Here is a 69,627-nt window from a genome sequence, read left to right on the forward strand (position 1 = left end):
GTGAGCTATGACATCATAGCACTCTACCAAGGGTGACAGCTTGAGACTCGGTCTCAAAATAAATAAATAAAAAGAAAAGAAAACATAGACTTGTTCCTTTGGCCACGTTCTCGCAAATCTACAAGAAAGGTGATATTATAGACATCAAGGGAATGGATACTGTTCAAAAAAGGCACGTCCCCTACCATGGCAAAACTGGAAGAGTCTATGATGTTGCCCAGCATGCTGTTGGCATTGTTGTAAACAAACAAGGGCAAGATTCTTGCCAAGAGGATTAATGTACATATTGAGCATATTTAGCACTCTAAGAGCCGAAATAGCTTCCTAAAATGCGTGGAGGAAAATGATCAGAGAAGGAAGCCAAAGAGAAAAGTACTTGGGTTCCACTGAAGTGCCAGGCCAGCCTGCTCCACCCAGACAAGCACAGTTTGTGAGAACCAGTGCAAAGGAGACTGAGCTGCTGGAACCTATTGCCTGTGAATTCATGGCATAATGCGTCTAAAAAAGAAAAGGCTACTGTAAAAAAAAAAAAAAAGTTCCTCTTCATTGTGGTATCCCCTTCTGCAAAGAAATATTTAAAGCAAATTTTAATAGTGCCCTAAAAAGAAAAAAACAAATATCTCTGATATCACATCTAAAGTATACTCTACCCTCCCCAACACTCCAGTCTTCTAGGATATCAATTTATCTTATTTTTTCATAATGTGTGTCACTACTTGCATTGTCCTCTTTAAGATTTATATACATTGTAGAATTGTCCTTTTCCTATTTATTTTTCAATCCCCATGGCATGAATTCAATAGATGATAGTGGTTATATATTGGACTTTGTGGAAGTACTGTCTGTTCTTTAATTTTCATCAGAGTCTTTTATGAGAAAACATTTTTATGATGAGAAGCTGAGGCCCAGAGGGGTTAAATGACTTCTCTAAGATCAAAAAGATAAATGGAGAAGTCCAGATTTGAACCCAGGTCTACACTCTTTTAACTACTGAGTATTTAATAGGAGGCCATGTCTTTACCTTTATAACCTCCTGGTCTAAAAAAATATTGGTGGAATTGAACTGAAAAATCTCAGAAAGGAAGATATCCTGAAGTCCAGGCTGAAGGTCAAGGGGATTTGCCCAGAGAGAGGATAGTGACACTTGGTCTGCAGATTGGGTCATGTAACACATGCTCATTTATTCCACAAACATGTGAGCCTCTTGAATTCCTCCTACTTTCCAGGCTCTGTTCCAGGTGCTGAGGAGTCAACTCCTATGAGAATCCTTTGCCTCCATCCACCTCTACCCAGCAAAGGGCTCTTAGGGGAAATTGCTGTTGGAAGTCTGCGCTATTCGGTGCAGAGGCATCCAAATCTCTCAGGCAGTCAGAGACCAGCCAAAGCCGACATTCAGGGCTGTGCCTCAGAGGACCCACAGCAGACCCAGGTGTGTTTGTTTTGGAGGGGGCTGGATGAAATATCAGGATCTTCCAAAGACTGAAAAACAATCAATTCGTTTCCAAAACCTCAACTACCTGAGGCAGACAGAGGTGGGTGGGAAAGTTCCTGTTATTGTTTCAGTTTTAGCCACAGGGGAAATCTTAGATTCCAGCCCTTTTTAGAGCACAGAGCACTTTCCTGAGTTCATGGAAGCCTTGTGGTTGACCTGTAGAGGTTGAGGCAAAACTTGGTAAGCGAAGGCCTCTCCCCTGGAAAACATCACCTCCCCTAGAGACACAGCATCCCAGAGGCGTCCTGGCTCTGTGCCACGCCCCTGCGTGGCTTACTGAGAAGGAATACCAATACCCATCTAATTATTATGGAATTAATTCTCTTTGATTCTAACCAGATTCAGTTCTGAAATTTAAATTCCAGTTGGATATTGTGGATCACAGGGTGATTTGCAACTTTCCACAGAACCAACTGAAAAAATGCACACTGCAGACGTGGCAATTTGGCCACACTCCCTTCCATTATGGTAGCGTAAAGGGAGTACATTGACAAAATCTAGTCCCATACCCGATTCAGAGCAGCCACAAAAAAAGATCTAGCCTTGTAAGGGATTAATGGACCCCATGTGAAGTCTAATTAGATTCTGTTGAATCCTGGTGACAAAGGAAAATATCAAGATAGAAAGACTGAAATTCCAGAAACATCAAATTTGGGATTTTTCTCTACAGAATAAATATACACCAGCTTTTTCTCCATCTTACAGAGCAGAGGGTTTCTAAAATTAAGGACCCTCCAGTCTTATCTTCACACTGCCATTAGTGAACTCCTCATTAGGCAAATCTAACTCCACATACCCTTGTGTGACACCTGTCAGGGGCCTCCCACCTTGTGTCTCTTGCACTCACTCTGTAGTCCAGCCACACTGACCTGTCTCTGGTCACTTAGCTCAATACGCCCGGTCATCCCTAAACCATGGCATGTGCTGTTTCCTCTGCCTGATCCATCTCTTTGCCTAGCCACAGTTACATCCCCAGCTGTGCCCTCCTTCATTGACTTCCCCCTTCCTTGGAATTGTTCCACTGTCTTGCTCTTCCCACAGACACTGTGGGGGTAGGAACCATATCTGTCCAGTTTGCCTTGGGATCCCAAGAGTCTAGTACAGTTCCTGGCACAAAGTAGGAAGAGGAAATGGACTCATCAAGTTAGGCTTTGGCAGGCTGAGCAATTGTGTGTGTTGCCTTAAAAGCCTGAAATAGACTAAGAAATGAAGACAGAAGAATAACAGGGCAGGAATGTGAAAAAGCTGCCTGGGAGGAATGCATGCATGCTCCCCTACTTCCTTTCTCTACAGCTTACCCTGCTCCTGAACTGATGAGCAAAAACTATGGATTTTTTTTGCTGACCACAGTAACAGAAGAGACTATAAAATTCAGCTTTCCATCTGGTAATTCATGGTCCAAGAAACTACAGCAATTTCAGACTCCAGGGAGACAAGCATTCAAATCATGAAAGCTTAAACCTAGCCTGTCGTAGAATCCCCAAAGAGTAGCATGAATTTGACTCAGGAAGAAAAGTGAAGGAAGCATCATTTGCTCTCCAAGGACCGATTCTCTGGAGGCCCTTAAAGGGGATGAGTTCGATGTTTCCTCATAGCAATTTTCCCTTCTGGCCTTGAAAGCTGACCTGCTCAATTCCACAGCTGGGCCTTGTGTCTCTTTCTCTCTACTCATGCCAATAGGATCCTAGTCATGGAGCCCATCATCAGCACTCACAGGCTGGCCTGCAATGGGAGCTGGGCCTCCGAAGGGAGTGCTTTAACATCTGTCCACATCCCCTGTCCAAAACCTGGCTGCTACTTCAATGCAAAGATGATGCATTTGCTTTTTAATGTTTTGTGTTAGAACTAGGGTTAACTGAGAATAGCTGGTGAGGGATGAAAAAAGAGTAAACTCCTCCTTTATCTAAAAACATCATGTGAGACACTCAGGCACACTCAGGAGCCTGCCTGATTCATTCCTCTGCCTGCAGCATACTTCTGCTCCTGGCAGGAAAAAAATAGGGGCAAAGGTCCTAAAAAGCCATCAATAGGCTGGTCTCTTGGTATGTGGGGCCCAGCCAGAGAAGGGAATTTTCAGAAATGTGCTGGAAATGCCAGCTCAGGAGAGATTTGACAGCTAGTTTGAAGGCTTCAGGCAGTTTGGATAAGCATCTAGACTTTGGGTACATTTCTGAGCCTGCTCTGTGATCCTTTGAAGTTTTTCCAACTTGAATAAACCTTCCAGAAAGCTGGGGCCAGTAAAAAGGCTTTCTTTGGAAATCCCCCTGGAAGCGCCCTGTTGCTTTTCTCACAGGGCAGCCAGCCCATAAGGACAGACGATCTGAAAAGTAGAGAAGGAAGAAGCTTGAGACAGAACTTTCTATAATGTTCAGTTGGCTGCCTTTTTTTCATGTCTAGCCTTTTTACATAGAGAGGCAAGAGATCACCAAACTCCCAGTGGACTTTAAGGACCATGAACTAACTTAGATCTGATCATGGCTCGCCTGCCACCTCTTTGCACTGATATGACCTAGTTGTTTCTGAATTCTAAGATGTACAGCAAAAGCACCATACAGATTAGAATAAGAAAGAATCACCAAGGATGCCATCTGCAATCCAGAAAGTCATTACCAAAGCTGGTGACAGGGGCATGCATTGGTATAGGCAGGGGGTTCCGTCTCATTTCCCAGAGAAGCATTCCCTGGTTGCCCAGGCCAGGAGCTGGCACCCATCTTTTCCCCTGTTTGCACAGGTTTTGTAATCACAGAATTACTGGAGCATCAAGATAAGCCTGCACGCTTGGAGGGGCTTCTAGGCAGATGAACACACCTCAACATTTCCCAAGGTGCAACCTGGATTGGCTTCGGGTCATATGAAGTGAAGCAGGTGGGCACAGGGAGAGTGGAGAGAAAATAGGAAAAGACCTTTATAAGCTGTCTGGAAGTGGGGCCTTCAATTCTGCTTGTGGTTTGCTTGAGAAGAGAGACAGAGTGAGACCCCTTCTCTAACTTGAGGACCAGAGGACCAAAGGATGAATCAGAAGCATCTGGAGAGTTGAATGAGGGCTTCCTGCACAGCAGCACTTCACAGCTCCACTGGCTGGCCACAGGCCACAAGGAAAACGCCCTTTTTTGAGCCTGGGACCAAATGAGAAAAGGAGGACGACAGGGACCTGTGGCTGCAGCATTAGAGGAGTCCCACTGGAAGAGGAATGGCAGCATGTTTTCTTTCTTCTTTCTTTATTATTTAAAAAATATTAACAGCAATTAAAAGTAACAACAACAACATTCACATCCCATCACAGATTCCTGGAAGTGTTGACCATTTATTCCCAATGGAGTCCTTCATCCAGTGGCAGGTGGGGATTTTAGCCAAAAGGCCCCTTCATATTTTTCATGGGTGGGTACTGCTGCTCCATTGGCATGGCCCCAAAGCAGTCAGAGGGGCTACAGTGGCCAGCCTTGCCCGGTGGCCCCATGGGGCCCGGGGGTCCAGGAATGCCAGGGATGCCCTGCTGGCCCATGGGTCCTGTTGCTCCCATCTTGCCATATCCTGGAGGGCCTTGAGGACCTAGGAAGGAAAGAGCCCCAGAAGGGAAATCAAGACAGCCAGATCATAAGAAAAGAAGCAATTAAGGCCATGGTAAATACTACTGTACATGTTTTCATGAGGACCTGATCTGATCTTCACATTGATTTAACAATGATGATACCACTGGCTAATTTTACTGAGAGCTTCTTTGTGCCAGGCACAGGGCTGAGCTCCTCTGATGCACTGTTCATTAAATCTGCACAACAATTCCCTGAGAAAGGAACTATTATCTAATTTTATAGCTGAGGACACAGGCTCAGAGAGACTGCTCATGTGCTAAGTAGAGCATCTGGGACTCAGGGCCAGATTGTTAGGCTCTGGCCATGCTTTTTCAGGATACACAGCCACACATGCATCTTATAGAGGGACACTTAGGGCATAAATGACCTTCTTTTTTTTTTTTTTGAGCCAGTCTTACTCTGTCCTCTGGGGTTGAGTGCCCTGGCATCATCATAACTTACAGCAAAAACCTCAAACTCCTGGGTTCAAGTGATCCTCCTGTCTCAGCCTCCCAAGTAGCTGGGACTACACATGACCACTACAACGCCTGGCTAGTTTTTCTATTTTTAGTAGAGATTGGGTCTCACTCTTGCTCAGGCTGGTCTTAAACTCCTGAGCTTAAGCAATCCACCTGCTTTAGCCTCCCAGAGCATAAATGACCGCTTTAAAGTTACATAGCCACTAAGATGCCAGGCAGGACTTGAACTCTAGTTCCTGGCCCTGTCTACATGCAGCTCCTTCCCACAGTCTAGGACTTAGGAATAGGCACTGAGTCTTCCACTGGCCCACCCCATGGCCCTAGCAGAATGTCTCGCACACAATGGCATTACTAAAAATGGTGGTTGAGTGGCCTGTTGTTATTTGGAGCTCAACACAACTGTGTCATAGAAGGAACATAAAGAAGTGGGGGAGGGCCCTCCTGCTCTGGATTCATGGTCCACCTACCTGGAGGACCGGGGAGACCATTTTCTCCTGCAAGGCCAACACCAGTGTCTCCCTTTTCACCTTTGGTACCAGGCAATCCTGGGACAAAAGAATAAAATAAGAAGTCCTGTCCCTAAGCAGAAAAATGACCCAGCCAGGCAGATTACTTGAAGCACACAGATACCCCCAAGTCTCATATTCACAGTAGACCTTGGGGAATACTTCGACCTGCCCCAAAGAGCTATGCATCCCTTGGGACCCAGAAGGCAGAGATACCTCTCATTCCTGGCAAACCCTGGCGTCCTTCTCTGCCAATCTGACCAGGGAGCCCAGGAGCTCCCGGAGAGCCTGGCCGGCCTGGAGCACCGTCCTTCCCTGGAGGCCCTGGTCGTCCCGGAGCAGCCGCCATTTCTATGGGGAACTGCATCCTGGAGGTGTAGTAAGCCATTCTCTCTGTAAGAAAGGAAAAGGACAGGTCACAGGGTGCCTCAGGGACTCAGAATTTCTGACTGTAGATGCTGCAGACAGGTCAGCAGCTTAGTGTCCAAAGCAGCCTTTATTTAGAGGGACATTTGGGCAAAGAATATGGGGGTTGGGGGCGGTGCCTGTGGCTCAAGGAGTAGGGCACCAGCCCCGCATACCGGGGGTGGCAGGTTTGAGCCTGGCCCTGGCCAAAAGTGCAAAAAAAAAAAAAAAAAGAATATGGGGGTTGGTGTCCTAAGTGGGGTCCTTTGCACTGGCCTCCGTGAAGCCCCTTCTGAAGCACAGCTCTGACTACAGCATTTCTGTGCTCCAGACCCTTTGTGAGTTCACCACTGGCTTCAGAATAAAGTCCAGACTCCCTGCTCGGCATTCAAAATCTGCTTCTCAAGCAAGAAGTCCAGCCCCTTCGGGAAACTGGGTCCATGTTTTACCCAGTCCCTGGCATATCAATGTTGGATGAACAAATGAACAAGAAAAAAAATCTTCAAATAAACCCACACCACCTGTCTTACAGTCGCCGCTCGCCCCTCTATTTAGAGCTCACTTCATGCAGACTCGTTTGATATCAATTTTCTTGTCTGCCTCCATTGCTCAAGTGGGGGCTTGGGGAGGGCAGGAGGGAACCATTTCATCTCTGAACACCAGAGCAGATGACAAGGAAGGTCTGAGGGATAATTGAACATGTGCCTGTCAACCCCAGGCCTGCAAGTGTGCAGGGGTGAGAGAAGGGACTTTGAGCTTTGAGGAAAAGGAGGCCAAGGCAGTGTCGAGAAGTAACAAGGAAGGGCGAAGGGTACCCACAGCCACCCAGTCGGCTGCCAGTTACCATCAAACATTTTAATGATCTCTTGTCTGATGAACCTCTTGATTTCATCATAATTCACCATGTCTCCCTGAAGAAAGAGAAGAAAACCTGTCTCAGTTATACTTCCAAGCTTGGTGCTTCCCCCCTGCCCCCAGAGACTTTATGGAAATAAAGAATGGAGAGGAGGGTAAAGGTCCCAGGAGCCGCCCACAGATTTGTTTTTGAGACAGAATCTTATTCTGTTGGCCCAGGCTAGAGTGCCATGGTGTCAGCCTAGCTCATAGCAACCTCATACACTTGGGCTCAAATGAACCTCCTGCCTTAGCCTCCTAAGTAGCTGGGACTACAGGTGCCCACCACAATGCCTGGCTAATTTTTCTATTTTTAGCAGAGATGGGGTCTCGATCCTGCTCAGGCTGGTCATAAATTCCTGAGCTCAAGTGATCCTCCTGCCTCAGCTTCCCAGAATGCTAAGAGTATAGGAGTGAGCTACCACACTCAGCCCGCAGAGTCTTAACCTAAAGTCCTAAGCACCCTGAAATGATACAAGACATTTTATGCCTAAGTGAAATTTTCTGGGGAAAGGATACCTTAGCCCCGATCTTTCCCCACACAATTAAGAACCACCTATTTGGGAGTCATGCTCTGTCTTTGAGAATGTCAGCAGAAGCTTCTAAAATGATCCATGATCCATCCCACATACCTGTTCTATGAGGCCATGGCCACCAGCCTTCCCCCTTACCATGGAGCCAGGCAGACCGGGCAATCCAGGGCTCCCCACAGGCCCTGGAGATCCAGGGTGTCCTCTTTCTCCTGCAGGACCTGGTGGCCCAACAGGCCCCATAGAGCCACTCTTGCCAGGCCCACCAGGCATGCCCGATCTCCCCTTCTCTCCTGCCTGGCCCTTCTGTCCTGCAGGTCCTGGATCTCCCTACAAGGACAGAATACCAGATACTGTCAAATATACATCACGATGTCTCAACAGTCTGCCCCTTCCCCTCACCCTCCCACCCCCAGGCCCTAACATCACGCCCTGGACTGTGGTCATAGCATCCTGGAAGGCCACTCTGCCTCACTGCTGCCAGAGCGGTCCTTCAAGAAGAGAGTTCTCATGTGGTGTTACTCCCTGCTTAGCGATTCTGATGGCCGTCAACTAAACTCAGAATAAAGTCCTAATTGTCAGGCCAGATAGGTGTTCAGGACCCTTCACGATCAGTCCTGATCATCCCTTCCTTCGCCTCCTCTCCCTGACCCCTCTCCACCTCCTGCCAGTCCTCATTGGTTATAACCCCCTGGTTCCGCCATGCTCTCCTGGTCTTCCTTACCCAGTGCACACTGCTCCCTCAGCAAACTATTCCGGTTCTCTATGTAGCCTCCCTGACACCCTGAGCTGAGTTGGGAGCACCCTTCCTCTGGCCTCACAGTGCTGTGTCTAACCTTCTGTAAAACTTGCCACACACTAGTGTCAATGTGACTGGACTACTGAGAGCACCTATTGTTCAGAGACCTCTGTTTACCCAAGGCTAGGACAGAAGGCCTGGAACACGAGCAAGAGCAAGTGGATGTTCGTGGAATGAAAAAGTGAATACATGAATTAATCAGTCAATGAGCAAATGAACTGGAGATTTCCATTCCCTCAACCACAGCCAAACCCCATGAGAGAAGTTGACCACATTCTGCGCACTGGCCTTCGCAAGTCTCCCTTCTCTGCAGCTAATGTCATAACTTGGAGCTGGGCTCAAACAATTCATGAGCTTCTCCTTTCAGAACCGGCTAGTGCTCACTCACCTTGGGACCAGGAGGTCCATAGAGTCCCTGTTTCCCAGGAGGTCCCTAGAGGAAAGCAAAAGCTGGGGGTCAAGCTGGGCAGCATCTCTGCCATATCCTGGTGAGGAAGGGCCATGAAAGACCACCTCAGCCCCCAGCTGTGTCCGGCTGGGCTCTGTGTGACAAAGGATGACAGCCTCACTGCCCAGAAGGGCTGACAGCTAGCAGGGAGAATGACCTCGTCTGGAGCATGGCCTTGTTTGATCATGGCTGTACCCCAGCATAGATGAAGAAGGGTGAGAAGAAGTCAGAATGGAAGGGCCAGTCTGTGACATCCTGGAAGGCCTGGCAAGAGCTGGTGCCCAGGAAATGTTTGTTTGGAGTTTATTAATATTATTGTCTCTTTTTTCATCAGGTACAGAGAAAATGAAAAAAAAAAAAGTAAAACAAATCTCACTTCCATTCTAGTCCCCTAGCCTCCCATTTCTCTCCCAGAGCAACAAAGATAAACAGTTCCTTGTATATCTGCCCAGGGAGAGTCTGTACACATAGTGTTGCTGAGTGAATGAAGAGGAGTCAGGTCAAGGAGAGGCCACCCAAGGAAAAGGAGCAGAGCAGCACATGGTACCTCTTTGCCAGCTGAGCCATCTGCACCAGGTTCCCCCTGGGGAGTAGAGAACAATGGAGATGTGATGAGTGCCAGCCCAGTTTGGTGTCACATGCCTGACTTTGGCTACTAGGTTCCACCAAGAAGCTACGATCCTCCAGTTCTCACTCTCTGACACTTTGGGCACAGGCCGTGGAAATTCAGACCTTCGTCCCAGAGCCCCATCCTGATGTCTCCAGGCTGACACCCCCCCACCTTTCCACCCCACCCCCACCCCCCACCCCTGAGCTTTCCAAGCAAAGAACAGGCTGTGCCACTTTGCTCTGTAATTAGGGTCCCAGCACCTTGCACGTGCCCTGGCTCTGAGTATATGTTAAATGTTTGCAGAATGAACGCATGAACTCCAGTGAGGCTCCAGAGATTGGCTGGGGCCAGCCCCCATCTGAGGGGATGCCGAGGAACAGGAATCTGTGACTACAAAGCAAGTGATAGTAGATTTATCCAGGAGCCCTGGAGCCTCCTGAGATTGCAGTCAGGGGAGGAGGCAGGGTTCTTGGCAGGAATCAGAGCTAGCAGGCATGGTGAGACCAGGCCCTCCTGGCAGATGGGCCCACTGGAGTCAGCAACACCATGGCCTGGGTTGTCACTACTATTCCTGAAAGTCTTCATTGGTAGAGACCTGGGTCCCTGCCCGAGCTTTCCCAGGGGACTTTTCATTCCTGAGTGCCAGGCACTCAGGCAGAAAGTGCCTGGGGAAGGGGCGGGGGCAGACAGGGATGAGTCTCCCCTGCCTGACACCTAGACGAGGGGTCTGCATAAGGCTGATGCTGGAGCATCATCAGAGGCGGTGGCCATGTGTGCAGCTGGCACAGCCCTGGCTTACAGGGCGTCTTTCTAAATATAAGGTGATCCTTGGGTGCATGTGCTATGCCTCTTAGAGACCCCAGATGTGCACCCAATGTTTGGAAGTTTTGAAAGAGGTAGTTTTATTGAGTTTTGATTTCCAGGTTCTAGAATCAGGAAGGCTAGGGACCACATCCCAGCTCTTGCTAGCTATGGGACCCTGAGCAACCTAATTAACCTTGCTAGCTTTGGCTTCCTCATCTGTACAATGGGGACAATCACATCTACTAAGCGGGATTGCAGTTTCTGCAGACTAAGTGTACATCAGGCACTTAGTTCGCCATTCAGCACATGGTCAGTGATCAATACATCATCACTCTCAGTGTTAAACATTAGCTGAGACCAAGTCAGTGGCTTCTGGAAGAGCTCAAAAAGTTACAGTAACAGCAGGCACTGCTTCCTGACATTTACAGAGATTTTCTGTGGTTACTGACAAGCTCCCTGGGGAAGGGGCGGGGGCAGACAGGGATGAGTCTCCCCTGCCTGACACCTAGACGAGGGGTCTGCATAAGGCTGATGCTGGAGCATCATCGGAGGCGGTGGCCATGTGTGCAGCTGGCACAGCCCTGGCTTACAGGGCGTCTTTCTAAATACAAGGTGATCCTCGGGTGCATGTGCTATGCCTCTTAGAGACCCCAGATGTGCAATACTGCGCTCTACTGGCCTTCAGCCAAATGACCCATTTCCCCTTGACCTGTGCCACAAAAGGCGGGGTCTTACCGGAGGGCCAGGGTGTCCAGCAGGGCCAGGCTGGCCTGGGAGGCCTGCAAGGCCCCTTTCTCCGGTAGCTCCTCGGTCTCCTTTCAGGCCCTAGAGAACAGGAAGGGCAATGGTGAGGGATAGGAAGAAGATAAAGTAGAGGCTCATACAGCCAGAGGCAGACACCCCACTGTGTGCTAGGGACCATGTCCCCCACCTCCCAAGCCCCAGAGCGGGAAGTGGCACTGCCTGAACTTTCGGCAGGACCCTGGGATGGCCTCCGGCTTTCTCAGAAGCTCTTTACCACCTCTTGAAAGGGAGTATTTGGAGGTATTTGGAGACAGGAGAGACTGATGCCAAAGGGGGTGGGGGGTCGAGATAAACTGTAAGGAGCCATGGCAGAGGAGGGCAGAGCTCCCAGAGGGAGTAAGGAAGGAGCGTGTCACTCACCATAGCAGAGATCCCAGCTGGCCCTGGCTGGCCCGGAGGCCCCGGTGGCCCCTAGAGACAGATGAGTCAATGGAAAAGAACCTGGATCTAACAGTAAGTTCGCTGAGAGGCAGAGGGCCTGGCAGCAGGAATAAGCCCTAAAGTCCAGTAGCTCTTTTTTTGCCCTGAAACCCTTCCCATCCTTCTGGTCTTGTACTTGAACTTCTGCCGCATCATTTGTCCCCACCTGAGGCTGGGGGCTCCTGAGAACACAGGACCCACTCACTACCCCATGTGGAGTGGTGCATCTGGGGCTGTGCTGAGGGAGATAGAGCTGGGAGCCACCACCACAGGCCAAGTACAGAGGGCAAAGGCCTGGGGGAGTAAATTGCCCTAAAGGCAGCTCTTCTTGCTGTTCTATGGAGGAGGTGAGACCAGGAGCTGGGACTCTGCATAGCAATGGTGAGCCCAACACCCACAGGGACCAGCTCCAGGGTGACACCTGGGCCTATAGGCTTCCTGCTGCCCACTAGACTCTAGACAGCAATGAGATTTAACACCTGGCTGTCCCTTCCTGCTGTGTCTGAAACACCCTCCTGTACCTCTGGGTCCACATCCTTGCCTTAAGGCACATCTCAACTATCACCTCCCTGGTCAGAGTGACACCTTCTCTGAATCCCAGGGCACTCTGGTCTCTCTCAGAGCACTTCCTTCCACCCTGGCCGACAGGAAGCTGCAGAGGCCACAGCCTGTGTCCTACTCATCAAGTCTCCTGCGATAGAAATGCCCAGCACAGGGACCATCACACAGCCAGGGGGCTAGACTGGACAGACAGAGGTGAGTGGGGAGGCTTGCACCCTCTTCATCCCCAGGCCCCTCTGAGTCTCCCATGGGGCCACAGTTTAGAGCATGCAGCACTTTCTGTCAACTGTAATGTGAGGGGAACCGGGCTAGATCCAGCATTCCCAACCTAGGACCCCTGGACCCCTTGAGATGCATAAAAATAGTGATAGGGACCTGAGAGTTTCTTTCTTTGGTCATGAACTATTTTTAACATTTCCAAAGCCTCCTGGAAGTCATACAGCCAGCCTCAATAGGGCTGCAACAAAATGCTGGTATATTTGCTCTTCTTGGAGCCTATCAGCTCAGTGCTGTCACACTGATCAAAGGGGCTGCTGGCAGTTGTCTATGTTACTGATGAGTAAAGGAGATGGGAAACTCATTACTGCTTAATAAACATCCTCTCCAAGTCACCCCATCTCAGTAAACACACCACCTACTTACCCAGATGCCCAAGCCAAATGCGGGAGTCCTCTTTTTTTTGAGACAGAGTCTCATTATGTTGCCCTCAGTAGAGTGCTGTGGCATCACAGTTCATGGCAACCTCAAATTCTTGGGCTCAATTGATGCTCTTATCTCAGCCTCCCAAGTAGCTGGGGCCACAGGTGCCCACCATAACGCCTGGCCATTTTTTGGGGGCGGGTTGCAGTTGTCATTGTTGTTTAGCAGGCCTAGGCTGGGCTCGAACCCGCCACCTTAAGTGTATGTAGCCCAAGGTGCCCTACTCACTGAGCTGTGGGAGCTGAGTCCGGGAGTCCTCTTGATTCCTCTCTTTTTAACACTCCACCTGTTCCACTAACTCCAATCCCAAGCACCAGCAAGTCCTCCACCTCTGAACACATCCCAGATTTGCCCACGCTCTCTGTCTCCACTACATCCACTTACCAACTGCTTCCATGGGCACTGGCTCTCCATGCTCCTGGCCACCTCCCTGGGGGCCTCCTTGGTCAGCATCAGGTTATCTTTCCTTTCCCACTCACACCGCGTCAAACTACACTCCAGCCACACTGACTTTCTTGGGGTTCCTCAAACATATCAATCTCCTCCCTACACAGGCCCCTTGTACCAGCTACCTCCTCTGCCTGGGACCCTCTCTCCCCAGGTGGCTCACTACCTGGTTCATCCTTTTATTCAGGCATCAGGTCAAATGTCATTTCCCAAGTAAGGTTTCCTCTGAAGTCCCTTTCCCATCCTTCCCTATAACATCTTATTTGTTTGTTTGTTGTATCTGCCCCAAAGACAGACACAGGGGGATCTTGTCTGTCTTGCTCATTGCTGTTGCCCCAATGCTTGGAACGGTGCCTGGTAGGGAGCAGGTGCTCAGTAATTATTTGGTGACTAACTGAATGACCTTCATCTGATAGGTAAACTTGAATGTTCCCAGAAAATAAGAAAATGGTGAAAAGTCTGGGAATCATGGAACTGGGTGAGCCCAAGGCCACCTTCTCACTTTCACGGTTGGGGCAGCTCCTGTGGTCAGTTCTTTCAGGTCATCCCCAGCTTGCCACCCGCTCCCCTGTAACAGATTCCTAACTCTCCTAGGGATAGAGACAAAGAATTTTAACTTACAATATGGCCGGGGGTGCCGGGTCTTCCCTGGGGTCCCATGGCACCAGGCTCACCCTGCAGGAGCCAGAAAAGGGATGAGTTAACAAAGAAATGGACTTAGCAGCACACGCAGGGCTGTGAGGTGGGAGAGGGTTCAGCAGGGCAAGGTGGGAAAGCCGATGGCCAGAGGAGCCAGGCTGAGCTCCAGCCTCCAGACCCGAGCCTTCTGGGGCCTGAGGGACCAGCCCGGCCCCATGAGAACTGCTGGGTAGAGAAGGTGGAGCCCCCTGTCTGAGCGGGCCAGGCCCTGCCTTTGTAGGTTGGTGATCCAATTGCCTCTAGGGAGAGAACCAGTTATGACCCTGAAGAGGAGGGAGAAAGTTCAAGATGTGCAGGAGTGGGTGAACCTCCCCCAGAGAGCCAAAGAGAGCGAGCAACCACATTGCCAGAGAGTGGGAGGAAATGGCCACATTCCAGACTCCACAGAATCCTAAGGCCAGCTCCAAGCAGTGTGAGGTCCCTAGACCTTACCTCCGCTCCAGGCCGACCATTGCTGCCAGGGGGACCTGGACTGCCACAGTCACCCTAGGAGAGAGAAGGGTAGCTGGAGCTTACCAGACCTTCACATCGAACCCTCACTCCAAGTCAACCCCACATCTGGAGCCCTCTGATGCCCTTTGGCTAATGGACCCAGTGTGCCAGACATTGTTGGCCTCAGGAGGTTCAGATGCTGGGATGGCTTCTCAGTCAAGGGTCAGGTGGCACCTCCACCCAGCCTAAGCTGCCATGTCTGTTTAGGATAAGGCCTTGAGGACAGCAGAGAAAACCTGTGTGGCAGAGGTCACCAGTCCTTTACCTTAGGTCCTGGGAGGCCAGGATGTCCTGTTTTTCCCTTAAAGCCCTGGAAGAAAAAGGAGGGAATCCTCATGTCCCTTGCCAGGGGCCTCTCCCCACTCCTCCTTGCTCAGGTTAAACAAATCAGACCACTCCAAAGTGAAAACATGGTCCACAGGGGACCTGGATTTGAGATGCCACACCCCACCAGGCATGGGCTGCAACTGCTCAGCTCCCAGCTCCTTCCTGCAGCTCAACTTACCGGGGGGCCCATGAGTCCAGGGGGGCCGGCAGAACCAGGGTCCCCCTAGGGAAAGAGACCAGGGAGTTTTGTACGGTTTTTTGTACCCAAGTCATTTACCGTATTCTCCTCCCCTCTCCAGCCCTGCTCAGCTATCCTAGGATGGAGGGATTGTCACAAAGGGCAGAGGAAAGAATTTAAACCTGGCCCGGCCTCTGACTGCCTGTGCACCCTCAGTGAATCCCAGCCCCTCTCCAGACCTTATTTTTCTTTCTTTTGGGTACAGAAAGGGATTGATCTTGATGTTCTGCCCTTTGTTGTGACCCCATCCCTTTCAGATTTCCCAGCAAAATGAAACCCAAGGAGCCGGGGCTTGCTCAAGTCCTGTGTCTGCACCTGATTCTTCCTGAAACCCAGCCTAGTTCATCTTAGCTAGTTCAGGGCACTAGAAGAACTGGGAAGCCAAGGGGCTCTGGTGCCATCAGGGAGGTGGATGCAGTGGGGCACAGACTGAGACAAGGCAGGGCTGCCCCTGACAAGGACAGGACGCTTCAGTTCTTATCTTTGGGATTCCCTTGACTTTGGCTCTTGGGGAACAGAAGAGGAGGGTGTGCTTTCCCTCTCCGGCCATTATCTCACCCGCAAGCCGGGCTTGCCGTCCTTCCCGTCCAGACCATCCAGACCAGCAGGGCCCTGAAAACAGGAACAAGGCATTTCTGCATGCCTGTGCTAAAGCCCTGGGAGAAGAGGCTTGACCAAGCCCCTCAGCTCTCTCCATCCCTCCCTCTCTCTCTCACACACACACACACACACACGCATGTGCATGCATGCACTTATCCCTCCCACATGCCTGCCAAGATAAGAGGGCACACACTCACCTGAATCCCAGGAGGTCCTGGTGGCCCAGGGGGACCAGGCATGCCTGTTGGGCCTCGAATCCCTTCGCTGCCCTGGAAATCAGCACCCCCCCCCAACAAAGTCAGCAGGGCCTTGCCCCACCCTTGGAGACTAGGCCCTGGGCCAGGGCTTCCAGTGACTACTGGAAGTCAGAACAGCTGGCTTCTGACCTCATTTGGTCCTGGCCTAACTGGATATTCTACACCGCCTCCCGAGAAGGCTCTGTCTTCATCTGCAAAGCATCCCCCTTTCCTCACTGCTCCATGAGGAAGGACAGAACATCTTCTTCAGGGCTGACCCAGGGACTGGCATGCTCAGTGGTGTGTGCTAAACTACAAACACACTGAGTGCCATGTGGGCTCTGATTCCCCAAGATGAAAAACCTGGGTGACTCCTGTCCGCAAGGAGAACACAGTCAGTGAGGTCACAGACCTACCACAATCAGAGGCAAAGCAACAGTGCCTGTGGTCTGTGTGGAAAAGGGCTGGGGGAATCTAGAAGAGGGAGCTGCTTGCTCTGGTGGGGATCAGGGAAAGTACCACAGAAGAGTCACCACGTGCTAGACTCTGAAGGATGTCTGGGATTGGGCAGAGGGAGGGGAGAAGCACATGCCAGAGGGAACCTAAGAGAAGGATAAAGATTTGGAAGTGGTCACGTGCCCGGCCTGGCCAGGGTGTCTGGGGGAGCCTCGGGGATGGGCGAGCAGGGAGAGAGGCTGGAGAAGTCAGAGCCTGGATAGTGAGGGCTCTTAAACTGTGAATGGCTTTTAAACTGTGTTTCTCAGAGGCCTGGAGGCTCCTGGGGAGCCTCAAAGCTGGGGGCGTGAAGTGAGGACCCAGAGAGGAGACTCCAAGACCCCCACCTTGTCTTAGCCAGTGAAACTCCACTGTCTATTTTGTATATTGAGGTTTCATATAAAATTTTGTGTGATAAAAAGGCTCGAGGACTATAAAAGTCTGAAAAGGGCGGCACCTGTAGCTCAAAGGAGTAGGACGCTGGCCCCATATACCGGAGGTGGTGGGTTCAAACCCGGCCCCGGCCCAAAACTGCAAAAATAAATAAATAAATAAAGTCTGAAAACAACTGCTACAGGTACTAGGGAGCCATCAAATGTTAAAAGCAAGGGAGTGATAAGGACAGATGTGTGAATTGGAATGTGTATCAGAAAATGAGGGGGAAGCAAGATGCTTCATCTGCTTAGGGGGGGGTGGCTGCTGCATTCCGCAGTGTGAAGAGGGTGACTGCTCTGGATCTGTGGCTGTGGGGTGGTCTAGGGGAAGAGATCCAGAGACCCAGAAAAGGGGGGTGGAGCTCCGGGGGCAATGCAATTCCACTAGTCACCAGGAGGGGTCAGCACAGCCCCAGCCAAAGTCAGCTCCCACTGGGAGTCTGGATGGAGAACTACTGGCCAGAGGTTTGGTCATTCCCTGCAATGACCAGCCTAAGGAGAGCAGGGAATGGTCACCTAGGTCCTTTACAGGGAAAGGAAGAAGGGCAGGGTGCTGGCAACCAACACTGCCCCAACCATGACTGACGGCACTGGCTGCGGGGAGGTAGTGAAGGACCCAGGTCCACCCAGAGCTGGGAGGGAGTTCCAGCTTTGCTCTAACACACCGTGTGCCCCTGGGCTGCTCCCAGCCGTTGGGACCTCAGTTTCCTCACCTGCATAGTGAGAAGTTAATGTGTGTGCTCTCAGAGGAAAGAGGCCCTCCCTCTAGGCCCCAGTCCCCCGATCCTAAGCTCAGAAGTCAATTTGGGGCCTTGTATATCACCTACCCAGAACATCTAGGGAGCCAGAGGTTGGGTTGAGACAGGGAAGTCAGACCCCTCAACCAAGGCGGAGCCACATCTCTAGAGGTGATCAAGCCAACCACAACGCAGCCAGTACAGCCAGTATGGGGGTGACCCTGCCCTCCCTGGGCCCTTGGGCATGGCTGAGCTAGAGGGCTAAGCCATGGCTGAGCTAGAGGGAGGTTCAGAAGTGCTTCCCTCTTCCCTCAGTTCCCTGCCATCCAAGGCTGCTAGGTGTCCTGGCCCAGTGGCCATCCCGAGGAGCCCACTTGCCAACTGAGCACATTCTAGAGGCCTCTTTCCCCAACCCTGATGCAACTGGGTCAGTCTTAGAATTCCTGAAGGCCTGATGTTGGGGCGGCAGGGGGCATGGGAGCTGCATGGTTCAGATCCATGACTTTGGTCAACTTGGGGTCCTGCTCACCTTCTCAGCTTGGGGGCCAGGTGGGCCAGGTGCTCCAGCTTTGCCTGGGAATCCAGGGGGACCCTACATCAACAGAGGAGCAGACGGGAATAAAAGTGGGGCTGAGGGGGAGTCCAGCCTCCCCTTCCTTCTTCCTCCTGTGTGCATTGCACTGTTAATACAATTCATTGCGACTTCCTGGAAACACCACCCAGGAGCACGGTGCCTGCGTGACCCGCTGGACTAGAGCCCGCCCAGACGGCCCTACTTTCCAGGTCCTGGAATCAGGCCTGGCCACCCAGGCTGTTCCTTCCTTGCCTATTCCTCTCCCCTCCCCAGGACCATCCTCCCACTGGCTGGCCTGCTCACATCACAGAGCTGGCTTTGTCTTTACTCACCGGCGGGCCTGGAAAGCCTGGCTGGCCTTGAAATCCCTAGGGGAAGAAGCAAGGGACAGCATGCTATGCCACCCCCTTTCTCTTGCCTGGCTGCCCAGGTAGAAAGGGGGACAGGTGAGACAGCCTCAAGCCCACAGGCCTTGCCCTCTGGTCTACATAAGACAGTTGGCTGGTGAGACTCTGGGCATCATATAGGATATCACAACTCAAGGATGGGTGGGATGTCACAACTCAAGGAGGGGTGGGATAGGGACAACAGAGCTGCTCCTTCCCTGCCTTTCCCCGGCCAGTTCCCAATCATCACTCACCTGGTCACCCTTCTCACCCGAGTTCCCTTGGGGTCCTCGCTCTCCTCGGGGACCCTGTTACCCAAAGAGAACAATATTGCTGGAACCCAATCTTCCTGCCCTCAGAGCCCAGGACAAGACCAGGACCTGGGGTCCGTGTCCGCATCTCTCTGCCTCCTCACTCACTTACCGCTGGGCCTGGGGAACCTGGGAGGCCTTCAGAGCCTGGGGGACCCTAAGGACACAAAGGAGCAGAATCAGTCACTCTTCCTGAGGGAGAAGGGGTTGGGGGACAGGAGATGAGGCACAAAGCAGAGGCAGGGCACGAGGAGGGAGGCTGCCTAAGCTGGCAAGACTTCTCTGCCTGGTTTGTTCGAGCTTCCCCTCTCATGCCTGAGCTATTAAACCAGCCTCCTAACTAAGCCCAGCCAGCAAGGGATTGCCAACCCCTCTTCTTCAAGCACAGTTCTGATGTGTCACTCTCTTGCTCAAACATCTTCCATGGCTCCCTCTGCCAACTGAATGAGGCGTACAGGTTCCACCAATGCTGGTGTTTGAGGTGGCCTATGAGCTGGCACCAGCCACTCCTTCCCACTTCACTACCCTCTCCCCTTCTGCCTTGCTCAGTCAGACTACTATTCCCCGAACACGCGCCACGCATTCACAGCCCTGGGCCTTTGCACAGCTATCCTTTTTACCTGGAATGCCCACCCTTCCCTGACCCCTGAAGGTCACCCTTCGAGATCCCCTGAAGCCTTACAAAGTCATGAGATGCTCCCAGTCGTCCCTGCGGCACTCCTCACCTGGATTCTCTTTCTGGGATGCCTCAGTACAGACAACCACAGGGCCCCCTGCTTCCTGCCATTCACATCTCAGCTCAAAGGCCACCTCCTCAAAGCTGGCTTCCCTGAGCCTCTGTCAAAAGGGCATCCCGGATGCCCTCTAGCCTCTGACCCTGCTCTGTCTCCTCCGTCAGTCCTCTCATCCATGGGGGCTGGTCCTCCTCCCCCACTGCAGGGCACGGGGTGAACCTGCCTGCTGTGTTCACTGCAGTGTCCTCGGAAGGAGCTGGCACAAGCAGGCCCAGGAGAAACATCAGTTATTGAATAAGTATGTGACAGCATTTACTGAATCCTGCCGAGGCCACACGGAACTTAGTGAATTTGTACAGCTCCAGTCCCAGTTTGGCTAATCCCAGATTTGAGGTTTGTGAGTTTTTTCACCAGGATGGACCTGGGTTCAAGTCCAGGTTCTACCACTAACTCACTAGCTGAGGGACCCTGGTGAGTCATGTCACTTTGTCATTTTGTGGGTTTCAGAATCATCCTTGTCTGTTTATGGCCCAGCTCCTGAGCTCAGTGTGGGGCCAAGCACACCCTGGCTCTGCAGAGGGTGGCTTGACTGGGGACGGAGGTCCTTCAGTGGGGTTGGGGCTAGAGTCTCAGGCCCTCCTTTGCAGGAGGAGCAGGAGTTCTTCAGGCTGACTCTGCAGCCCATTCCCCCATGAACCCACTGGAATTCTCTGCCTCTGTAGTGACCGGCCCCCCTCCACCCCCACCAAGCCATGCTGCCTGCCGCAGAGGCATCTAGAGAGACTCAGCTAGCTCAGGAGCAAGGGAAACAGGGGTCACTGTCTTCTCCTTCATAGGCAGCTAGGAAATCTCCAGCCCACAGAGGTGGTGGCAGTGGCAGTGGTGGCAGCAGGCAGAGGCAGCTCCGTTTGAAGCCCTTCCTCTGCCTCCGCAGAGCTGCGACTCACCGATTCCCCCTTCTCTCCCGCTGGCCCCACGTAGCCTCGCTCCCCCTTGATGCCCTGACAAGTCACAAAGAGAGAGCAGAATTAGCCCCGTGGCCTGCCTGTCATGGCGCTAAGGCAGGGGGTGGAGACTGTGGCTGGCACCCACACCGACTCTGAGGCAGATGGCACCAAGGAGGATGGCTGGGAAGGGGAAGCCTCCCGCCTACCATGCCACCATGGACCTCCACAGCAAGTGGGGACATGCCCACCCCGTGGGTTCCTGTGGGGTGTGACTCCTCCCAGCTGTCTCCCCAACTCTCCAAATTCTCATAGAGGCAGATCTCAGTTCTTGCTGTATCTGGGGCTTACAGGGTGCTCTAAGAATCTGGCTCCCCAAAGCAGAGTGGGGGGCTAAGCCGTGCTGCCAAGGAGACCTACAGTGGGGACTGTACAGATGGCTCAGTAGAGGCAGAGGCTAAAATTCCTGGGAAGGGGGAGCCTGCTGAGGGATGCCCAGCATAGCCCATCTTGACCACCAGCCTGAGCCTCCAGTGCCCCCAGAACCAGGGTCCCTTTACTTACAGGCAGTCCTGGGGGCCCCATTGCACCTGGGTAACCAGGTTGCCCTGGAGGACCCTACAAAGAAAGGCAGATGTTGTGGACCACCCCAACATTTCTGTTCCTCCCTTCCCCAGGCAACAGGATGGCCAAAGCTGGAACAGGTGCCCCAGATGGCCATCTACCAGGCACCAGCCCTCCAGCACAACCGCCACTGGGCTATTTTCCCCAGCCCCAGGTTCCCTTGGCCATGACCACCACCCACAGACCTGGGGCTGGAGACACTCCCACATGACCAGGACCTTGGAAGCTGAGCCAGAGAAGGAGGCCCAGGGCAGTAGGGACCAGGGAGGAGAGGTGGAAGGGGCGTGTGCAATGCTGTGGGCAGAGGGAAGGGTAGAGCCCCCAGGGATGCTGGTGAGAATAGGGGCTACTCCTGACAGGAAGACCCTACACTCAGGGAGTCAGGGTGGAGGGGCAGAGCAGTCACAAAAGAGTCCACCTCCCAACTTCTTCTTTTTTTTTTTTTTTTTTTGAGACAGAGTCTCAAGCTATCGCCCTGGGTAGAGCGCCATGGCATCATAGCTCACAGCAACCTCCAACTCCTGGGCTTAAGCGAGTCTCCTTCCACCACCTCCCAAGTAGCTGGGACTACAGGCGCCCGCCACAACGCCTGGCTATTTTTTGGTTGCAGCCATCATTGTTGTTTGACGGGCCCAGACTGGATTCGAACCTGCCAGCTCAGGTGTATGTGGCTGGCGCCTTAGCCGCTTGATCCACAGGTGCTGAGCCATACCTCCCAACTTCTACTCAGTGACTACTCCTCAGGGCCCAACCTCTGCCTCCCCAGGGCTCTGCCAGCCTCCTCTTACCGGCTCCCCCTTGTCACCTGTCAGCCCTGGGAGTCCTCGCTCTCCTTGAAGGCCCTTAGGAAGAAAAATCATGAGAAACTGCAGAAGAGGGCAATCCCCACCCAGCCCAACGCCCCTCCTCCCACCCCCAGCCCTCTGTCCCCATTCTGGGCTAAGGTGGAGGTCACTAGTGGCTCCCTGGTGTCCCAGCAAAATGACCATAGTGATGTACTTCAGAAGCGTAACTAACTGAAAAGCTCCACCTCTGGGTGCTTTGGGGGAACATGCACCTCCAGTACAGATATATACACAGATATATGCAGAGTGGGTAACTCTGAGAGGGCACCTCCCAGGTGCCTGGTGTCAGTGTGCCCTACCCTGGTAACTGCCTGGGTGCTCCTTTAGGAGGGTGACAGACGAGATGTGTGTTCCTTCTGAGGGGCAACTTCAGGAGATGTGCCCCAGAGTGATGAGTGATATTCCCCACCAGAGTGTATCACCTGACACTCGACACTTACTGTCTGAGCCACCCCGTCCCCAGGCCCCAAATTGCCTTTTTTCAGGGACGCAGAGCATGACACGGGAAGGCTCCCTTGAGAGTAGGCCCATGGGAAAGGGGACATCACTTTCAAAGCCAGAGGCCCCGCCCCTCGTTCCTCACCCTGGCCATCGCAGATTTGCCATGCCATTGAGGGCACCTTTTTTGCCCCCTTCTCCCTCATGCCCTGGATAGACGGCGCCCAAACCTTTCCATGACACAAGACAGATGACTAGACGGACAGATGGCCCCTTCACCCAAGCAAGCAGAAACAGACAAGGCCCGGCCAGAGATGAGGATGTGGGGACAGATGGAGCTGCGACAAGGAGGAGCCCTGCTCCCTGAGCCTTGATCACTAGGCCTGGGAGGAGAGGAGCCAGAGCCCAGGAACATGAATTCTGACGAACAGGGGGTTAGTTTCTGTGACCAGGAGGGAACAACAGTGAAGACGGGTGTGACGATGACAAAGGCAGAGCAATTAACGACACCTGGCAGAAGGAACAGGCGCAGAGGGGCAGGGCCCCTGACGCCCAGAAACCGAAATGGCTAGTATCACAGCCCAGACTCGGAACAGGCTGGGACTGGAGCCAAGGAAGAGGTAAGGGAGAGAGGGAAGTGGACGGTTTCCTCTAGGCCGATGGACAAGGTGCGGGCAGGGCTGCCTTTAAATCCCTGGGTGCCTCTGGGCAGCCCTGCCAAGCAGCGGGGCAGCAAACCTGTGCCAGCCTGCAATGTGAGGCCCTGAAGCTTTGGCATCTCTGCTGGGCTCTGAGCCAGGAGCCTGGCAGGGCCCCAAGAACTACTTTCAGCGAATCTTTAGTCAACACCAAAGGTGGTGAGAAGCGGGAGGCAGAGGGAGAAGACAGGGGAAAAGGGGCCCTGGAGGCACCAGCCTGACATAAGAAGGTAGGGTAGGGAGGACCTGGAGGAGGGGTGTGGACGGTGGGCGGGAAGGAAAAGAAGATGAAGTGGGTGAGAGAAAAGAGGAGAGAAAGACTCAGGGGAGGTGGAAGAGGGGAATGGAGAGAAGTCAGAGGCTGGGAGGATGTCCAAGCTGCCGGGACCTCAGAGGACCTATGGGACCTGTGTCGTTAGCTACCGAGCCTGCAGTGGGACAACAAACATGAGGACAGAGGTGAGGGCATGACGCAAGGGAGACAAGCGAAAGCCACAGAGACCTGGCTGGCGGGGGGAGGGGAGGTCGAGCAGCACTAGGTTCTTACAGGCAATCCGGGAGAGCCAACAGCACCAGGAAAACCTGGGGGGCCCTGGTGGGAGAAACAGGCAGGTCACATCTCACAAGCACAGTAACCCTAGGGTGGCCTGGGGGGCACGGTCTAGGGCTGGGGGATCGTGGGGAAAGGAGGTCATGGGAGCGTTTTCGAGGAAGCTAGGAAAGAGACTCCTTGGAAATCTTTGCCCAGAAGACAACTGCTCCTCCCCTCGCTCCAGGAAGAATGGGTCCTCCACTGGCAGAGATGAGACACAGGCCCCAGAGCCAGAGTCCTCCCCAAGTCTTCTGGGGTCTAACTGAATACCCACGCTGGAGTGGAAGTCTGCTTCTTCCTGCCTGGCCCATCACACTTGCCACCTGGCCTCCATGTGCCCCCCCAGGGGATAGCTCCCTGTCTCTAAGGTGGCTCCCACCAGCCAGTTTTCCTCCAAAAAAACTTTTTCAGTTCTTCAGTCTTTCCTAGTCACTTCTATTTTCCGGCTGTATCAACACCACAGAGGACTCCAGGGTAGATGCCCTGGTCTGGTCTTTGCGAACTTGCCCTAGAGGTGGCCCAACAGAGCAAAGGAGGGCAGCTCCATTGTAGCCCTCCACCCATGTAGAGATTGGAGTCACAGGGGCACAGAGAGATTATGGTCAGAATGTCGTGCTTCCCTGCTGCCAAGACTGTGAGCTGGTAGCTCAGCCCCCCCACCCAGGGTGGCCACGGTCCACTGTGTAAAACACAGTAGGGAGGACACAGGGAAGCAGAGCCATGCCCCCTGAGGGCTGCCCCTCGGTGGGACCACGGGCACTGGGGCAGAGCATTCCCAGACAAGTGGTGGGAGACCACAGTCCCCATGATGCCTTGATGAGGGGCTGGAGAGGGCACTTTGAACTTCCTTCTTTCTGCCACGCCCAGCTTCTTAGGGATAAGATAGCAGTCAAATGATGTGTGAGTGTCAAGACCCCTTTGAGAGCTTTTCAAGCAGACCAGGAAAGCACAGATACTTACAATAGGGCCAGGAAGGCCTGGAGAGCCCCTCATGCCAGGTGGACCCTACAAAGGAAGCCAAGGGACAAGGATGAAGAGTTCAGACCCCACAGAGCCTGAGGCCTCAGGAGCAATTGCTCCTTAGCTCACCACAGCTAGGGTCACCATTTTGCTGAGTTTAAAACAACCTTTCATTTGGTTCATTTGGTCATCCAACACACATTTATCGAGCAATTATTATGTACCACTCACTGGTCCAAGGGCTGGAACACAGAATAAACAAACAGATAACATGCCTCCTTGCATTCTAGGGGAGAGATGGACACAGTAACAGACAGAGCAAGGGCTGGCACATAGTTGGTGCTGACAGATACCTGTGCAGTGTTCCCAAATGAAGTATATTGGAGGGTGATGAGTGGGATGCAGGCAAGGGGGCCTGGAGGGGCTGAGGCTGGTGAGGGGACTCAGTTTCAAAGATGGCTCAGCGCCTGTAGCTCAGGCACCGGAACTGGTGGGTTCAAACCCAACCCGGGCCTGCCAAAGAACAATGACAACTACAACCAAAAAATAGCCAGGCATTGTGGCAGGCACCTGTAGTCCCAGCTACTTAGGAGGCTAAGGCAAGGGAATCATTTAAGCCCAAGAGTTTGAGGTTGCCGTTAGCTGTGATGCCATTGGCACTCTACCGAGGGCGACATAATGAGACTATGTCTCAAAAGAGAAAAAAAAAGAGGGTGGTGAGTGGAGGTCTCACTGAGGTGACATTGGAGCAGAGCTGCAGGAATGCAGGAATGAGTCCCAGGGAAGGGTGTTGCAGGAAAAGGTTGCAGCTAGGCCTGGGGATGGTGGGACATGCTTGTGTAGCCCAAAGGAGCCAGAGCTAAGGGCTGCCTGTCACATGAGGCCTCTCAAGGCCCTGAATGGTCTTACCTCTTCTCCTCTCTGGCCTGGCAGTCCTGGAGGACCAGGCAGGCCCGGGCTCCCAGCACAGCCAGGATCTCCCTCGCCGTTGTCTCCCTGGAGATGGGGATGGCGAGAGTCAGTGGCCAGGGCCCTTTCCTGGGGCATGGCTGGGCTGAGAGAGAGCAGGCAGGGTCCACTCACCCGGGCCTCCTCAGCTCTTGGGCGTTCCCGCTCTGAGAAGCACTGCGGAGGGCAAGGACAGGAGCTCTGTCAGCTGAGGCTGCAGGGAGCCCCCTACCTCAAGGAGTCCCCTGAGCCTAGTCCCTACCCAGGTGCAGCTGTCGAGACCTGGTACGCCAGGGATACCCTGGTCCCCCTTTTCGCCTTTCTCCAGGAGGGATGCTGGGTGGGCCACCTGCCCCTGGACACAGTCCCTGCAGATGCTCTGAGGAGGGAACAGGGAGGGAAGTGGGGCACGAGTCAGACATGGTGAATGGGAGAGTCCCACACAGAGCCCAAAGCCAGGGCCCCTTCACCAGCAGCCCTCTGCCCACATCCTCTCCCTCCCCAGCCACAGCCCTGCGACAGCTTTGTTCCATACTTGAGGGACCCACTCCCAACAATTGGCTTTGAGTTTCCTCCAGGAAGAAGCTCGGGTAGGGCTAAGCCAAAGCCACTTTCCAGACAGGCGTGTGGGAGGAGGTGGAGGGGCCCACAGAGGGACCATCTGTCCCGGCTGTTCCTGCAACCTGCACCCACTGTGAGGACAAGCCATGAGGAGTGGGACTGAAGAGGCTGGCTCCAAACGCCAGCTTCTCTGCCCAGGGGAGCAAAGGGACAGCTGCAGGAAGAGCCAGGCCCTTCACGGACACCCTCTGAGACGGGCCTGCCCTCCTTTTCCAGTGCAGGCCTGACTGCCCACACGTTTCCCATGTCCCTGTGCCTGAACAGTCTTCCTACCAGGAAGGCCTTCCTTTTACCCAGGGGTTTAAAATCCTTGGATCGCAGATCCCTCTGAGTTTGATGGAAGATTTGGGTACTCTTCCCAGAAAATAAACCCACTAGTGAAGACCACCAGCCTGCAATTTCAGAGGCCTCAGGGAGCCAGGAGCCCATCCATGGCCCACCGTGGTATCTACAGATGCCCAGGCTGGAACCCCCACATCACCTTCACTGTTCACTCCAAGTCCAGCGATAATGGCTGTCATTTACTCAGCATCCATAATGCCAGGTATGTAACAGGCATCTACATTCATTACATTCAATCCTGACAGTGCAGTGAGGCCAGTAAACTTATAAGCACTGTGGAGATGAAAAAGCTGAGAGGCAGAGTGACTTGTCTAAGGTAAGCGGAGGCCTCAAGGCCAGGGACAGTGCTCTCTCTGCAGGTCCTGCCTCCTCTGTACTGCAGATGCATATGATGGCCAGAGCTCCTGGTCGGCATTCCCCAGGGTGCCATCCAGCCCCTTCTCCAGACCACACTCAGTTTCCATTTGGGGGCCTCCATGGAGCACTCGCTCAAGAAGTCAACAAAGGAAATGTTACAGGGAGAAATGTCAAGGCCTGGATTTGGAGTCATACAATTGCTGCTCAAAGGCAGGACACAAGGAACCCAGGCTTGACTGAAGCTTAAAGGAGAAGAGTTGGGGGGTTCATTGCCACAACCCTACTGTGACCCAACATGTCACTGCTGCCAGGAGGTGACCCTGCCCTCCTCTAGCTACTTCTGGAGAGATCTGCTGTTCAGAGCAAGAGCAGGGCAGACAGTCCCCATCATCTGCCCTGACCAGCACCCATCAGGCAGAGGGATGTCCAGAGCAGTGACTAGCCCAGGCCACAAGAGGGTGGCTAGGATCAGGAAGGGGGTAGCTCTGGAGGCCAAGGCATGACAGGGACTCCTGAGGATGCTGAGCTGAAGAAGAGAAAGGCCAGCACCATGAGGGCAGCCTTCAAAAACCTAAAGGCAGCCTGAGGAATTACTGTATTTTCATCTCTAGGTGACTGAGCAAAGATGGGCTGAGTGTGTGACCCTAGGTTCCTTAGGGGAACCTCCACTCAACTTGGGAAGCCAAACCAGGCCACAGCCCTCTGGTGTGGTCTCTAGGCTATTTGCAGGCCAGCTCTGACCAGGCCCCAGGTGCCCCTTCTCACACCACTAGAACAACTTCTCACATCCCATCTCCTTCTGGGATTCTTGCTGGATTGACCAGACAATGGCTGAATCCTTCCAGGCCTCACCCAGTCCCATCACAAACTATGACCCTCACAGCCTCTTGCCACTGCGCTCAGCCTCTCTGCTCTGCTCTGGAAGCTGCTGGGCCCTGCCCTGGTTTGACCTGGATGCTCCTGGGCCTCACCGCCACCTACTGCGGAGGCTTCAGGGCTGGGTTGCCAACAGCATCTGCCATGTGGATGCCTTCACAGGACGCCTTTAAGCTTTCATTCAGCAAATGTTGCCTGGGGGGTCTGTTACCATCCAGGCACCAGCGAGGCCCTCTTAGACAGATGCTTGGAACCCATGTGCCCTGCAAACTGCTGCTCTCTCTGTGAGGTGCCATGCAGCTGTGCACTCACTGAGAGAATCTCCTTAGGAGACACCCTGCCAGCTCCTACTCCCTCCCTGGTACCTCTTACCTTAAGGAGGTACTGTTCAATTGGCAAGGATCCCTGCAAGAGACAGATGTGTGGGCTCAGGCAGTTAAGGGGAAGGGATGGAGACTTAAAGGAGCAGGTAGTGAAGCCCCCAGCCTCCACGGAGGGAGAGAAGAGGGTCCCCCACCCCCGTAGCTGGAGGGCCAGCTGCACGGCCAGCTCTGCCCTGGGAAAAGGCGGGCAGGGGATGGACAGTGAGGCGTGGCTATACCTACCAGTTCTGCTGTCAGCCCAGGCTGTCCTGGCAAACCGTTGCTTCCAGGCACTCCCTGCAGCCAAGAAGAGACACGGGTGAGTGAACTCCTTCTCTAGCCCACTGGTCAGCCTGCTCCTGCTCATCATCCCCCCTGCCTCTTCCCCTCGTCCTGCAGAGCTGAGAGCCTGGGCTGGCAAGAGACTGACATCTCTTCTTAGATCAAAAGCCTCTAGACCCTTGGTAAGGAAGCAAAGTAGGGCCAGAGGAATAACCCCTAAAACCAGTACGACAGGGAAAACTCAGAAATTGGGCAGAGGATTCTGAGAGGCCGAGGTGGGTGGACTGCTTGAGCTCATGAGTTCAAGATCAGCCTGAGCAAGAGCGAGACCCCATCTCTAAAAATGGCTGGGCATTGTGATGGGCACCTATAGTCCCAGCTACTTAGGAGGCTGAGGCAAGAGGATCACTGGAGCCCAAGAGTTTGAGGTTGCTGTGAGCTAGGACTCCATAGCACTCTACCAGGGGCAAGAAAATGAGACTCTGTTAGAAAAGAAAGAAAAAAATCTGGCAGAGGGGCTTCCATATAGTGACTGTTGTTTCTTTCTGTACTAAGTAGTTTTTCTGTGTTTTCTCATTTAATCATCACAGTTATCTTGGTGAGGTAGGTGTGACAGCTGTCTTAAAAACAGCACAAAAGACTCAGAGGGGGTAAGTAACTTGCCAAAGATCACAAATTGAAGAAGGCACAGAGCTGAGATTCAGGGGAAGGATCACTGGCATCCAACCTCTCTCTTTGTCACTAGTTCAGCATCATTCTCAAAAGACAGCCCCCCAGATATTCATGTACAAAGAAAGGGTGGATGGTTGCCAGTCAGACCCAGCTAGGTGCAGATCCTGACTACTTATATAACTTTTGGCAGGTTACTTAGAAAAAAAAAAAACTGTGCCTCAGTTTCTCTATCTGTAAAACAGGGATAGTTTATGGTGAGGATTGTAAGGGGGTGTTCACATTAAATGCATGCCACCCAGACTCTTCCCCTTGCAGAATCACAAGACACATTTGCATATTAAACACTCCATGGAGGCAGGCAGTATGCTCTGTCTTAGATCCCCAGCGCCCAACTCGGGGGAGGTATGCCATAAGTACGCGTCGAGTGAATGAACCGCTGCTCAGCCTGTTCCTCCCTGCATAGGATTTCCTTGGCTTGCTTTGCAGTTTGGCCTCCCTTCAAGTCCAAGCTCCAGCAGTAGAACACATCGCCTGCTCTGAGCAGCCCTCCCTATTTCAGGGCAGGCTCTACCAGGCCAGGGTCAGACCTGAGTCACCCAACACAGCCCTCTAGCACCCCCACGCACCATCCAGGCTTGAGCAGTGACTGGCGCAGGAAAAATGCCTTAATTATTATGCCCCTAAATTATTATTCACCCTCTGCCCCTCTTTCCATTGCCAGTGTGTCGGGTGAAGCCTGATGGTTTGTGATTGTTTCCCTGCCCTCCCAGAACTCAATGTCCCGCCCGTTGCTCTACCATGGGAGTGAAGAATGCAGCCTGGGTGTAAACCTAGGCTCATCTACCTACTACCTACATAGATCCAGACACATTTTTAACCTCCGTGCCTCAGTTTCTTCATCTGTGAAAAGGATCAGGATGAAATGAGATAACTGAGCACTGGGACGATGCAGCCTTGGTGGGTAAGTGTTGTATACCTCTGAGCATGTTTCTCCCTGAAGAGATGGGGTAGGTACCTTTTAGTGGCAGCCTCGGCTTGGTCTCAGGCACTGGCACTAGATGCGGACTCTGGTGCCTTAGACCAGACTCATAAGTCACTCTTTTCTGCCTCATTCCCCCACATGTCTTGGCAGAGTTCATTCTACATCACTCTTGCATGTTAATGGGTCACTTTGAAATGACTCTCACGCTTCCCCAAGCAAAATGCAAGCCCTCTGCAGACAGATTCCTATTTCCCAGCAACGTGGCAGGAAGCCCAGGACACTCGGCAAATGTGTGGCTACAAATGTGTGGCATGGGGACTCTAGTGCAGCACTCCCGACCCAGGCAGAGAGAAGCAGGATCCTGGCAGAGACTCCTGTCAGCAATGGTGGCTCACCAGAGCAGATTCCCAGCCCAGGGTGGCAGGCAAGGCATACTGCGCGGGGGTGGTGTCCGGGGAGAACAGAGACAAAGTGCATCAAATCAACGGGGCAGCTTCCACGTGACTCTCCCCTGCCTTTTCAGGTAAGAATCACTTTTTCAGGAACTGGGAGCCAGACGTGTGGAAGGCACTATCTGTGTCTCCTAGAATCTCCAGATAATGTGGCCGAGTGTGCAAACTATCAGGAAACAGTCCCAAAAGGCAGAAAGCAAAAAGCGCTGCGCACACAGAAGCCTCAGTCCAGACTCGCTAATTCCTAGCTGGGTGACCGTGGACAAGATATTCCACTCCTCAGAGCCTCAGCTTGCCCAGCTGTGCCTTAGGAATAACAACCCCTTCCTTTTGGGATTGATGCATGGCTCAAGTGAATAAGAGAATGCATGTCAAATATTATAATAATAGTAGTCGTTTTCACGCTAATGATAGCTAATGCCTTCCAAGCATTTATTATGTGCCAGGCACAGTTCTATGCATTTCATACATGTTAATTTGTTTAATACTCACAAAAGCTCCATTGGGTACGTGCGCTCAGTAGATGAAGGCAGCGAGGCACAGAGAAGTTACGGACTCAGCCAGCACCACACAGCTAGCACATGCAAGAGCCGGGGTTTGAGTTCAGGCTACCTGGCTCTGGAATGCCCTCTCTAATCACAAACGCCACCCAAATTCTAATGCTCTTCTCACTACCTGTGGCTTCCTTGCCTGCTCTGCCAGAAAGGCTGTCCCTCACAGGCTCATTCCTCATTTCCTTCAAGTTTTGATCCAAATGTCACCTTCTTTCCAGCATATTTTGTAAATATCTTTCCTGCCCTCCTCTACTTATCTATCTCCATTCCCTGCTCTTTCCCCTGAGCACGCATCACTTTTTAACACACTGTATTTTATCTTGCTTATTGTCTGTTTCACACACACACACCCCAAAATTGGTCCCCTCTTGGAGCTTGCCCTGATAGTTTGTGATTGTTTCCCTGCCCTCCCAGAACTCAATGTTCCCTGAACGGTGCTTGGAAAATAGCAGATGTGCAAAAACATGTGTTATGCGAATGGATGTTGAAGGCTTCTCCTAAACAGGGCTCTGTACCAGTGTAACAGAGTTTTATCTGACCTGAATTCTGGGTTCATGACAGCTGACACATAGGGCACCCCCTTGAAAAATGGCTAGGAGTGCACAACCTGACAAGGGATCAGTGGGCCCTCTGTGCCACCCCAGGAGCAAATGCACAGAGAACTGTGAAATGATAGGCATATGTGATGGGGGCCAGGGAGCAGCATCCTCGGGGTCCAGCCTGGAGTGTGAGCCCCGCCACCTCCTTATTTTCTTCTCCCCCTTTACCTGTAGCCCAGGTACTCCGGGGGGACCTGGTGGTCCAGGAACACCTGGGGGACCCTGAGGGAGGGAAGAAAGAATCAGAGCCAGAAGAGAGCTCTGCCCCATGGCAGGGGGCAGCGGTTTAGGCTGGGCAAGCCGCGGGGTGCTGGCAGACGATAGGAGAGACAGAGGAGACAAGCGACACACACCTGCGGGCCCGGCTGCCAGGAGTTGCCCATCCAAAGTCCCGGAGCACCCTGGGTGGGAGTGGGGGTCGCAAAAGGGGAGAGGTTATAGGTAATGTCCACACCAAGCGCAGGGCTGCGTGAGGAGGTGGCTGGCTGGGATGAAAAGCCCTGCGGGACGCTGGCACACTGGACACCAGGTGAGGCTAGAAGCTGGGCCTCTCCCCGGGGCTGGGGAGAAGGCTCTCAGCACCACTTACCGGCATTCCAGAGAAGATGGGGTCTCCTCTGGAGGGGCAGGAGCACTCCCCTGGCTCGCCCTGAGAAGACAAGAGCCTTTATGAAAGGTAGACAGGACAGAGGGCCCTTTGGACACTGACAATGAGGAGATGGCACAGGCTCCAGAGACGGAAGGGCCAGGGTTTATATCCCAGACTCGCCTCATATGAATGTGCCCTATGGCAGTCTGTTTAACTTCTCTGCACCTCAGCTTCCTCATCCGCAAAATGGCAATAATGCCAAATGCAGAGGTGGCTTGAGGATGGAATGGATTGGGGTACACAAGGGTCCTTGCATGGTGAATATTCAGCAAACAACAGCTGCTGTTACAGTCGCCACTTAGTTACATCACTGTCTGCTATTGCTCAGGGATTCTCATCTCCAGGACAGTCACAGCTCGACCAGCTGCAGCCCTGCTCCTCTGGGCCCAGCCTGGCTTCCATGCCCTTCTCTAGGGCCCCCAGCAATCTTTTCACTCCCAACTTGTCTTTCCCAGCTCACTTTCTGCCCCATCCTCTCACTCAGCACCCCATAATGGGGCCCTGGAGTTCTGGGTGAGTCCTGGGTGAGCGACCAGGTGAAGCTGGGAGTACTTGGGGCCCCTGGAATCAGGGAGCTGGGGAGTAGCAAGGAGACCAAGATGCCTCCTCTGTCTCTGTCCTCCAGTCCAAGGCAGCTACCATGGGCACAGGTTCCCGTGGGTGGAGGGGACTGGAGTCGCTGCTAATTCCCCCTAAGGACTGGTCATAGGTCCTTAGGACTTACCTTTTCTCCTCGAGATCCCTTTTCACCCTGCAGAAAAGCGACACAGGAAGGTGAGCAGACAGGGCTATGGTGGCAGGGCCAGCTGTGGCATCCTGTTGCCCCAAGGCGCTGTACTCACTGGCATTCCTCTGGCTCCTGGAGGTCCACTCTGTCCTGGCTGCCCATCACGGCCCTGAAGGGAGAGAGTTCAGAGTCAGAAGGCAAGACTGGACAGCGGTCAGCTGCCTGGCTGCCTGCAGAGAAGGGCAGTAGGACAAACAGAAGCAGAACGAGCCCCCCTAGAGCCCAGGTGGGTTCCAGGGCCCATGTTCTGGGAGAGGAGACAGAGCCACAGGAGATACAGAGAGGAGGAAGGAAACTGGCCTTTCCTGAGTACCTCTGGATACCAGACACCAGGCCAAGCACCTATCAGAAAAAACTGAATGGGAACCCAGCCCAGCGGGACGGTATTATTCTGTTTTTTAGGTAAGGAAACTGAGGCTTGAAGAAATTTCATAACAGACCCCAACAGCACAACTGTGCCCATGTCCGTCCAGCCTGAAGTCTCTGCTCTTTCCTTCCTTCATTCAGTGTTTGAGACACCTTCTATCACAAAGGTTGCCTCTGCTGACTTAATTGGGAGAAAGGAATTTCAGCCCCTACTTTTTTGTGTGTGTGTGTGATTTTTGGCCAGGGCTGGGTTTGAACCTGCCACCTCCGGCATATGGGACCGGCGCCCTAATCCTTGAGCCACAGGTGCTGCCCTTCAGCCCCTATTTTTATTTATTTATTTTATTTTATTATTATTTTTTCTTTTTTGAGACAGAGTCTCAAGCTGTCACCCTGCGCAGAGTGCTATGGCATCACAGCTCACAGAAACCTCCAACTCTTGGGCTTAAGCAATTCTCTTGCCTCAGCCTCCCATGTAGCTGAAATTATGGACACCCACCACAATGCCCAGCTATTTTTTGGTTGTAGTTGTCACTGTTGTTTGGTAGGCCTGGGCTGGATTTGAACCCACCAGCTCTGGTGTATGTGGCTGGCGCCTTAGCCACTTGAGCTACAGGCACTGAGCCTTATTTTATTATTTTATTTTATTTTATTTTTTTAGAGACAGAGTCTCACTTTATCACCCTTGGTAGAGTGCCGTGGCATCACAGCTCACAGCAACCTCCAACTCCTGGGTTTAGGCAATTCTCTTGCCTCAGCCTCCCGAGTAGATGGGACTACAGGGGCCTGCCACAACGCCTGGCTATTTTTTATTGCAGTTTAGCCGGGGCCAGGTTCGAACACGCCACCCTCAGTATATGGGGCTGGCACCCTACCCACTGAGCCACAGGCACTGCCCTTAAGCCCCTATTTTATCCACAAGGAATTGGAGACTCTGAGAAGCTGTCACTTGTGTAAGGTCATACTACTAGTGAGTGTGGAGCTGGGATTGGAAACTTCCTGGGTGGAATTCATCTTGAGAGAGATCTGGAGAGTTCTGGAAAGGAAAGCATCTTGGGCAAAGGCATGGAATCTGCACAGGCCAGGAGGCCGGCCTGGCCGTACAGAGGGTATCCTCATGGCTGCGTTCCTAGGGGACCCTCCACCTTCATATGTGGGACTCAAAGCTCCCTGAGGACCAGGACCATGCCTCTCTCTTGACCCTGGAGCTCCAGGGACAGGCATGGACCCTGACAGTGCATCTCTACTAGACAATACAGACTGGCCGCTGCGCCTAGGCAGATTCCCTCCCCCTCCTGACACTGGTACACTCTCAACCCCTCAGTGATTCCCAAACTGGAACTAGAATTTCTCTAGGGATCCACAAATTTAAAAAAGGATACAGTTTGCTGGGCTATTTTCAACATTATCAAAAGCCCAAGAAAAATTATACATTTGCCTACCACCTGGCATGGCATAAGCTGGCTGAAAGGCAGCATTTCTTTGATTTAGACTAAAATTATATCATCTTATAAAATTCTAGTGGGTTCATGTGGAGTAGAAGCTGACTGTTATACAGGTCTTTGATGACTAAAAATGAGAAAATGCACTTATGATTACTTAATCTATGTAATTTGTTCAATAGGCACATCTTTTCAAATGTGGGAGTCACTTGGGGAACAGGAACAGAGGGGAGGTGTTTAAGGGTAATGACACTGAACGTAGCTGCTGGTCCAGGTCTGTGCCCTCCCATGTGGTAGCCAACAGCCACATGTAGCTATTTAAATATCAATTAATTAAAATGAAATGAAACTTTAAAATTGAGTTCCTCAGTCACAACAGCCACATTTCAGGTTCTCGGTAGCTACATGTGGCTGCTGTCTTGGGCAGTGCAGACAGAATATTCTGTCATCACAGATATTGGGCTGGGCAGTGCTCATTTTGATGGCCCCTAACAACTCCAGGTTTGCAGTTGGGGATGGGCGTCGAGTCAGACAGACCAGGGTCTTGGCTCTAGCTCTTCACTCTCTGGCCATCAGCTTCCTTATCTATGAAATGAGGGCAAGATATCCATCCCCTTGCTGGGCTGCTATGAGGATTAAGTGAATTTCCATGTGTTTACAACTTAGCACAGGCCTCTGCATCATCGTTGCTCAAAAAACAGTGGTGACCACTACTGTGATTTTTCAGTTGTTCCTCCAAACAGTGCAGTCTTGAGGCTGAGCCAGGCTGAGGCCTCTGTCCTTCCATCCCCAAGGCTGCTGGGACAGGCAGGAGCAGCCCTGTGACTTCCCAGCAGCAACATCCTTGGTCCCAACAACACCCTCGGTATGGCATGCAGAGAAGACTCACCGGAGGCCCAGAGACACTGGCCCCAGGAGGTCCCACAGGTCCTGTGGCTCCTTTCACCCCTGGAGATCCCTGTGCAAGAGAGGATATGATGGTTGCAGGACCAGAATTAGAAGCTAGCTATGGCCATCAGGCAAGAAGCATCAAACTAGGTGATGGGCTTCACTCTGATAGGCTTCACTCAGCCCCCCAGGGCCACCACCAGGGCACTCTCATGCAGAGGCTCACCTGGGCACCCTTCTCTCCAGTGGGGCCAGGTGGTCCCTGAGGTCCCCGAAATCCCTGGAGGTGGAAGCATAATTAGTTACCCTTTATCTACAGAGGCCCCTTCCCCTGCCAGCCTCCTCCAAGGCAGACGTACCTGAATGCCAGGCAAACCCTGGGCTCCAGGCTCCCCCTGCAAGTCAAAAAGGCAGACTGGGACATAGCAGCCCCTGACAAGCTGCTCCACTGACCCTGCCCTGCTAGCAGACCTGTCTGGGGTGAGGCATCTGCCAGCCCAAATTTAGGGGAGCTGCCAAAGAGACCCTGAGGGTCAGAAAAGCAGGGATTGAAGTCAAATACCCAATAGAAACAAAAGCAGGCCAGAGATGATGCTGTCTGAGCCCTGGTCCCAGAGGGAGCAGATGGGAGGGTCAGCTGGCTAATGAGCGTATTGGAGGTGCAGGCAAAAGTCAGGCTAGAGACTCACCTGGGGCCCCTGTTCTCCCATTCCTGGAGGTCCTGGCTCTCCCTGAAGAGGCAGAAGGACAGTCCCTGGCTTGAGGTTACCCATTCCCCCACTTATCCTTCTCCCTAGCCCCTTCTTCTCCACTTTCCCCCCCCTGCTGCCACTTCCCACTGCAAGCCCATTACCCTTGTGTATCTGCCCACACACCCTTCCCACACATGGCTGCAGCCAAGGCCTGCAGTCTCATACACACCTGTATGCCCTTCAGTCCTGGAGGCCCTTGAACTCCTGGTAGACCAGGCTGGCCCTAAAAGGCACAAAGTGGCCCATGGAGTCCCCATAGGGGGAAAGGGGATGGGAGGAAGAGAGGGCAAATCCCTGGCAGGGAAGGACCAGGGACAGGCAACTCACTGGTTTACCAGGTCGGCCCACGCCTTCGGGGCCCTGATCTCCTTTGGGGCCCGGCTTGCCTGGCAGTCCTGCCATGTCGGTCAATGCCCCTTGCAGGCTGGGGCAGGCAGTGCAGCCATCACCCTGGTCAGAGACAGACACAGGCAGGAGGAGCCCATGAGCCAGGACCCACAGCCAGGCCAGAGGAAGCATTGCAGAGGGGTCCTTGTGCCCCCTGAGAGCTCTGTCCCTTTACTGCCCCACCTCAGCCTGGGAGGTCAAACAGGCCCGGCCACTACTGGCCTCCCTGCCCCCCCACAGTGGTACCCCTGAAGGCTCCTGTGGACCCTGGAACCCTCCCCTCACTGATGTGCCACCTTCTTCCTTTCTTTCTGTGTCCCCCCCACCCCCACTGACCTTTTCTCCTTTTGGCCCCACAGGGCCCCGAACTCCAGGCCCTCCCGACAGTCCAGGCCGTCCCATGGAGCCCGGGGTTCCAGGGTCTCCAGGATTCCCAGCATCACCCTGTAAGGAGTGGGGTTCAAGGAGGGCAGAGGGTGCCCAGTTGGGGAGACCCGCAGCCCTCACAGTCCTTTGCTGGGACCGGGAGCTCGGGGCAGGAAGGGAGTGGAGAGTGGGTACAGGCCCTCCCCAGGGAAGGAGGTGAGGAGGGCATCAGAGAGGAGCTGGTGCCCGTCCATGTGCCCACCAGGGTTCACTCACCTTCTGTCCCTTCAGCCCATGCTCTCCAGCCTTGCCCTGAGGAGAAAGCATTGCCACACCCATCACTCACGCTGGACTTCCCGAAGCGCCCCCACTGCATCAAGCCGGGGATACAAAAGCACATCCACAGAAGTCTCTGCTCTCACTCTGGGAGGCAGTCTAGCGAGGGTTAAGAGAAGAGACTTGTGCCAGGCTCACTGCCTGGATGCCCTGGGCAGGTTACCTCATCTATCTTCAGTTTCCTCATCTGCCAAATGGGGATGCTAACCACTGTGCAGGCTTCTTTTTTTTGTTTGAGACAGAGTTTTACTATGTTGCCCTTGGTAGAGTGCCGTGGCATCACAGCTCACAGCAACCTCCAACTCTTGGGCTTAAGGGATTCTCTTGCCTCAGCCTCCCAAGTAGGTGGGACTACAGATGCCTGCCACAATGCTTAGCCATCTTTCGGTTACAGTTGTCAATGTTGTTCAGCTGGCCCGAGCTGGGTTCAAACCCGCCAGCCTTGGTGTACGTGGCTGGCACCATAACTACTATGCTATGGGTGCTGAGCTGCACCGCGCAGGCTTCTAATCCTGTGAGATTAGACCAAATCATGTGTGAGCAGCGGCAATGGCTCTGTGCCAGTGCCCGCTGTTACTATTAGAGCAGTAACAATAATAATAACCACAGTGGTAACTGCTGTTTCCTGAATGCCTATTTTGTGCTGCTAAGTGCTTCACACACATGGCTACTATGCTTTACAACAACTCTGTGTGTAGGAAAGATGGGGCCAGAGGAGAAAAGCCACTTGCTCAAGTCAAAGATCTGGTAAGAGGCAGAGCTGGGATTGGATGAGCTGATGTTTTTTCTGCCCCATGCTGTGAGTCAGGGTAAAGGGCAGAGGTACTGCCCCAGCCCCCCACATGCCCCCACCCAGCCCCACCATCCAGGAGGTCAACAGATGCAGGCAGGACCCTTCCCCTTTCTTGGGCCCTACCTATATCCCACCTCACCTGTTTTCCTGGTAGGCCAAAGCCTGGAGGCCCAGGCTCCCCCTTCTCTCCTGCTGGGCCAGGCAAGGCCACCATACGAACGTCCCCATCCTGTGAGCTGGACAGGGCTGGGCACGGCTCACAAGGCTCCCCCTGCCAATCAAGGACACTGGGTCAGGGTGTCCCCCAGCCTGGTACACTAGGGCCGAGTTTGGCATCTAGACTGGGGGAATGCCGCTGGACCTGAAACACCACCTCTGCTGGTGAGGGGTATCTCAGGGAAGACTGAGAGGGAGCAGGGAAGGAACAAAGCTGGGGGCCAAGTCTGCAGAGGCCTCAGTGCTGTGCTAAAGAGGCAGCCTTTGCCTGCCAGGCGATGAGGAGCCTTGCAGGGCTTGAGGTAGAGCTAGATGAGTGTCTGCCTGGGAAGCTCACCTGGCCTGGAGTGTGGAGAATGGCCCCAGACTTACCTTTGCCCCTTTGGTGCCTGCTGGTCCAGATGGTCCTGGTAGTCCCTACATGGTAAGAAGCCACGTATAATGCCTAATGTCTTCCTGGGCCCTGCTAGGGCACAGCCCAAGCCTATCAGCTCCCCAGAGGGGGTGGCACATCCCACCTACCCTCCCCCAAGATGTTGTCATCCAAAACATACTTACTGGACTGCCGGCTGGCCCTGCCACCCCCAAATTACCCTGAGAGAAAAGCAGAGAACTTACAGTCAAAAGGGGAATGAGATATAGTTGCTAAAGCAATCCCTAACCCAAAACTACAACAGCAGCCCCTTGGGACATCTAGACTGCTCTCTCAATTCAGGGAAACTGAGGCCCAGACAGGGAAAGGGATCTCCCCAAGATCCCCAAGGGGGTCTGTGGCCAGTTAGTATCTAGAAGCCATATCATTGCCTGCAGCCTCACTTCATGGAATCCAACACCTAACCCAGCACACAAAGATCATTCATCTTTCCAACAGCTGTTCATTGGTGCTGGGTGTACAGTGGTGACTTGTAGAGCTCACGCACCTAGAACTTTTTAAATAGTGATTTTAAACAGTGTTGAGTGCTGTGAAGGACATGAACAAGGTGATGAGGCAGAGCGAGTGGGGGCGGCCATTTTAGACAGGGTGTCAGAGCAGTGTCAACCCCAATTACCGTCTGAGGGATGAGGATAAGGTCGGTCAATGAAAGAACAGGGGGAGGGAGAGATGACAAACATTCCAGATGTTTCTAGTGGAAACCATAAATATAAAATCTGAGAGGGGGAAATAATCTTGACATGTTCCAGAACAAAGGGAGGGCCAGTAAGCCACAGGAGGGAGAGAAGGCGCAGATGAATTTGGAAACAAAGGCAGTGTTGGGCTGCCTGGGGTCCTGGGAAGCACAGGGGGGCTGTGGCACCAAGTCAAGTCCCAGAGGGATCTGAGGCAGGGGAAGAATGTAATGTGTAATCTGAGTTCCTTTACAAAGCCATAGTGGCTACCAAATGAAAAAGGAACTGTAGCCAGGCACGGTGGCTCACGCCTGTAATCCTAGCACTCTGGGAGGCTGAGGCGGGTGGATTGCTTGAGCTCACAAGTTCAAGACCAGCCTGAGCCAGAGTGAGACCCTCATCTCTAAAACATAGCGGGGCGTTGTGGAGGGTGCCTGTAGTTGCAGCCATGTGGGAAGCTGAGACAAGAAGATCACGTGAGCCCAAGAATTTGAGGTTGCTGTGAGCTATGATGTCATAGCACTCTACTGAGGGTGACAAGCCAGAGGAGGGGCCACCATCCAGGTGAGAGGTGAAAGGACCCAGCCCATGGTGGTGGTGGAAGTGGAGAGAGGCAAAGGGGTTGAGGGAGGTATCCCTGGAGGAACTGTGAGGACTTGCGGGTGGCAAAGAGAAGTGACATGGGGAAGATGCAGGCCTGGGGTATGAGGGGCTCAGTATGAGCCATGGCCTGAGATGGAGAAGCCAGACAAGCAGCAGGTGGTGGAGAGTGGGGGGCGGTGCAAAGACGCCACGTGAGATATGACAAGTGGGGCAGCCTGTAGGAGTCGAGTCTGCACACACTGCAGTGTTTCTCACACTTGAGCACGTGTACACCCACAGAACCCTTCATTTGAGTAACGCTGCATTAGAAGTTCAAGACTGTTTTGTATTTCCAATGCAATCGTAAATAGAAATGTTAACACAGGCACTGAAATTGACCCAGTTAAGCAGTGAAGATGCAGGCTCTGGAGCCAGCCTTCCTGGGCCCAGTCATTTAAAACCTATGTGACCCTGGGCAATTTATTTGGCTTTTCTCCGCCTCTGTTTCCTCATCCATAAGATGAGAATAATGGAGTACCTGCCCCAAAAGGTTTTGGGAGGACAACAGAGGTTAATACACACGTAAGACTTGGAACAGTGCCCAGCACATAATTAGCTGTAAAGTGCTAAATACGACTTTATTATAAGGTAATCTTGAATGTGTTTAATAGTTTTAGATGATCATTTTATTAAAAATAAAACACTAAGGAATTCTCTTGGAGAATAGGAGCTCTCAGAAATAAGTTCTTTGGGCCAGATGCAGTAGCTCACACCTGTAATACTAGCACTCTGGGAGACCAAGGTGGGAGGATCCCTTGAGCTGAGGAGTTTGAGACCAGCCTAAGTGAAAGCAAGACCCCTCCTCTACTAAAAACTAATAGAAAAATTAGCCGGGCATGATGGCCGGTGCCAGTAGTCCCAGCTACTCCACAGGTTGAGGTAGGAGGATTGCTTGAGCCCAGGAGTTTGAGGTTGCTATGAGCTAGGCTGAGGCCATGACACAGCCTGGGTGACAGAACAAGACTTTGTCTCAAAAAAAAGTGATTTGATTCCAGTGTGCAAAACACTGATACATTTATTTCACTGTGAATTGACAGCCTGATCACTTGTCTGTACTGCTCCTAATCCTCACCTAGGGCCACCCTGCCCCTGCTGCCCTGGTGTTCCTGACATCTAACCCAGGTCTCACCTTCTCTCCTTTCAGCCCCATTAGGCCCGGAGCCCCAGGTTTGCCCTGAAAAACAACCAAGACAGAGAGTTACAGCATCTCCCCGCTCCCATCCCTCCAAGATTCCCTGGATCCAAGTGTCCAACCAGAAAGAGAAAGGCAAGGTCGGAATTAGGGACCCCACAAGGCTGCAGGTGGACAGTTTCCTCAGTTAGACAGTTTGGCCCTCCGAGGTGCTAAGAAATCCCAGGGCAAGCAGCATGTGTGGCACAGGGATGGAGGGAGGGATCAGCATGCAGACCTGGGACACCTGTCTCCTGGCATCCCTCCTGGTCCCTTTCCTGAGACTTGGGACCTGAAAAGCCAGGGAGTTTGCCAGTATGGTGAGATGGGCTGGACTGGGCTAGGTTAGGGGAAAGCAGTCACTCACCGAAAGGCCAGGGGAGCCCACATCTCCGCTAGCCCCTGTAGAGGATCCGAGATGCTGGGCCCCTACGACTGTGCTGCAGGACAAGCAGGGCTCCCCCTGGGAAGAAAGAGAAGGCTCAGAAAGACTCCTAGGTAGGAAGAGGAGGGCAGCAGGGGACCAGTGTTCCCTCACCTTCTCTCCTTTGATGCCTTGGATGCCTTGGATTCCCTAAAGTGAAAAATGTTTTGTAGGCTGACACTGGGTACGTTGGGGCACCCCAACCTCCCTGGCCATAGGCGAGGACATCAATGTCACACACACAAACCCTTCAAACACCCCACTGGGTGTTAGCATATGTACACTGGTCTCATGGGGTTCAAGGCCAGCACCCCAGAGGCAGGGCTTATCGACACAGGTAACAAGCCAGAGAAATGAGGCCAACAGGAAGATACCAAACGTACCCGTTCCCCTTTTTGTCCCACAGTTCCCAGGCGCTCCTGAAAGAGAGGGTCTGTGAGGGTGTGTGGTGGACAGTCCAGGCCAGGAACCTAACCGCCCACTCCTTTCCTCCATCCCCAGCCAATACCCAATCCTGGGGCATAGCCTTGCTCACAAGAAGGGTGGGCTCCACCCCAGCCTGCCCAAAAGGCATCCTGGAGCCTCCTGGAGAGCCCTGAGAGGTTGCTATGGAAACCTGGGGAGGCATGCTAGCTCAGCTGTAAGCTCTATGGTTCAGACCCCCTACCACCATGGTAACAGCTGGACTCTCTGCCCACAATCTCTCTGTGGCCAGGGAAAGTTCCCAGCCCCTCTACCCACTTCCTCTCTATGATCATGCCCCCAGGTGTCTTTGTGTATGTGATGGGGCCCTCAGTGGCTACCCTGGGCACTCACTCTGGCTGGTGCAGGATCACCCGGTTCCCCCTTGGGCCCTGGCTTTCCAGGGAGACCCATGAAGTTCTGGAACCCTTCAGGCAGCGTTGGGCACACTTCACAGGGGTCCCCCTAGTAGTGGGGAAAGACCATGAGGGGAGAGGGTGGGGTTGAGATGCAGGGAAGGCAAGGAGTCTGCAGTCCACACCAACTCTAGAGATCTGGGAGGCCAGCACCCCACCACCAACTTCAAAGTGTACAGCAGAAACCCTGCAGAGACTTCCTGTTCAACTGACTCATTCATTCAAACCTATGATTCCCAGACATCACAGAGCTATATCCTGGCAGCAAACCATAAGAAATAACTATGTCCCATGGACAGGCGAAACTAAGCTAAGAGAGAAGCTAATTGACTTACAGCACTCATAAACCATGTGTGTGTTAGAGGCAGGATTTGAACCCTGCTAACACCCAAGTCATGCTCTCTACGTACTAATCACACACGCACAGGAATAAAAAAGGGGTGGGTGTCCCTGAGGAAGGCCAAGCAACCCTGGGCCCATGATGCTCAAGGTCATCTGCAAAGGGGCCTCCCATTTCCACCCCGACCTGGGGCAACCTGATCTGGGACTCACCTTCTCTCCCTTCACCCCTGGTTTCCCCTGTTGGAGAAGATACAGTGGGCATCAGTGCCAGGGCAGGGGACTGGTGTGCTCACAGAAGGCCCAAGGACCCAGCCCCTCCCTCTGGAGGCTTTGAAAGAGCAGACTTAAGCATGTGGGCCACCACCTCCTTCCCTTCCGATCGGGGTCACTTACAGGTTTCCCACCAGGGCCTTCCTTTCCCGGCATCCCAGAGTTGCCCTGTGGTCAGAAGAAAGGTTAAGGGAGACACTCTTGGCCAACGTGACCTCAGCCCACTCTCCTTCCCCATCTGGTTCACTCTCTGGATGACAGGACAATCTCTCCCAACTCTTCCAGCTCCATGTGGTCCATTTTGTCAGTAAGCCCGCCTTTCTGATGCCTGTACTTCACGTCTAACCCAAGCCCTTCTGGGCTGTGGCCCTCTGTGCAGCAGGTTGGGAGGTGATCTGTGTGACCCCAGAGGAACCACAGCAGTCAGACAGACAGACATTTCCAGGGCTTTCTGCTCATCAAAGCACAAGACCCTAAAATAAGGTTGGGCTGAGGACTCTAGGCTGGGCTTGCTGCCCTGACCCACTCTCCTCTCTCCTCCTGCCTTGTATCATGCTCCCCCACAGCCCGTACTCCAGCCAGTCCTTACCTTGTCTCCCTTAGGGCCTGGAGGGCCACCTGGATCCCCCTGAGGGCAGAAAAAGGGTCAGGTGGAAGTTTTCCAGGGGCTTCATGTTAGATAGTAAGATCTTTCACCTTCACCCCTTCCTCCAAGGAGGACCCCTGAGAAAGATCTGATCCCCCACATCCCTGGCCCTGGCAAGAGAGGGGTCCCTGAGAAAATGACAGCAGGAGAAGGAAAGGGACACTCACCGGGGTCCCAGGCAGTCCTGTCCCAGGTGGCCCAGGGAGGCCAGGGGGTCCAGGCTCTCCTGCCAGCCCCTCAGGCCCAACAAAGCCAGGGTCTCCCTGGCACAGACAAGGTGGGTATGAGAGAACAGCCACCTCAACCCTGCCACCCCCTGTCTACCCCACAAATATGCACACTTACCTTCTGCCCTTTGGGCCCAATAACACAGATCTCTCCTGGCCGGCCCTGTAGGGAAATGGGAAGGATGTGAGAACCTCTGAGGCCTAGCACTTCCCACTCTGGGACAGGTAAATACCCACCATCCATGCCTCTCCCCAAACCCAGAGCCCACCCCAGTGCCCTAAGATGTTAACCTCAGGGACTCACAGGTCAAGGCTCAGAGGCTGGGGCCAGCTGTGCCCCTCCCTGCTCTGCCTCTTGGGGTGCAGCCCCCCTTACACCCCACCCTATTATCTCTGAGCGGGGGGGGGGGTCGGATCCCCATGATTAAATCCCAGCACTCCCAGATCCTGGGTTGGAGGTTGTGGCAGGGAAGGGTCCCAAGCACCGTACATCTCGGCCTGGCTTTCCTGGCAAGCCCTTGGTGCCTCCATCACCCTTCTCGCCTTTCTGACCCTGGTGGAAGGAAGAGGCAAAGTGACCAGGGTTGAGAGAAGGGACTGGAACAACCAGGACAGCTCCATCTGGGGGAGGGACAACTGCCTTCTAGACTCCTGTTCTCTGCCTCCCCTGAGATAATGGCTTCAGTCACCACAAGAGTGTAGACAACAGGAAGAACTTCCAAACCAACCAGGATGCTCCCTGGGATGGCGGGTAGTTGCACAGGACAGGAGGGCAGAGGGTCCTGCCACCTGTGCCCACTGACAGAATCCTCTTGGAAGACTCTGGATACCTCCCTCCTCAAGCCTATAGGGCCGCAGACCTCCCTGGCACCCACCCCTCCAAATCCAGACCTGTTACCTTCTGGCCTGTGGAGCCCGGGAGTCCTGAGGGCCCCTGAGATGAGGAGGGGACACAAAAGAAGGGGTAAGGAAGGGAGGGTGGGGCTGGGCCAGGATGCCTCACTCCTGCCCTACCCTTGGCCCCACACTCACCAAGCCTCCTGACTCCCCCTTTTCTCCCTTTGGGCCTTCTGCACACTGAACAGAGAGACAAAGTGTTGAGAGAGGCCCAGGGTCACCTCCCTGGGGCTAGTCCCATATTGGCCCTGGAGCAGGCCTCGCCTCCAGGTCTTACCTGAAGTGGGGCATCCGGGGAGACTCGAACACAGTCATTGCCCTGGGGGTAGGGAACAAAGGATCAGGGGGCCTCCTTAGGGGGCACCCTAGACCTACTGTAAGGAAGACAGGCCCAGGAATTCCACATCCCACAGTCCCAAGTGTCCCTAGAAAACAGAAGCTTCCATACACTAACCCCTAGAAAGCCTTTGGCCCCTTAGTCCCCAGGCTGAGGGCCTTGGGTGGAGATGATGGCTCACAGTCCACCCCACCCCAGGCACAGATGGGAAGTATCCTGCAGTGGGTACAGCCAGGGCACTTACCCGTGCTCCCTTCTCGCCCTTGGGGCCTGACGGACCAGGCAGACCCTGCTCACCTTTCCCTCCCTGTGGGTGAAACCAGAATGGAAGCTAGGACCAGAAGGGACACACAGGAGCCTCAAGAAAGTGCTGCCTACCCTGGTCTTGTCTAAACATATACACGCATGGGCAGTGTCCAGCCCCGCCCAAACCCCTACCATGAACACAGCACAGGGAATCCACATGCATTCATCCACATGCCCCCATCCTAAGATGCTGTGTTTGGCATATCTATCACCATGGGCAGAGGATGGGTCTTCCCCTACACCCATACCCAGGCACACCAGCCCACACACTGCACATCTAGGGGCACATGGACACATGTGCGTAAACACACACGCCGGTGGCAGAGACCCACCAGGGCTGAGTGTCAGGCTGCCTCAGGTCAAATTTCATGATCACTAGTATGTGACTCAGGGCAAGTCATGTCACCTCTGTGAGCCTCCACTTCCTCATCATAAAGATGGGGTTTGTGAGTATACACTCCCTTCCCATCACACACAAGCTCTGTGGCCCTGTTTAGGCTGGTGGGTAGCTCCAGTGGGCCACACACATGCAAATATGTGCCCCAGGGATGCATGTAGCCACACCTACACACAATCATTCTGATACACCCAATCACACACATGTAGCACAACTTGGCCTCAGTTTCCCCTGAAGTAAAATGATAGCACTCACCCCACAGGATGTGTATTGGGGGCCTCAGGAAAAGGTAGCTCTTAACATGGTACACACACAACACCTGCTTTCTCTAACGCACATGCACCTAATCACCCCTCACACATAAAGGCTCCAGTAGTCCTGGAGCACAAGGTCACACGCTATGGAATGGGCTAGGACGACCAAAGAGGACCATCCTGTTCTCTATTAGAAACTCACCTTGGGGCCAGAGGGACCATGTGTGACCTAAGGGGACAGAGGAGAGAGCATTACATCTCAGAGAGGGAGAGAAAACCAGGAGCCCAAAGAGGGCAAGCAATTTAGCCAGGGTCACACAGCATTGTGGTAGGACCAACAGCCTGAATCCCAGCTCCTGCGCTGCCTCCCAGGCCAGCCACCATGCTGACTCTAAGGCGGTAAAACTTGCAGAGGGTCTGTACCTTCTCTAACTTGCTTGGCTTTGGCTAGCCCCACCCTTCAGTTGCTAGAAAAACGTGTCTGTTCAGTTGCTATGGTAACCTCTGCACATCTGTGGACCATCAGCTGTAATAGATTTCATGGGGGGACTGGATCAAAAGAGGGGCAAGAAGCAGAGGGGGTACTTCCTGGTATCCCTCAAAGTTGAGGAGTTTGGATCTAAAAGGAGCTGGGGTTGTGCTCTGGAGGGGCTAACATGGCATGATGACTGAAGATGTCAGGTCATGGGAAGTTGGGGACTCATGCTGCCCACAGAAGAAAGACAGGTGGGTGCCAGCTGGGCTCACACTGAGCCCCTCTCTCTTACACTCCTAAACCTCCAGAGGGAGGCTGGGCCAGGGCCAGCTAGAAAGGGGTAGAGGGCCCTGAGCCAACATGTGGGTTTGGGGGCCAGTACCAAGCTGTGCAACCCTAAGACAGCCCTTCCCCTTCTCTAGGCCTCTGAGAAGATGTGTGAAACCTCCAACCAGAGCAGGCCTGAGACCCTGCAGGGACTACAAAGCTGTGATCAGCAACCATGGTCCTAATGCCACCACCTCCAGCCCAGGCCCACTCCACCCTGAACCCACACATGGCCAGATCACAGAGCAGGAGGCACCCTCCCACACAGCTCTGGCTTGGAGGGGCGAGACTGGGGCTCAAGCCCAGCTCTGGGAGATAGGCAGGGAGGGAGTGCAAAAGTGCACAAAGACCCCCTTGTCCTCAAGCATCCCAGAACCAGCTCTGGGCACGCCCACACCCAGCCCTCGCCCACCACACCCACACACCCACCATTCACTCACATTGCTTTCCCGGACTTCATGGACACAGGGTGGGCACTGAAAGGGAAGACCAGCCAGGAGGTCAATTCTGAGCCCCCAGGATGATCCCTCCTCATGCCCTCACTCCCTACCACCACCAAGCCCACAGAATATCAGAGGGGCTTTAGGTGGACTTCAACGGGAACACGAAGATACCAATCCTATAAAACAAGCCTTGCCCCTCATTTTCCACCAATCCAGACCCACAGCCATTTTTCAGATGAGGAAACTGAAGCCCAGAGAGGGACAGCAGTGGGCCCTGGGTCACACAGCTTAGAAGGACAGAGTGAAGCTCAGATCCAAGGGACCGTGGCTGGGAGCTAGGCTCTCTGCATGATGGCTGTGGCTATTTGGCCCCCTACGCAGTACTGTGAGCTGTGTCACTATCCTGCGCACCATGCCCAGGCCTGGTGCCCAAAGACTAACTAGTCCAAAGTATTTATGCTGACACCTCCTCAACTGAGCCCCTTGTGCCAGTGCAGAGGGGAGGCTCACCTCATTGGCTGCTGACTCCCGATGGGCCTAGGAAGAGAGGGGGCATGGGAATAGGCAGGGAGCTTGAGGGATTGGGCACTACTTCCAACCAGCAAGAGTGGGCACTGTACAGAGTGCCAGGCCCTGTGCCTGTCTCACTCCTTCTGTCTGTCCTTCTCAGAGCTGGCCCCTACACATCCTAAACTCTCTCCAGGAGTAGGGGCAGGCAGGAAGGGGGTGGGAGTAGAGTGCCTTATCCAAGAGGGTTGCCGAGGGCATAGATGGGCCCTCCCCTACCTCCACATCTACCTTTGCTCCTCTCTCTGTCTTCTGGCTGATTCTTCCTGTCAGTTGGGTATCCACCTGAGGAAATATAACATAGGAGAACCATTGAGGAGGGGGAAATTCTGGGACCCATGCTGGAAAAAGAAACTCAGGCTGGGAGGATGGACCCCAGTACCTTTTTGCCTGGCATCTCGCATCTCTCAGACTATCAAGGGACTACTCAGCCCCTGAGGCCATAACCACAGCCCCCCTTTCTTCCCCCACCCATGTGATGTCGGAGAAAACAGAGCAGTGAATGAATGGTGTCCTGTGTTCCTGCAGCCGAAGGCTGGGCACAATGCCCGTGGGCAGGGAGGCTGCCTAGCCAGGGGGTGGGGCTGAGGGAGGAACTCGGCTTCCTTGCCACCTCCAAAGAGCCTAGGAGTGGGCAGGGCAGCTGGCCATGGTGCTGGGCAAAGAACCAATCCAGGCTGGTGCTGGGCCCAAGAAAGTGAGCCAGCCCTGGGGGAAGGGGTGCAACCTGGCCTTCAACCCCAGGTATCTCTGTCCTAGAGAAAGTGCCTGTGGGGGTCAATTCCATCTTGCCTTCATCAGAAGGGCTTGGGTGGCATCAGTGAGGGTCTGGGCAGTGCCAGAACAGGAAGTGCACAGTTCTCAATGCCAATAGGTACAAGCACAGGTCACCCAGTGGGCTGTCTCTCTGCCTCCCTGAATCCCATAGGGGCTTCCAGTGGACTTCCTACTCTGGGCACATGGCCAGCTGACCTTGGTGGCAGATCTAGGTCAGTTTAGGGGAGGGGTAGCTCACTTGTTCCCGTCTGTGCCCATGTCTGCCTGTCCTGCTCACCCACCTTGCTGTTTTGAGGCTCCTCCAGGCAGAAGCAGCGAGTGTAGACCTTGCCCTCAGTTTGTGGATTAATCTCGATAAGCTCATTGTTCTGGGTGTCTCGGCGGGCCTTGGAGGTCTCTGGGGGACACTGCTCGAAGTGGGGGAAGGGCTGGGATCAGTACAGAGGCAGATTCATGCTGAGACCTCCAGCCATCCCCTTCTGGGTTCCCATCTCCAGCACACTGTGTCCTGAGGCAGTGCCCCAACCTTCACGGGCTGTGCCAGGCGCGGGCCACTCACCCCTCCTGGTAAAATCTCACAACAGCCCTCTTCCAGCACGAGCTCCGGGTCACAATAGATATGTGCCTGCTGGAGGTCAAACTGCAGGGGACATATAGTTAGTTTCACTTCATTTTATCAAACAATTCTGTGTCCCGGCCCCCAGTGAGGCACAGACATGCCCCAGGCTTTGACCTCAGGGTGTTTCCAGTCTGCCCTGAGAGACATCAAAAATACTGCTGTCACCAAAAACAGAACAAAACTTCACGTGAAGGAGAGTGGGAGAGGCAGCCCAGAGGAACAAGGGAGGAGGAGGTTCTGTTCACACTGGGCTTTGAAGTGCCAGTAGATATCAACAGATGTGTTTGCAGGGAAGGCATTGCAGGAGGAGGTAACCACATAGGCAAAGGCATGGAGGCCTGAAAGAGCTAGGTGAGCTGGATGGCTAGGGAATGACCAGAGTCAAGCTGCACAGACAGATGTAAAGGAAGACAATGCTGCCCCCCACTTAGAAGGCCCAGATTGTGAGGGGCCTCGAAAGCCAAGTCTTTTTAGGCTACATCTGGAGAGCAGTGGGGAACCATGGGGAGGATTCTGAGCAAGGGAAGGATCTAGTCAGTTACAGACTCTGGGAACTCACTCAGCCTCCTAGAAGGTAGAAGCAGAGATCAGGGCCTGACCTAGCACTCACCGAGACGGGCTTGCCCTGCTCAGCATCTAAACCCAGAAATACGTGGCCCACAGGCTTGGTGGGTTGCCGGGGCCCCAGAGGCTGGGAGGAGGCTGAGATGCAGTCCACGTGCACAGAGGCCACGCGTCCAGCCACACTCAGCATGAGTTTGTGCCAACGCAGGTCAAAGAGCTGGGGCACTGGGAAGATGCAGGACACGAAGTCGCCATCCTGGCCCTGGGCTCGGAGCTCCAGGCTCTGCTCTTGGCTGTTGACTTCCAGGGAAATCTGTGTGGAATTGGGAAAGGGACAGGACAGATTCAGAGATCCAGAGCTGCAGCATGACAAAGCCAAGGGCCCTCAAGCTCATTTTGCAAGAGGGGAAACTGAGGCCCAGAAAGGGAAGAAAGCTGGCTAGAGTCAAGGAGCAGTAAGTACATCCCAACAGAATGACACAGGTGCTGGTGGGCTGGGGTCGCCTTGAAAATAGGCGCTGGATGGAGCAAGATGACCCTAGAAACCACAAGCTGGGACAGAAGGCAGGCGGGATTGGTACTACCCGATGCCCCAAGAATAAGTGTCAGGGGGTCACCTGTGGATACCCACTGCCATCAGTCACTTGAAACAGATACCACGTATTTTGGTAGGTGTGTTTCTTCAGCAGCAGTGTCAGCACCAGGGCAAACTCCTCTGGGAGGCCCCGGGGGAACACTCGTCTGGAAATAGAACAGGGAGGATGCCCTGAGGTTCAGGGGAGGATCCAACTGCTGTCCACCCTGGGCTCACAGGTGGAGACACACAGAGGCACACATACCAAGTGTATACACCCTCACTCCTCCTCCGCACTTTACTGAGTGCCTTCAAGGTGCCTGCTGTGGGTCTGGTTGCAGCAAGTAACAGGGGTGTAAGTGAAGAAAGTGAAGAAAAGGAAGCTGCCCTCATGCAGCCTCCAAGACTGATGGGGGTGGGAGGACAGAGACCAAGAACGACTATTTCACTGTTACATTGCAATTCTGGTAAGTGCTTCCAAGGAATCCAGGATGCCCTGGGGTGAATACCTGGGCCTGGGGTGAAAGGAGAGATACAATGAGAAAGATTGAAAAGGTTCAGAATGATAAGGCAGAAAGGAATATTTGTGGAGTTGAGGTCAGAGAGGTAAGCAGGGGCCAGACCACCCAGGGACTTGTTTGGACTTTACGCATATGGGTGCATACACACATGTGCTCACACGTGCACACACACACATACACCACTCCTGCTGGTTTCCTGCCCATATCCTATGTCCTCACAGTGCCCACAGGGTGCAGACCTGTTCCCACCCTCTGCTAGCTGGAGACAGAGGAGGGTCAGAAGGGCCTTGCAGGCAGCCCCTTTCAGCCCACCCTGCAAGCCCTGGTGGGATGAGGGGCCCCTGGCCTGAGGCCCCACACCCATAGCTCCCAGTGGGTGTGGCTGAGGTCAGTATTGATTCCTGGTGGTCATGCTAATGCCTTTACCTTGTGGGCTGGGTCAATGGGGCCGCCCCCAGCCGCAGGATGAGCGGCCCTTTAGGGTTGCGGATCTTCTTGATGGCAGATATCTTCATGAGGCTGAGTCGGCGGATGAGATTGAAGCCTTTGGGGGAGATACCAGGTGAAGAGCTCAGCTGGGCAGATGAGGAGGGATAGACCACTCCTCAGAAAAGGGTAGAGGGAGACAGTGAGATGAGATGGGTACTCACCAGTCACGTTGGCTGATAAGCTGCTGCTGTGTTCCAACTTGAGACCCTCCTGGTGAGAAGGTGGGCACTGCTCACCTAGAAAAGAATTAGCAGTGGGGCATTAGATGGACTCAAGCTGAGGCAGCTGCACAGCAGGGTTCCTGGGAAGGAGCAAGTTTATCATCCTTAGTCTGCCTTGAGTCTGCTTTCACCACTTGCCTTCTGCTCCTGGCTACCCAGGGAGCCAAGAAGACACCTAACATAGAGTTGGGAAGACTGAGGCCCAGAGACTAAAACCTGGCTCAAAGCCACTAAGTAAGTCAATAGCAGATAGGACCAGAACTCCAGGAATCCAAATCTCCCAACACTCCAAGTCAGGGGCCAGGCCAGCAAGGGACAGAATAAAAGAAACTCTTGTGCACCCCTAGAACACAGATGGAGTGAGGAACTGTGAATATGCATGTGCCCCTACCCCACAAAATATATACCCAGGCAGGGGGCAGAGTAGCACTTCATGGGTAAGGAAATGGCAGGTTCATGCACACTGTGTTATGTACGATATATATGCACATCTGTGGGAGCTATGGATGCCTGTGCTACCGGGGATGGTAGGTAAAGCTGGTACATGTGCTCTCAGCAATGGGTGGAGTTCCACTTCCAGCATCCAAAGCAGACAAGCAGGCTAGACACAAGTTTGAGCCTACAGAATGACTTTTTACCTGAATAACTGAAATGTTGAGAAGAGACTGAGGGGACCTCAGCACCAGGCAGGGTATGTTAAGGGGGTCAGGGCTCTTAGAGAAGGGGATAACTTAATTCAGGCCTCTGAAGTCCTGAAGGGATAGGTGGGCAGTCATGGGCCTCACTCTCCCTGGGGCTGACTGAGCAAAAGTGTTAGGGGAGGTACCACAATAGGAAAGACAGAGGCCAAGATCAAAAAGACCTTCCCATCAATGCAGAGGGAGGACAAGACAGTGAAGACAGCTCCTAGAAGCTGGCACTGGACTCCCTGGCTAGTCTTGCCGGAAGAAGGAATCCTCATCCTTGGGTGCAGTGACCCTCTTGGAGTCTCCCTCCCCCAGGTCTGGCTAAAAAGACCATCACTGTCTTGAGCATCACAGCAGCAATGGGTGACTCACCCCTTGGCAATGAGCCCAGATTCCTTACAGATGTTGAAATTCTCTGCCCCATCCCCCTAGGGGACCTAGTGAGGGAGAGGAGAAGCTCACGCACACTCATGAAGAAACACGTATGAACACACGTACATGCAGCACATACAACCGGCAGGTGGTCACACTCACCCCAGTGCACAACCTCACTTGCTTCAGCACCTTGGTTTTCCTGCCTCCTTTAGCTGGATTTGGGGTCTGGGAGCTCTGTTCCTGCTTGGCTAGGCTGCCGGGCTACCGAGCCCAGAGGGCACCCAGAAGGACTGGGCAAGTTGCCCGGTTAGCTTCCCCTGGCTTTGGGCCCTGGAAAGCTGCACCCTCTGTCTCATCCAGAGTCTGGGCCTCAGGGCGGGCCCTTTATTGGAGATCTCCAGGGCCAGCCCTGGAGAAGGAAGAGCACGTGAGCTAGAGGATGGACTCTCCACTGTGCAAAGGATCAGAGGGGCTCGGGCTGCTCTGGGGATCCAGCATAGTTCTGCAAGGAGAGATCACTGCTTGCTCCCCTCACCCCAATGGCCGTACCAGCAATGTGAGCATAAAATAGGTTTGTGTGTTGGGGAAGGGGTAACACAGAGACATAGGAATTCGTGCAAAGGTACAGTGCAACTCTGAAATGCAACCATAGAAATACTCAGAAACGTAAACACATGCAGAAGCCCACACACCCCCTCTAGCTCACCTCGCACAGGCATGAGTGTGCAGACATCTCAGGGCACCCTGAGCCCAGGCCCTAGACTCTCCTCTAAATGCCCAATACGACTGTACATACATGCCCATGTGTGCAAGGACCCCAGCACACCAGGGAGCCGGCTGCAGGCCTGTGGCAATCTGACCCTCCTGTGTCATCTCACCTGTATTTGCCCCATGGCTGAAGGTAGCCCAGAGACCAAGCAGCCACAGGCCAGGAGCCCAAGATACCCACATCCTGATCCAAAGAGGTCAGCTACAGCCACAGCACCTGAAAACCACAGAGACCAGGAAGGTGGATTCCTGAATTCAATAGCACACCCCCACCCCCACACATGAGCCAGTAGTAGCCAGCCCTTGGGGCCCAGGCATTGGTATTGGGGTGGCAAGAAGCCTGGTCAGGCATCAGTCCCTCTCAGGGGCCCAACCACAGGCTTTGGGCTAGGATTTGGGCAGGGATGATATTCAAAATATTCAACCACTGGTATGGCATGGACACCACCAGGCAAAGCAGAATGCTGGTGGGAGCACTGAAGCAGGTTCTAGGCAGCATCTGGCTGTGCCAGTGGATAGTTGCTGGATAGGGAAGAGGTCTAGAAGGTCCTAGAAGGCCAGGGGAATTGAGATGGTGAAGGGACTTCAGGCAGAGGCTATTCATCAAGACACAGAGTGTTTTCTGTGGGTTTTGCATTATACTGGTATATATGAGTACAAGCCTGGTACCCAGCTAGCTGCACCCAGCTGACAGCTGAGCTGAGTCTCCTGGCAGGTATCACAGGGTTGTGAATGGGTCAAGGAAGTTTCCCCCACAGGTACTGTGGGCAGGAGAGCAAGTCACCAGGGCTCTGGACCTCGTTGTCAAGCTCCCTACTGATGGATGCTCGTCTTTAAGTTTTATTAAACCCTGATGGATGGCCTCAGATAAATCGATGCAGGCTCAGCAAGCGGCCAGCAGGGCCATATATCATCTGGTCTCCCCCAGGACAGGCAGCTCAGACACACTAATACAGAGCCATGTGTGTCAGTATAGCATAATCAGATGCACAGATATGCATACGTACAGACACATATGTGGTACCAGCATGCATACGAACCTATCTGCACACAGGCATGCTCACAGAAACACCAGCTTACCCACAGACACACATGTACACGGCCAGCCTATGACCACCCCTCCAAGCAGGCCTTCCTGGTGGGAAGTTCTTTAAGCAAGTCTGACCTCATTCCTTCCGACTCTAACAGAATCCTATCTCCCCCCCAGTCACAGATGGGGAATGGGAATGGAAAGGACCCCTCACCCCAATATATTTGGAGATATTGGACTCTAGCTCCTTCGTCCTTGGGACAGAACTGTGCCCCACCCTCTTCACCATTCTAGTGGTGCACAAATCCCACCTCTCACCCTACCCTGGCCTTTCCTCCTGCCGGCCAGTGGAAGGGCTGCCAACTGTGGGCAGCATGTGGGTACATGTGCAGGCGTGAACATGGATGTACTCATGTCCCCTTCCAGCTCCCAATCTCTGGCTCCACTCCCCAGTCCCCAGCCAGAGTAGAGAGAGAGAAGCTTCCAAGGAGATGTCCCACCCCAACAAAGAGTCATAGATTTAGGGGCAAGAAAAGTCAGAACCAGGATGGAGTTTAGAGCTTATCCTGCTGTAGAGAAAGTGCCTGCAACTCAGAGAGGGGATGCCACTTGCCCCAGATCACACAGCAAGTCAAGGGGCAGAAAGGGCCCATCAGTCCAGAACCCTGAGGCGGCCGCTGCATCTCCACTTACCGGTAGTCTGGGATCCACTCAACTCACTGAGCAATCCAGAAAGCCCCCAGCAGCCATCCAGGAGAAGCAGGACCAAGGTTCCTCAGGCCCTCTGGGGGTCCTCCATCTCTCCCTGCTGGCCACTAGCCCCCTGCTTCCTGGCTCTCGAACTCTCCCGGCTGAGCGCTGCCCCGCGCACGCCTGCCGGGACTGCCGGCCGCTCCGGGTGGGGGAAGAGGGGCGGTTCCAGGGGGCTGGGGGCCTGCCAGAGCGGCTAATGGAACACAGCTGGACCAGCCGCCAGGCAGGGGAGGAGGAGGGCCGGGAGGGGGCTCTGGCCGCAGAGGCGGCCGACTACGGGGCGTACCGCCCCGCCCCGCCCCTGGCCCAGCTCCCAGGCCCGCCCCTCCCACCTCCCCGCCAGGTGAGCGAACTGGGACTGGGCGGGACCCTGCGTGCCCGGAGCTGCCCTGGAAGGGGGTTTCTGCGGGCCCTTTAAGAGACAGGCCTGGAGTTTGAAGTGCCCCCCCCAGCCCATTTCCCTGGCTGGGCCCCCAGAAGTCTGCGGGGGAGGAGGAATAGAGACCCTTCTCCCAAGCTCCGTGGCACCCATGACGTGGCTGATGCCCAAGCCTTAGTGGTCGGCTTTTTCCAGTTTTCCGGTTCCTAGGCCTGACATTCCCCGTCAGTCTGTCCCTAGGTCTGTCTGCACTGGAGGTGGGGGGGATGGGAACGGGTGAGTGGGAGTGGAGGGCTGCTAAATTAACCCCAGATAAATAGGACCCAGGGAGCCCTCTTGTTTCTCCTCCTTACTCCATGGGGTTAGAAAGCCTCAAATCCCAGGCCCCTGCTCTAGCTTTGTGGCTTTGAATTTACTAAGTAACCATAGCTCCATTTTCTCATCTGTAAGATGGGGTCGTGATAGGATATACATGCCTATACATACATTTACATGCCTCAGAGCCCTGTGTTGAGAGCAGGAAATGAGTTAAAATCTGTAAAAGTGCTTAGCACTGGTCTGGCACTCAGGAGGAGCTCTGTAAGCATTTGCTGCTATTATCTCATGATTGTGATCCGTGACGGGCTGGTTTTCAAGCCATTATCCCAGTGATGGAGAGGGGAATGTTTTATATTCAGGGTCCAAGGAAGCAAAAAGAATGGAGGCTGGATGAAAGATTGGAGTTCTGAGGAAGAAAAAGCAGCTTAATGGTTCCAGTTCTGTCCAGAAGCAGGGGGGTTAATCAAGGTGACTCTCAACCCACGGTCTCTCCCTGGAGGCCACAAACAAATTTCTTGCCACCAAGGCTGAGAATCTACAGAGAAAGAGGCCCTTGAGATGTAAGAGTTAAAGTGGGAGCAACTGAAGGACCTTGAGGTTGAAGCCACGTGTAGTATCCCTGTGCCTTGTCTAACCCAGGCATGGGGGCATGGAGGGAGGGCCACCTGGGATTTCCCGCCTCCAGCTCGAGCTGCTGAGTCAGTGGAAACTCCAACCATGCCACAGAGGCGCCCCACTGTGGTCCCTGTGAGGAGCTGGGCCCAGATGTGGTGGTGGCAGTGGTGGTGAGGCCTGGGAAGCGCTGAGCTCAGCAGGCAGGAAGTGGAGGGGTGGGGCTTTCTGAGAGCTCTGGCCTGGGGGCGGTGGGGGGTGCAGCACGCCTGGCCTGCCCACAGGGCAGTGGTGGGAAAAGTAGGAAACACATATAGGTCAGGCCTGTTCTAAGAACTTCGCATACACTAACTAAACTCCTTTCATCTTTACAACAACCCTAAGAGACAGGATTCTATTCCTATTCCCATCTTACAGATGGGGAAACCTGGAACATATGAACAACACAGCTTGCCTAGGATCACACAGCCAGTCAATGGTAGAGCAGGGATTACATCCAGCTGGCCTGGGCTCCCAGCACATGCTCCTAACCACTGTGCCATCCTGCCAACTCACACCCTTCCCCAGGCAAGGGGGATGTCAGGGATGGAGGAACCTAAGAATGCGGGTGTCCAGATGCCTTCCCATAGCACCTAAGGGTGCTCACAGAGCAGCCAACCCTGGATACACTGTCATAAACACAGTCTAGAAATGTGCTCACAGCCCTTCTTCCTCTGCCACGTATGTGCACACATCCAGAAACATGCAGTCAGGTAGGTTCTCTCACGACACTTGGGTATGCAGATAGCACGTGCATATGCACTCATGTTCACACAGAAACACACTGACCCTAGAAACATTTACACACAGATGGTTGTACACACATGATTCACCTCCACATAAACAAGTACATGAAGATACATGTATGATCCCAGATGACCCCATAGAAATAAATCCCCAGACATATCCAAACACAGACTTGTGCGTAATTTTCAGAATGCATGCATACAGCATTGCATGTATTTGAACATGCACATGCAGACACATGCATGTACAGACTTGAGCCCACAGGCACACACAGAAACATAGCCATGTACCCACAGGCATAATTACTCCCTATGCAAGCAGAGAAACCTACAGACCTGTGGCACATACATGTGTGCACATAGACATGGGCAGCCACACAGAGTTGGTTCCTAGAGAAATACCCACTCAGACATGAACGCACCGACACACGTACACATCTACAACATGCAGCTATTCACAAGCATTAAGCCCTGCATGCCAGCAAGCTGGGTATCCCGTGGGGCTGGGCTCAGTGCCCTCACCCCAGATGGCATCACCACGAGGTAATCAATGCTGCTAATCGCCACCAGCTGCCCTGGAGCCTGCCTGCCACTGTCGGGTGGGGCTAGCAAGGCTGCCTAGGGGAGGATACCCAGATGTTGACTGTGCCTAAGGGCCCCCCACTGCCCCAGCTGAACACTAGGGAATCCCCATTTGGCAAGAGTGGCCCCTGGGGTTAGGGGAAGGTGAAGAGCCAACACAGGGCCTGGTCCCAGGATAGGCCCAGAAGCCCCTGGGCATCCAAGAAGAGGTGGTCTGAATGTGTTAGGGTTGCCTAATAGACAAGAACCGCCACATGCACATGTACACACAGGTGTGTGTGCACACACCTGGACATGATTAATTGCTCTTCACAGATCTGCTCCTCCCTGTCATCCTTACCCTGGTAAATACTTCTATAATTCATTCAGATTCTCAGCCAAAAACCTAAGCTTGGCTGATTCCTTTCCCCCACCACCTCCATCTCATCTTGTCAATTCTACCCTCCAAATACAGCCCACATCCATTCACTTCTCTCCACCTGCACTGCCACCACCCTCATCCAAGCCACCATCATCTTTTGCCTGAACTGTTCCAAGAGCCTCCCCAGCTGATCTGTCTGCTGGCTAGGGGTCCACTACCCGTCACTTCCCACCTGACTGCCAGTAAGACCTTTCCATACCTGTATTAGTTGGTTTCACTCTCTTGCTTCAATCTTCCAGTTCTCTTTAAAACCCCAAATCCTGACCAAGCACAGTGACTCACATCTGGTGGATTGCTCCAGCTCAGGAGTTCAAGACCAGCCTGAGCAACAGTGAGACCCTGTCTCTACTAAAAATAGAAAAAACTTGCTGGGCAATGGGTGGGTGCCTATAGTCCTAGCTACTTGGGTGTCTGAGGCAAAAAGATCCCTTGAGCCCAAGAGTCTGAGTTTGCTGTGAGCTATGATGATGCCATGGCACTCTAGCCAGGGGGACAGAGTGAGAGACTCTGTCTCAAAAAACTTTTTTCTAAAATTGATCCTGATTGCCCCAGTAGTCTCAAAGGGTTGCCGTGGCACTCTTTGCAGGGTGACAGAGTGAAACTCTGTCTAAAAAAAAAAAAAATAAAAATAAATAAATCCTTTCTTTGGCCTTGGCCTTCCAGCCTTTGCCTTTCTGTCCAGCCACCTTACCCACAAAGCTGTGGCTCCCTCACTTCCTCTCCCAGCCCTGAATTCACAAAGTTGATTTTCCTCTTGAGGTTTGTGCACCAACTCTTCTCTCTGCTGGGAAGGATTTGTCCCTAGTCTTTGCCAGGATGGCTCTCCGATATCCAGGTCTCACTTCCTAAGTCAACTCCTCGGAGTGGCCTTCCCTGACCACCACGTTGGAGGAATCAATAGTCAATCACTCACCGTTTTAAATCTCTACATAGCTTTGGTATTTGTGTGTGGTCTCTCTCTACTAGTAAATGTGAAGGCTCCCTGAGTGACCCTGTCCGTTCTACTGTTACCACTGCCCCGCAGCTGAACCTGCCACCTCCTAGCTGCCTACTAGTGATGAGTGGATATGAGCACACAGGCCATGTCCAAGCTCTCAGACACAGGCGTGCACCGGCAGGAGGTTTGATATAGCACATACATGAATGTTCACATGTACAGACACACCCATGCACACACGCCTGCTGCTTCTAGTTTGTAGGGGAGAAACTGAGACCAGAGGACCAGGGTTTCTCTCTGCCTACTTCAGTTTTTCTGGGTGTCTCTGTCCTGTATCTGTACGACTCCCAGTTGTCAACTCTCATCCTTTTCTCTGCATCTGTGTAAAGCCTGTCTGGTTCTCTCTCCTCCCTCTCTGTGTCTCTGTCCATCCCTCTCTCTAGCGCTCTGTTACCTGTATCTCTGTTCCTAACTCATTTTTGGAACTGTGTGTCTAACTCTGCATCTCTCTTTGTGTCTCTGGTCTCATCTTGGTCTTTTTCTCGCACTTTCTGCATCTCTGAGTCACTGTATCCCAGTGTTTTTCAACCTTTTTTATCTCATCGCACACTTGAACTTATAGTTAAACTTCCACAGCACACTTAAATTATGTTGGTTCAAAAAAAAAAAAGAGTTAAAAAAAAAGAATATACTTACTGTGCTTTGAAGTTCTTTTGAAAATCATTTAATTAATGATCTTTTTCCTGGCACACGTAAGACCTTCTCACAGCACACCAGTGTCCTGTGGCACACTGGTTGAAAATCACTGCTGCAGCCTGTCTCTCTTTATCTCTGACCTCGCAACACTCTCTCTCTCTCTGTGTATCTACCTCTCCTCGCCTTGTCTCTGTGCCCAGCTTTATCTGCATCTCCATCTGCTAATGTCTCTGTTTCTGGGTCTGGTCTCCATCTCTCTGACTCTGTATCTCTTCCCCTCTCTCTTTCATTCTCCTTCCTTCTAAATCAGCTCTGCCGCCTCGTCTCCATGGCTGTCTGCATCCCTGTGGCAGGGAGACCCATCTTTTACCTCTGGCTGGCAGCTTTATGGTCCTAGTGGGAGGGCCAGTGCTCCTGTCTGCTAATGCCACCCCTCCCCCATAGGGCCATGGCAAGCTCCTCATGGACACCCTGGGCCCTGGCAACTTTGACCAACCACTCAGGCCCAGTCAGGACCTCATACTTCAAGTGGCTTAGGTTACCAGGCACCTGCTTGGTATGAGCACCCTGGGGCTTCTGGAGGGACAAGCCCAGACCCCAATGGGCACTGCTGTGAATGTGGCAATGGCCAAGGCAGGTGGACCTTGGGGGTAGGAGACACTCCAAGTCTCCTAGGCTCTAGCTCAGTTGCCCCTGGGACTCTGCTCACCTATTCTGAGGGACGATAGAATGGTGGCAGGCACAAAGCCCTGAATTTGAGTCTCATCTCTACCCACTGTGGGACCTGGGCCCCACCCCTCACTGCACCATAAGGTAAACTTTGAGATCCCGGCTTAACCCACCCAGCCTGGTGTGTTAAAGCATCTAAAACTTGTGGCCGGGACATACCTACAATCCTAGCTCTCTGGGAGGCCAAGGCAGGAAGATCGCTTGAGCCCAGGAGTGTGTGGTTGCTGTGAGCTATAATGACACCACTGCACTCTAGCCAGGGGGACAAAGTGAAACTCTGTCTCAAAAAATTTGGCCGGTGGTGCCTGTGGCTCAGTGAATAGGATGCCGGCCCCATATACCGATGGTGGTGGTTCAAACCCGGCCCTGGCCAAACTGCAACAAAAAATAGCTAGGCATCGTGATGAGCACCTGTAGTACCAGCTACTCGGGAGGCTGAGGCAAGAGAATCACCTGAGCCCAACAGCTGGAAGTTGCTGTGAGCTATGACACTACAGCACTCTGCTGAGGGCAACAGAAGGAGACTCTGTCTCTAAAAAAAAAAATTTTTTTTTCTAGGTTCAATGGTTAGGGTGCCAGCTATATGCACCAGGGCTGGTGGGTTCGAACCTGGCCAGGGCCTGCTAAACAACAATAACAATAACAACAACAACAAAAATAGCTGGGCCTTGTGGTGGGCACCTATAGTCCCAGCTACTTGGGAGGTTGAGGCAAGAGAATGTTTTAAAGCCCAAGAGTTTGAGGTTGCTGTGAGCTGTGACACCACAGTACTCTACCCAGGGTGACATAGTGAGACTCTGTCTCAAAAAAAAATTTTTTTTTTTCTAAAATTGATCCCGATTGCACCAGTGGTCTCAAGGGGTTGCAGTTTTATCCCCTGGAGGACATTTGGCAATGTAGAGGCATTTTTGATTGTCATAATGGGGGAGGGTTACCACTACTATCTAGAGGGTAGAGGCCAAGGATGTTGTTAAATGTTCTACAGTGCACAGGACAACCTCTCACCATCAAGAATTATCTGGCTCCAAATGTCTTTGACCTTCTTTACACCCTTCATTATACTCTGACCAGGTGTGAGGAACATTAGAATACTCAAGACAGGAGAGTTTGATCCAGCTCTGCCTTTAATAGCCATCTAAAGTGCTGGCTGGCACTGTACCCGGAGAAACTCATCTTGGCCTCACAACAACCGTAGGAGGCCTGGTACTGTCACCACCCCCATTCTAAGGATGAGGACACAGGCTGGGAGAAGGTGAGTAATCAACTCAAGGTCACACAGCTGACACAACTGGAGTCTGGGTTTGAACTGGTCATTTTGGTACAGGACCATGGGGCAGCGTCCTTTCTAGGAAAGGGCTCATACAACAGACTCCTGGACAATCCTTTCCTATCTCTGAGATTCCTTTTTCTCATCTGTTGAATGGGATCCACTATCTTCATCAAACACTGCAACAATTCTAGGAGGTGAGGTTCAATTATCACCCGCGCTTTACTAGGAAGTCAAGACTTGTCTCGATGCCACAGGGCTGGGAAGCAGTGGGACAGAAATATGAATTCAGCTGTATGTGACCCCAGGGCCCATGATCTTAATCTGGTCATCCACAGTCCGCCACTTACTGTATAGCAGGGGAGCAGACTTGGAGGACTTGTTAACACAGATGGTTAGGAGTTTCTCATTCGGTAGAGTTTGCTTTTCTGACAAGTCACCCAAATGCTCCTGAGGCTGCTGACGGGCATGAGGCACCCTGCAGTAGAGCACCTGGGTTTAAATCCTGCCTCCAGCCCTTGCCAACTCTGTAACTTGGGGCTATCACTTAACCTTTCTCCTGCCGGCAGAGATAATAGTGATTCCTATGACTTAGAGTTGCTGAAAGGATTGAAGGAGAAAGGGACAAAGGGAAGGCCCCAATCATGGTGCTGGTACCTAGTAGGTGCTCATAAGTGCTCACCAGCAACAGGATCCCCAACCCAGGCAACTCTCCCCCTCCCCAGACAGAAGTAGCCCCCAGAGGGCAAAGGACCAAAACTTCCTCTTCTGTCTATTGGCCACCTCTCCAGACCTATTCAGAGCAGGGCACAGGAATGCAGAAGGATGTAGCCTACATCTGCTGGGGCACAGGACCTCCTGGAGAGGGTGGCATAGGGTCAGGGTGGCAAGAGGCAGTATTGAGGATACCCAGCCTAGCCTGGGCCTCATCCTTCCTCCATGTCCTATCCCTTCTCAATGATCTCAGTCTTTTGGGACAAGAGTTGGCTTCCTAAGTCAGACCCTGGTGGCATAGTTTGTGTATCTTTACCCAAGATACCTTTGGCTACCAACCAAGGTAAGTCAGCCTCGCTGTGCTATGGATCTTGAGTTAATCCCCAGGCCTCTCTGGGCCTTACTTTCTTTACCTAAAAATCAAATAGGAGCTCAGCATAGTGGTTAAGGGTAGGGGTTTCAGCCCCAGGATAACTGGGTTCAAATCCCACCTCTACCACTCATTAGCTATGCAACTTTTGACAAATTACCTCCTGGGATGAGCCTCAGTTTCTTTGTTAATAAAACAGAATCTTCCCCACCTCACAAAGATGCTGTGAGGGTTACTGGTGATGATACATTTAAAGTGCTGAGCATGGTTCCTGGAACTCAATGAATGCTGGCTATTCCGGACATATGATGACAGTGGGTAACCCTCACCACCACCACACAGTGAGAGTGTGTAACCCTCACCACCACAGCCTGTTGTTGTGACTGGTTTCCCTCCTCCCTCGCCCCGGTATTTAGTTTTGAGACTATCTTCATCTTCTTTCCCACTTAGGGGTGGGGAAGGCAATTGGGAACAGTCCCTCATAGTGGGTAGAAAGGGAGGGCTATAATCACTATTAACTTGTTTGGACAGCTCTGTGCCCCCAGTAAACTACAAGCCACGGAAGGAATTGCCTGTGCTACCATTTTCTCTCTCAAGCCTGTGACAGAGACGAGGTATCTTATAAATATTGCTGCATAAGTGAAAGAGGTGGTCTAGCTCCTTCTGAGGATAGACTCCTCTCCATGAAATACAAACCAAGAAGTCGCCTGGGTGAGGTTCAGTGATGAGGGGAGTATTTAGGGACTCCCACATTTGTTCCTTGTATGCAAGAACCTCAGATAGTTGGACTCATAAATTCTTCGAATCCTGGAATCTCTGGGTGGAGAGAAACTTTGGCTTTGGCCCAACCCTCTCTCCTCCCAGCAGGGCCCAGCCTGCGGTGGGGTGAGCTGCCAACCTGGTTACAAAGGGGGACTCAGGGGACAGGGCAGAAGAAGGGAATATTCAGGGTGAAGCCCCAACTCTTTCTCCATGGCAGAAAATAAAATCAGAGGTCAAAGAGGGTTAGCACTTGGCTCAGCTATTCTTTGGCTTTGTTCTTCTAGACAAATTCCTTCACCTCGCTGAGGCATAGTTTCCCCATCTATAAAAAAGAATGATAATAATACCACCTAACCTCATGGAATTGTTGTGAGGATTAAATGAGATAATGCATGAGACTAAGCCAAGCCCATAGTAAACACTCAAACATGTTAATCGTCACTAACCTTACTATTATTTGAGAGGGTTTATAATTCACCAGGGACTCATATTCATCTCTGACATTTCTCCCCACCCTCCCCCATTTCACCATTTATATAGATGATTTCATGTAGCTTTAAGAGTTAATTATGTTTCTGACAAGTATAGTTTTTTATTTTTATATTGTATTCCACATTCATCCACAATATTTTTATATTGTATTCCACATTCATCCAGGTGTCCCTGTGACCATCCCCCACACCGGGCTAGCTGAGCCCTTCCAGAATCTCACTTTGTCGTCCTTGGTAGAATGCCATGGTGTCACAGCTTACAGCAACCTCAAACTCTTGGGGTTAAGCGATTCTCTCGCCTCAGCCTCTCAAGTAGCTGGGACTACAGGCACCCACTACAATGCCGGGCTACTTTTTAGAGGTGAGGTCTCGCTGTGGCTCAGGCTGGTCTTGAACCTGTGAGCTCAGGTAATCCACCAATCTCCGCCTCCCAAAGCGCTAGGATTATAGGCATGAGCCACCACGCCCGGCCTTCTGACAGATATAGTTTTTCACGAAATAGCCTAAATGATAATATGTAAAGAAATAAAATCAACTAAAGTATTCATCCACTTTGACCATTCAGGAAAGGCCTGACACTGGTATGTCTAAACACAGGAGGACACGTGGTTGAAAATGGGGTGAAAGAGCCTGGCACTGGTGTCTGGCCAGGGCCTGATTTGATCCATTGTTTGGTTTTAGGCGTCTCCTATCCTTTGGCAACAAGGGAAGGCTGAACCTGGGGACTCCTAAGCCTCTTCTGTTTCCCAAGTCTGAGGGTCTCAAACCTGTAATGACCCAATGTGTCCATTTCTTAGGATGAGGAATGGTGAGCCAAATCTATGTGAGGCCCAGGACACTACCCCTCCCCCCCCACTCAGGCCCAGTACATGCCTCAGTTTACCAGGTATTCCACATTCATCCAGGTGTCCCTGTGACCATCCTCCACACGGGGCTAGCTGAGCCCTTCCAGGAAGAGGAATTCTCCAGACCTCACCCATTAATCTTCCTTTGTACATCTGGAAGGGTTGGGGGGGAAGTAGATGCCAGAGATGGTAACTTACTGAACTGGAATTGAAGCCAAGTGTGTGTAACTCCCAATATGCCACCACTGTTTTTTAGAAAATTGTTTTAATCATCAGGACAATCCTTTGTATCATTATTCCCATTGGACAGGTGAATGTGCCATAAACCTGGGCATTATCCTTTTTAACTGGGGAGCGTTATAGTAGGAAATAGGCCCTAAGAAGCTACGCAAGTGGCCTTGCCAAGAGGCAGAGCTGGGATTTGAATCCAGGGCTATTACAACACATTCCGCTGCATGAAGGGCCCCTTCCTCCCTTTGGAACTCAGTTTTCTCATCTGTAGAATGGGAACGTTTGCTCCAGAACCTCTAAGATCCAAGTCAGGACTTTGCGCTGCGGCTCAGAGGCCGAATCTCCACTCTGACGTCTAGAACAGCCGGCCCCTTGAGCCTGCGCGGGAGGGCAGGGCAGGTGCAGACGTGACTGTCCCGCCAGGCGGGGGCGCCGCCGCCAGACACACAAAAACAACCCAATAAATCAGACCCAGAAACTCCTAATCCTTCCCGGCTGTGGCTGCTACCGCTAGCCCTGCCTGGGAGAGAGGCACCCCACGGCCAAGAACGCATAGTCGGGCCAGCAGAGTGCGAGTAATGCCTGGCGATCAGGGTGTCCTCAGCTTCTGAAGGGGGCAGGAAGGGGGAGCCCATAGCCCTCTTGACGGAGTGACTCAGGCCTCCCTGACCTTCTCCTGGGTGGGCACGTTCCGCGCCTCAACCTATTTTTAGAGCCGGCTCCAGGCTTGAGCACAGACGGCCAGGGAAGGGGGGCCTCGTGGGGAAGCAAACGACTGACCAGCTCCTCCCTCTCTGGGCTCAAGCCCCAGGCCCTCCAGCTGTCTACCTAGAAAAGGAATGGAAGCACGTAGAGGGTGGGTGTCATCATCTGACGGGGGGTGAGGCGCACGTCCAGAGAATGCGTCCTCCTGGCCCCCTCCCCGCAAATCCTGGCAGTTCTAGAGAACTGGGCGCGGTATCCCAAGAAAACGTTCTCTGTTAAGTAGGACCAGGAGCCTCCCGAAAGCCGATGTCTGTCCACTGGACTGGAAGCCAGAGTGGGCGGGGCTCCAGGCGGCAGAGCTGGATGGGATGAGGGAGGGGAGGAGTCTGCCAGGTTTAGGGGATCCCTACTCCACCCCCAGCACACTCTGACCACGCCTCCACTTGGCCACGCCCCTCTCCGCCTGGGGCTCGACCCTAAGGTCCCACCTGCCATCTGGCTCCACGCAGTCCTAGTCAATCCTGTAGGTCTGCACAGGTCTAGATGCGGGGCAGCCTGCCTCTGAGGGCTGGCACAGTTGTGAGAGGAATGGGACAGCCCCCTGTCCGCCGTGTGGGTTGCGGGAGGAGAGAGTCGAAGGTGGACGACGGTGGCGTCGTGGACAGGAAGCCTCTGTAGGACATATCTGCGGGAGCCGGTCAGTCTTGGAGGCTGGACTGGCCAACGCAGCCCCAAGCACGGAAACAACCCTGTACGCGTGGGCACGGAGAGGCATACCTGGACAGAGTTCCCTAGGATGGCACGCCTTCTTCCGCTGAGCCCTAGAGGCTGAGGCCACAGTCTGGGGGAGTGAGGGCAGCTGATGGCCCAAAACACATGAGCTCTTTATGGCGAGTTCAAGGCGAGTTCTCAGGGGTTTTCAGAGGCCCAAGTGGAGACCCATCCTCCTCGGGGTGAGGGGTGGAGGGTGGGAGGCAAGCCTGGTCTCTCGGCACCAGCCCTCCACCTAGTGGGAGGTTTGGGAATCGCGGGGTGCGGAGCGTTCGAGTTGATAATTCCTCTCCTTGGATGTCCGGGGCGCCCACAGGCCACCATCCGCCACCATCCTCCCCAGTTGGCTCCATCTCCCGGATTGGCCCAGATTGAAAGGGGAGCCATTCTAATGTCTATCCTCCCCTCTTCCCCGCATCTCAAGCCTCATCTTCCCTCCTTCCTGCTGATTTTCTCTGGAACCTATCTTTGTCTGTCCCAGCTACTGGTCCCTGCAGCACCTGGCAACTGCCTCAAATTTTACCCTCTCTCTCATCCATTCTTAATAGCCAAGTGGTGTCACTTCTAGATTAGAATCTTTCAGTGGCTTCCCATGATCCAAATAAAATCTAACCCTTGACTTGGGATTCAGGCTCTTCACCACCTGGCCCCACCTCCCTCAGCCCTAGTCTCTCTCACAGGCTCTTTCCACATTCCATCTGTACAAGGCAATGGAATGCTCCTCATCCCTTTTCTGGGACCTCTCTCCCTGGCCTTATTCTTGCTGTCTTCAGGGGTTGGATGGTCAAAACTCCTCTCCTTGGGGGGTCCTCTGTTTTTTTTTTTTTTTTTTTTTTTAGAGTCTCACTATATCGCCCTTGGTAGAGTGCTGTGGTGTCAGCTCACAGCAACCTCAAACTTTTGGTTCCTTTTTTTTTTTGGAGACAAGGTCTCGCTCTGGCTCAGGCTGGTCTCCAACCTGTGAGCTCTGGCAATCCACTCGCCTCAGCCTCCCAACTGCTGGGATTACAGATCTGAGCCACTATGCCCGGCCAAACTCTTGGGCTTAAGTGATTCTCTTGCCTCAATCTCCCAAGTAGCTGGGAGTACAGGCGCCCACCACACACCTGGCTATTTTTTTGTCATAGTTGTCATTGTTGTTTGGCAGGCCTGGGCCAGGTTCGAACCTGCCAGCTCCAGTGTATGTGGTCAGCACCCTAGCCGCTGAGCTACAGGTGCCGAGCAACGGGGGCCCTCTCTTGACCCGCAAATGTGAGTCAGGTGCCCCTCATCTGAGCTCCTATAGCCCGCAGTACTGACCTGCCCTCCTCAGAGCAGTCCCTGCTTGGGTCTCCAATGGCCTGTTCACTCTAGTGGCAGGATAATTGATTGAGATATTAATTGCTTTGCTCCCCTGTAGTTTCCCCTTCCACTTCCAAGCTGGTCTCCCAAGCCCTTTGATTTCCCTAGCCTCGGGGACTGTGCAGGGCTGAACACAAAAGCTGCTTGAAGTCTGATGGCTCATCCAGATTTTTGAAGAAGTTAACCTTCTGAAATTAGCTGTGCTAGGTGTTCCCAAGGGATGGGAGAAGAGGACAGAGAAAGGAGAGATGGAAATTAGCTGCAGAGGTGCAGAAGCAGGGGTCCTGTGTCCAACATCCCCCGAAAGCAGATGGGAGCTGCAGGGATGGGCTATGCCCAGGCACTGGGGTGCTGGCCTCAGTGCCCCAGGGTAACAGCTAGTCATTAACATGGACTACTAGGACAATGGACATTTCTGTGTGACCAATGTAGACCAAAGACAGGGAGGTATCTTGCATGAGCCTATGGAGGAGGTGGCAGGGGGCCCCAGTAATGGTTGAGATTAAATTTTCTGCCAACTTGTAGGAAAAGGTTTAGAGTAAGTCATATTGGAATTGGTTTAAAGAGAATACAAAAACAGGATATTTCTTGTTTATGTGCCAAGATTCCTACCTGCTACACCTGTCTATGTATATCCCTAATACAGTATGGAGCTGACACTGTGTGTGCCTCATTCAGAATTGTATCCTCAGGACCCAGCATGGTGCCTGGCACATAATAAGTG

At 53.1% G+C, this 69,627-nt stretch overlaps 1 protein-coding gene across 11 annotated transcripts; it reads right to left on the minus strand.

Moving 5' to 3' along the window:
• Nucleotides 1-4,702: 4,702 nt before the first annotated feature.
• On the minus strand, nucleotides 4,703-56,212 carry COL16A1 (collagen type XVI alpha 1 chain). 11 transcript variants are annotated; one of them, XM_053576736.1, is made up of 72 exons: nucleotides 55,888-56,212; nucleotides 54,275-54,381; nucleotides 52,276-52,350; nucleotides 52,052-52,169; nucleotides 51,148-51,271; nucleotides 50,577-50,843; nucleotides 49,907-49,987; nucleotides 49,629-49,754; nucleotides 48,802-48,855; nucleotides 48,514-48,540; nucleotides 48,001-48,036; nucleotides 46,961-46,987; nucleotides 46,046-46,108; nucleotides 45,742-45,783; nucleotides 45,600-45,644; nucleotides 45,466-45,501; nucleotides 45,058-45,120; nucleotides 44,686-44,730; nucleotides 44,508-44,603; nucleotides 44,284-44,322; nucleotides 43,818-43,862; nucleotides 43,635-43,661; nucleotides 43,008-43,131; nucleotides 42,588-42,622; nucleotides 42,319-42,354; nucleotides 42,148-42,243; nucleotides 41,739-41,783; nucleotides 39,419-39,454; nucleotides 39,233-39,277; nucleotides 38,784-38,915; nucleotides 37,792-37,827; nucleotides 37,486-37,593; nucleotides 37,090-37,212; nucleotides 36,932-36,985; nucleotides 36,700-36,741; nucleotides 36,370-36,405; nucleotides 36,237-36,290; nucleotides 36,012-36,080; nucleotides 33,370-33,423; nucleotides 33,252-33,278; nucleotides 32,468-32,527; nucleotides 32,232-32,279; nucleotides 32,047-32,100; nucleotides 28,581-28,634; nucleotides 28,348-28,380; nucleotides 26,042-26,158; nucleotides 25,915-25,956; nucleotides 25,741-25,827; nucleotides 24,832-24,876; nucleotides 23,827-23,871; nucleotides 22,087-22,140; nucleotides 21,239-21,292; nucleotides 20,678-20,731; nucleotides 19,109-19,153; nucleotides 18,940-18,993; nucleotides 18,632-18,667; nucleotides 18,255-18,317; nucleotides 16,021-16,092; nucleotides 15,782-15,835; nucleotides 15,164-15,208; nucleotides 14,924-14,968; nucleotides 14,599-14,652; nucleotides 14,089-14,142; nucleotides 11,701-11,751; nucleotides 11,272-11,361; nucleotides 9,670-9,705; nucleotides 9,063-9,107; nucleotides 8,017-8,205; nucleotides 7,296-7,362; nucleotides 6,263-6,439; nucleotides 6,008-6,085; nucleotides 4,703-5,041 (listed from the first exon to the last, which is right to left on the minus strand). In XM_053576736.1, the coding sequence occupies exons 2-72, from the start codon at nucleotides 54,345-54,347 to the stop codon at nucleotides 4,839-4,841; spliced, it is 4,866 nt and encodes a 1,621-aa protein (XP_053432711.1). In that variant the 5' UTR covers nucleotides 54,348-54,381; nucleotides 55,888-56,212; the 3' UTR covers nucleotides 4,703-4,838. The 11 variants fall into 11 exon arrangements, with proteins under 11 accessions (XP_053432711.1, XP_053432712.1, XP_053432710.1 ...); XM_053576737.1 differs by having other exon boundaries at nucleotides 42,588-42,623; nucleotides 43,021-43,131; nucleotides 48,790-48,855; XM_053576735.1 differs by having other exon boundaries at nucleotides 48,790-48,855.
• Nucleotides 56,213-69,627: the final 13,415 nt, after the last annotated feature.

The sequence above is a fragment of the Nycticebus coucang genome, chromosome 22 (genome assembly GCF_027406575.1).
Source record: "Nycticebus coucang isolate mNycCou1 chromosome 22, mNycCou1.pri, whole genome shotgun sequence".
Lineage (NCBI taxonomy): Eukaryota > Metazoa > Chordata > Mammalia > Primates > Lorisidae > Nycticebus > Nycticebus coucang.

Bases quoted from the DNA above. Each gene is read 5' to 3' on its own strand.
- COL16A1 (XM_053576735.1), bottom strand. From the start codon at position 54,347: ATGTGGGTATCTTGGGCTCCTGGCCTGTGGCTGCTTGGTCTCTGGGCT. The intron at 43,132-43,634 runs GTGAGTCCCAGA...CCCCACTACTAG, and splicing joins CAGGGGTGAAGGGAGAGAAG to GGGGACCCCTGTGAAGTGTG. The intron at 20,732-21,238 runs GTAAGTAAAGGG...GTGACTTGTCAG, and splicing joins TGGGGCCCCCAGGACTGCCT to GGCATCAAGGGGGAGCGAGG.